Below are 71,042 nucleotides of genomic sequence, written 5' to 3' on the forward strand. Positions count from 1 at the left end.
TAGTACAGTGGTTTTGAGAATGGCTGATTCCAGTCAAGTTAAACCTATGGATATTTTACGAAGTATTGATATAGTAATTGTTGAGATTACCTACAAAATTAATTATATTATTTTTTGATTGTAAAGCTTTATATTGTCATACCCAATTTTATTGGAGCGACCATGGTTGTATTAAGCTAAAGCTCAAAATGACTAGGGTTGTGGTACATTGACAATTGAAAAAGGTAATGATAAAATTGTGCTTCAAATATACTCTGTCCAATATCACGAAGAAACTCAAGTTGTCAGTTCAGAATTCACGTCAGATTGTGAAGATGAGTCTATCGAAGAAGAAATTGGTGCACTTGACCTAATTTATGCTGATATAAGGCAAGTTGTCAAGCACACTAGAATGACCTACCAGTGTAGGGGACTAAGAGAGTACTTAGTTTCACCAGATATTATTAACAATTCTGATCATATGATTGCATATTGGATGAATAGATGGGATATTAATCATATTAGTGCTATGGAACTAGAGTTAGAAAGTTCTAATGTATTGGATTTTATGAAAGATTCTAAAATTGAGCAGAACGTCAGTCTAGAGACTCCTAAAATTCCACGATGTCAACCAATTAATTTAGGTATAGAGGAGGCTTCCTAAATCATTCAGATTTATGATGGTATAAAAGGTAAAGAGAAAGAAATTTAGATGGATTACTTTTTATGGCATAAAATTGCTTTCACATGATCGTATGGAGATTAAAAAAGAATTCAAACTGAAATTTGTGAGCATCAAATTATATTGCAGGAAAACGCTACCAGTATGCCAAAGACAATATCGACTTAATCCAAAATACTTACTTATGGTAAAAGAAGAACTGGATAAACTCTTGGAGGTTGGATTTATCTATCCGGTTCCTTTCACCAATTGTTATGGTATCAAAAAATAATGGAAAAGTTTGCATCTGTTAAGTTTTCCAAAAATTAAATACGGCTATCAAGAAGGATTATTTTTCTTTATCATTCACGGATAGTATATTGGATGTTGTTGCTAGACATAAATGTTATTCATTTCTTGATGGATTCTCTGATTATAATCAAGTTAAAATTACAAAAGAAGACCAGTTAAAAACTACTTTTACTACGGATTAGAGGACCTTTGCCTATAAGGTTATGCCATTTGAACTTTGTAATGTACGAGCTACATTTCAAAAGATAATGATGCAAGCATTCCAAGATTATCTAAGAATTTCAATGGAAATATTTTTAGATGATTTTTGTATATTTAATACAAGAACCAAGTATTTAGAATGTCTAGGTCAATATTTGAATCAATATGCCAAATATGGAATTTCTTTAAATTCGAAAAAATACCAATTTGGTGTGCCTTCTGGTAAACTATTGGATCATATAGTTTCGATGGCAGGCATTGCTAGAGATCCAGATAAAATAATGATTATAGTAGAATTAAAAAAACTAGACATTGTTATGGGTGTTCGAGCATTTATCTGCCATGTCAATTATTATCGATGATTTATCTATCTATTCATAGTTATATACCTTCTCTTGACAAATTTCTTAAAGAAACCACCAATCGATGGGACCAATCCATTTTAGACAAAGGAATGTATAATTGTATTCGAAACATTGAAACAAAAATTGGTTTCAGCACCAATATTGGGAGCACCTTGTTAGACAAAACCATTCTAAGTTTATGTAGATGCATCTAATGTTGCAATTGGTTATGTGCTAAGCCAAAAAGATGACTGGGGTTTTGATCACCCTATTTATTATGCAAGTCATCAGTTGGTAGCAGTTGAAAGAAATTATACAACAACCGAAAGTGAAGCATTGGGGATGATTTATTCCGTACAAAAGTTTTGATATTATCTTCTTGGTTATAAATTTGTTTTCCATGTCGACCATGATGCTTTAAAATATATGATTAATAAGCCTCAATTGAGTGGTCGTATTGCACAATGGATTCTATTCTTGCAAGAATTTGACTTTATTATTCAGATAAGACCAAGAAAATCACATTCCAATGTGGACCATTTATCTTGGTTATCCAATATATTAGATAATGAATCCATTAATGATGCACTATCTAATGCGGAACTATTTGCGATAGATGTAATTACTCCAGAGTATAGTAAAATAATTCAATACTTGACATTTCAAAACTTTCTACGTAATTTGAATGAAAAGCTTAAACAACGCTTAATATTAAAATGTACAACTTATACGATGATTGGTGAAGTTTTATATAAACAAGGTAATGATGGAGTTTTGTGACACTGTATTTATCAAACTGAAGTACGTACTATATTGGAAGGTTGTCACTTAGACAGTTGTCGTGGACATTTTGCGGAGGATAGCACGGCTCGTAAAGCTTTACAAGCTGGTTATTGGTGGCCAACACTGTTTGCAGATGCCTACCAATTCGTCTGTCATTGTGACCTATGTCAGAGAATGAGTCGACCTACTAAAACTTCAATAATGCCATTGATACCAATTCTAACTCAAGCGCCTTTTGAAAAATGGAAAATTGATTTTGTGAGATCAATTGTACTAGCCTCGAGAAATGGATAAAAACGGTATATATTAGTAGTAACGGATTACGTTGTCGTGTTGTAACACGAGTATACAGTGAAAATAAAAAGAAAGGGGAATTTTATTAATATTCAGTTACCTCGAATATTGGGAGCATCGACCAACTCCAGTGCAAATACTGAGTGGTCAAGTTCAGTCGCTCCGTTACAGTCAGTCGGGGCATACTGAAATGCTCCGTTCGATTCCAATAACGGGAGTCAGCAGGAAGAGAAGGGCCAATTCACACGACGGGTTCGAAGAGCCAATTTGATCCAATTTCAAGAATCCAATAAGGATCCTCTTATCCAATATGAGACCTGAATTGGCCGGTCAACCCAATGCAGTCTAATTACGGAAAATCTAGGTCTTACTACGAGTCTTAGCCAATCTCACGTGAGGACCAATTTGATCCAATTACGGGAACATCCAGGTTACTACGGACATCTTTCCCAATATGGGACCTGAATTGGTCGGGCGACTCAATGTGGTCTCGATTACGAGGTTCGATTCTGTTTCAGGCTGTCTTGTTCTCTGTGCCATTTCAGGGAACGTTGTTTTCGGTAAATGGATTTCTTAAAGGTAAAAACAGAGGAAAAAGCTCTGACGGCGAGAGCCAATTTCGGATCCAAGCTTGACGGTGGGAGCCAATTCCGGATCTAAGACGAAAGATTGAAGAAATTCAGAGGATAAGGTTAGGGGGGATTAGAGAGGGGGGGCTTCATGCTTCGGGTCGGAGAAGGAAAGACATAGAATTTGGATTTTTTTCTTCGTAGAGTTGTTGGGAAGACTGAGGCAATCGCTGTTGAAGTCAGTATTGTAATGGTGAATCGGGATTTTTAATGAAGTGGGTTCGAATACTCTTGACTGTTTTGTGAAATCGAGTTACGTCTGTGATTGAAGGATTAAAAGGGTGTCTATAGGATTGAGTATGCGGAGTGAATGAAATTTATTGGGTTAATCTAACAAGACAGTCAGTAGATACAAGATCATAAGTACAAAGCGGTATTGAAGATTAACAGTTTGGGTTGTTCGGGGTTCTCTGTAACGTCTAGAGACCTATCGACTAGGGCAAAAAGGACTTCGACAAGCAGTTAAAGAGCATCCATATAGATTTACGTAACATTGTTGCAGTAGTTTATATTCTAGCAGTCAAAACTGATAGACTGCTTGACTATCGGCGAATCTCCATACTACCTTCTACAGCCAGACGCCCAGCGCGTTCTTGAGCAGGAAAGCACGTAATACGACAAAAAGTGGTGAACCTGACGTGAATGCTTGAGGTGGAAGGTATTAGATTTTGGTTGATTTTATCTTTATTTTTATGGAAAACAAAAATAAAAATTTTGAAGGATTTTTGGGAGGAGTTTCTGGTGGGGAGTCTTCTAAAGGACAAGGTATGCACATGGATCCATCTATTGCTAGTTTGTTTCAAGCCTTCTCATTGTCAATGCAGCAACAGCAAAGCAATGATCGAAAGGAAGCTTTGGCAACCAAAGCATTGCAAGCAGTGGTCAATAAAATTGATCAATTTGATGGGAGGAATATTTCAAGGTATTTAAGATGTTATGTTCATGAAATGGAATTAAATCGGGTTTCTGAGAAGAAAATCGTTGCACTATTTGGACTTGCCATGATATCGGAGATAAAAGACCACATTACATCGATTACGGATCGTTATGGGAATTCATGGGAGGATTTTTCACATGCATTGAAAGACGAATATTTCTTGGAAGATGCTGATCGCGTTACTAAGAAGCTGTTTCTGGGATGGATTGAATGGCCCAATAAGAATTTGCAAGCAACAGAGCTACTAAGGGAATTTGAGAGGCAGTACTCTCAATTATCGAAGGTAGAAAAATTGACATTGGAGCAGAACAAAGTTGATCTATTTCTTCAAGCTGCTAATGGAGAATTGCAAGAGAAATTAGAACCCCTTCTTGAAGACAAAGAAGAAGATGAAGGATTGACAATGAAGTGGAAGAACGTTGAAGATGCGGTGGGGTTGCTTCCAAAAAAAGAAAGGAGGAAGGATAGGAGCAATATTCCGAAAACAGTACAAGCATCCAAAGCTCCAGTACATACAACACCACCAACAATGCCTACAGTTCAACCTTCGACATCCTTATCAAAGAAAGCAAATATGGGTATGGAAGAAATTATACGAGGAATACGAGATCTTCAAATCAAATTGGCAAGACTTGAAGAGAATACTTCTATAAATAATTCGAAGAATGTTTCAAAACAAGGATATGTACAAAGATGCATTTGGTGTGATGATGCTTCACACACTAGAAAAGATTGCAATGAATTTAATAATATGATACGGCAGGGAATTATTTGCTGAAAAGATGGGAAGATAGCATTGAAAGATAGGGAGGATCTTCTTCAAACCAATTTTGGCAAGGAAGGAATGAGAGCATTGGTTCAAGATTACTTAAAAGAGTATGAAACAGTAGCACGAGAAAGTGCAAGTTATGGTGCTAGAGTAGATGATGAAATTGGTGGAAGTACGGAAACTAGTGAGTTTTGGGCGTCTGCCGTTTCTACAATGCAAGAAGGGAAATTACCTCGAGAAGCACTATTGAGAACTGCTGCTACAATACGAGGTAGAACAGGTTGGGAGGATCCTGTTGAGTCTCTTTCAGTTCATGCATATATTGCTAAGAGCCAACATGAAGCTTTGATGGAAGAAAAAAGACGAGGAAATTTTGATGATGCTAGAGAAGGAAATTCTTTTAAGAGGCAAACTCGAGGAGACAAGGCTCGGGAGGCAGCTTCACAAGAATTGCCTGTAAAGGATACCTCAGTATCATTGAGAGAAAAAACAATGGAGACAAAAGATAAGGGCAAATCAATTACTTATAAGCTACTTTCTGACATTGAAGCGGCAACAAATTTGAAAGGAGTGTTGGAAGAACGTATATTAAATGCTAAGGTGGAATTCACATTGAAAGAAGTCTTGGAAATTGGAAAGAAGGAATTTCATGATGTTATCATTGACAGCATTAAGCGAAAGAGGCAATTAATGGGTGAAACTAGAATGAGTCATGCTATTGATGCAAGAATATATAAAGATAAAGAAGAGGTTGATATTGGTTACGAGCAACCAACAAATGAAAAGAATGGATATAATCAACGAGTACGTTTCAAAGATTATAGTGATAAAGAAATGGAAACTTTGAGTCATTATACTCGAAAGCATTGGGCAAGGGCAACTACTGAGGTATTGGTGAAGGTAGGAGATATAGAAGAACCAATAGTTACTTTGGTCGACCATGGTTCTGAAATAAATCTCATGTCTAAAGATCTTTATAAGAAGCAAAAATGGCCAATTGATATGGAACATGGATGGGCAATACAAGCAGCTAATAACACATGGGGCGAATTATATGGAGCTTGTCCAGATGTCAAAATTCGGATTGGGGATGTTGCGACGGAGCAACATTTCTTCGTTCAAGATACAACATCTTATCCGTTGATTTTAGGACAACCTTATATCATGGCAACACGGATGGAAACAAAAGTACTTGACGATGGTTCTGCTTATCCAAGGGTACGGAGCGAAGATGGGAGGAAAGCTATACAATTTCTAACAGTACCTCCTAACCATGAACGGAATCGAGATAGGTTGAGGGAGAAACCATTGCCAAAGATTGTTGAAGGATTTAAGGATTTTGGAGAGGTACCACTATAAAGCGAGATTATGGAGGTACAAAAGAGGAGGTACTCTCGCGAGATGAAGGTGCCTTTGATTCGAGTTTTATTGGTATATTGGAGAATGGAAATATTATGTATAAGAAAGTTGATGTTTTTAAAAGAAAAGAAAGAAAAAGATTATATAATATTGAAGGACAATTACGCAAGATAGGTACATTGCAAGATGATGAGAGGATTTTGGGTGTTTATGAAGAAAATGGACTGGAAGATTCATTGGAATTGATTATATCTATTGGGTTAGGGGATAATGATAAGATTGTTGAGATTCATTCGAGAGAGGTTTATACCATGCTTGAATCTTTTCAAGTACCAGAAGTCACAGTAGAGACGAGATATAAAATGGCAGATAAGAAGGTAAAGCCTGTTGCCGGACCATTACCAGAGGATTCTAAAGAACAAATGGGAGAAGCATCAAAAGAAGCAAGTTTAAGAGATCTAATGAGTATTGGACATCAGTTTACTGAAGAGACTTTTGAAGAATTGAAGATTGGTTTTGATGATTCTTTATTGCCGGAGGAAATTACTTGCTTCAAAAAGATGTTGGCTAAACAAAGTAGATCGTTTGCCTTTGAATCTCATGAAATTGGGTGTGTGGATCCAAATATTATAACACCTATGGTTATCTTCACTGTACCGCATGTACCTTGGAATCTAAGACCGATTCCAATACCGAGGGCACATTTACCTAAATTGGTGGAACTATTAAAAGAAAAGATAAAGATGAAAATATTGGAACCTTCATTTGCACCGTATTCTAGTCGATGGTTTACGATACCTAAGAAGAATGGGTCACTACGGTTTATTCAAGATATGCAACTGGTGAATGCAGTAACTGTCAGGAATGCAGGAATTGGACCTATTATGGATGAATTTGCTGAGGCGTTTGCTGGAAGGGCGATCTATTCAATGAGTGATTTGTATTCAGGTTATGATCAATTTCAACTTGCCGAAGGAAGTAGAGATATGACAACGATGAGGACACCGCTTGGATTGGTTAGAATGTGCACTCTTCCTCAAGGCGCGACCAACTCAGTTGCGCATATGATGAATGGGATGAATAAGGTATTGAGAGATTTTATTCCAGAAAAGACTATGCCTTTTCTGGATGATGTTCCTATAAAAGGGTGTAGAGAAGGAGACAAGGATGAAACTTTAGATACGAGGGGATGTCGCAGATATGTTGTTGATCATATACAAGATTGTGAAAAGATTTTAACTTAGCTTGGAGAAGTTCATCTTACATTATCGGGTATGAAGTCCGTATTTGGAGTACGAGAGGTTGTAATTGTTGGACATTTATGTGGATCTTACGGAAGAAAACCAGATCCGACTAAAGTTGATGCAATTGGAAGGATGAAAGAGGATTGTCATTCTTTAATAGAGGTTCGCAGGTTTTTGGGTGTATGTGTATTTTATCGAATCTGGATCCCTCATTTTGCTCACATAGCGGATCCATTATATGAACTGTTACGCAAGGGTTACCGATTTAAATGGGAAGAAAGGCATATTCAGGCAATGCAAAGATTGAAGAATTTATTGATGTCACCTCCAATATTGAGGAAGGTTGATTATAAGTGCAATAGATCAGTGATTCTTACTGTGGACGCTAGTCCAATTGCCGTTGGATGGGTTGTGGGTCAAGATGATTCAAATGGGAGTAGATTTGCAGTTCGATTTGGGGCTAAAGTTTCAAGTATTCATCAGCATGCATATTCGCAAGTCAAAAGAGAACTTTGGGGAGTCGTTTCGGCTATGAAAGCTGAAAAGGACTATTTGATTGGGGCAGTAGTAGTAATTGAAACAGATTGCTTGTCATTGCTTGGAATGATTATTAACTGTTCAACGCCAGATATTGCAATGTTGAGATGGATTGCTTATATTAAGTCACTAAATCTAGAATTTAAGCATATCACTGGGAAGGAAAATTTAGTAGTAGATATGCTATCTCGAGCAAGATACGAGAGGGAGGACGAAATGGTTGAAGACATTGATGATGTCGGATTGAAATTCTATTCAATATCAAATCTCAACAAAGAAGATAAGCTATTTCTTGAAGAATCTTATGAAGGAGAATTATTGGATATTGGTCATTATTTGAATACCTTGACTAAGTAGGGGAATTGGTCTACAGAAAAATTCAAACAAATAAGAAAAAAAGCATATGGATTTTTACTTCGAGATGGATTCTTATGGAAGAGACTGAAGAAAGGAATTGGGATGCCACAATGAGTGATAGGCAAAAGGGAAGAAAAACTAAAATTATTAAAGGAGTTTCATGATAGTTTATGGGCAGGGCATAGAGGAATCTGGGCTATTTTTGCTAAACTCAAGGAACGATATTGGTGGAAAAATATGTATCGAGATGTGCTCTCATTTGTAGAGTCATGTGAAATCTGTCAATCGTATTCTAATATCCGACATCGAGATGGTCTTCATCCTACGTATCCTCTAGCTATTCATTTTAAATGGGTTGTTGATTTGGTTATTATGCCGGTTGGGTTATGGCAGATGAGATATTTGGTTTTAGCTCGTGAAGATTTATCAAATCAAGTAGAAGGAAGAGCATTGAGGACAAAATTTACAGAGGGGATTTGTAGGTTTTTGCTTGAAGATGTCATTTGTCATTACAGGTGCGTAGGAAAAATCACTGCAGATCATGGAGAATTAAATGCACAAGAAGCTCGTAAGTTCTTTGAAAAATGTGGAGTTAAACTATCACTGACTACTGCTTATAATCCGGAAGGGAATGCAAAAAGCGAACGCGGTCACCCGCCGATTGTGAGAGCATTGGTTAAAGCTTGTAATGGAAAAGTTAAAGAGTGGCCACGGCTATTATCATTTGCATTATGGGCTGATCGAACAACACATAGCTCGGTGACAGGATATACGCCAGTAGAACTTATGACAGGTCAAAAACCAATTATGCCGATTGAAGAAAAGGTACTTACTTGGAGTATGCTACCATGGAAAGATGGATTGACAAGAGAAGAACTTCTGGCTATTAGGATTCGACAATTGGAGCAAAGAACGAAAGATGTCCAGATAGCATTGGGAAGGTTAAAAAGAGCAAGGTTACAAAATAAGGCACGATTCGATAAGCAACATCGATTGAGACCAAAAGCAATCTAGGAAGGTGACTAGGTACTTGTTTATGACAATTGTCTGGATAATCAACATAGTACTTTGCGGAAATTCTCAAAACGTTGGTTTGGACCATATGTGGTAACAACTGTTCATGGTAATGCGACTTACTCATTACGGGAGTTAGATGGTACAAAATTGAAAATACCAATTGCAGGGAAGCGAGTAAAAATATTTAAACGAAGATACGCAGAGATGAATATGGAAGATCTTAATGAAGGTATAGAGATTCCGCAGCAAGAAGATGAAAGTGATTTGGATAATGAAGGTGACGAAGACGAACTAGATAAATACGTAGAGGATATATTCTGAATCAAACAGCAATTGGGTAAATTGGTGCATACCGGAGGATGCACAGGTTCAGAGGGGGTGGATGTCGTGTTGTAACACGAGTATACAGTGAAAATAAAAAGAAAGGAGAATTTTATTAATATTTAGTTACCTCGAATATTGGGAGCATCGACCAACTCCAGTGCAAATACTGAGTGGTCAAGTTCAGTCGCTCCGTTACAGTCAGTCGGGGCATACTGAAATGCTCCATTCGATTCCAATAACGGGAGTCAGCAGGAAGAGAAGGGCCAATTCACACGACGGGTTCGAAGAGCCAATTTGATCCAATTTCAAGAATCCAATCCGGGTCCTCTTATCCAATATGAGACCTGAATTGGCCAGTCAACCCAATGCAGTCTAATTACGGGAAATCCAGGTCTTACTACGGGTCTTAGCCAATCTGACGCGAGGACCAATTTGACCCAATTACGAGAACATCCATGTTACTATGGGCATCTTTCCCAATATGGGACCTGAATTGGTCGGGCGACTCAATGTGGTCCCAATTACGAGGTTCGATTCTGTTTCAGGCTGTCTTGTTCTCTGTGCCATTTCAGGAAACGTTGTTTTCAGTAAATGGATTTCTTAAAGGTAAAAACGGAGGAGAAAGCTCTGTCGGCGAGAGCCAATTTTGGATCCAAGCTTGACGGCGAGAGCCGATTTCGGATCCAAGCTTGACGGTGGGAGCCAATTCCGGATCTAAGACGGAAGATTGAAGAAATTCAGAGGATAAGGTTAGGGGGGATTAGAGAGGGGGGGCTTCATGCTTCGGATCGGAAAAGGAAAGACATAGAATTTGGATTTTTTTCTTCGTAGAGTTTTTGGGAAGACTGAGGCAATCGCTACTGAAGTCAGTATTGTAATGGTGAATCGGGATTTTTAATCAAGTGGATTTGAATACTCTTGACTGTTTTATGAAATCGAGTTACGTCTGTGATTGAAGGATTAAAAGGGTGTCTATAGGATTGAGTATGCGGAGTGAATGAAATTTATTGGGTTAATCTAACAAGACAGTCAGTGGATACAAGATCGTAAGTACAAAGCGATATTGAAGATTAACAGTTTGGGTTGTTCGGGGTTCTCTATAACGTCTAGAGACCTACCGACTACGGCAAAAAGGACTTCAACAAGCAGTCGAACAGATCCGTATAGATTTACGGTACATTGTTGCAGTCGTTTATATTCCAGCAGTCAAAACTGATAGACTGCTTGACTATCTGCGAATCTCCATACTACCTTCTACAGCCAGACGCCCGGCGCGTTCTCGAGCAGGAAAGCACGTAATACGACAACGTAACAAAATGGGCTGAAGCAATAGCTATGAAAACCGATAGTGCAAGTACAGTAGCAATCTTTCTATATGAAAATATTATTACATGGTTTGGTTGTCCAGAAGAATTGGTTAGTGATTGAGAAACTCATTTTATAAATAGTATAATCGAAGTACTCACGATTAAATACAAGATAAAACATCGTAAGACTACACTGTATCACCTTAGAGTCAATAGACAAATAGAAAAAACTAATGGAGTTTTATGTAAAATCTTAAGAAAAACATTTTTAAGAGTGGGAACAAATTGGGATACTAAGTTGTTCGTAGCTTTATGGACATACCGTATTGCATATAAAGTTACTACCAATGCTACCTCTTTCCAATCGGTTTATAGCCATGAAGTAATCTTATCTATTGAATTGGAAGTCCAAAATTTACGAATTGCTATAGATACTAGATTGGGAGATCAGGATTCATTACGACACCGTTTAGAAGAATTGAAAAAATTGGATAAAACTAGAGCCAATGCATTAATGATAATGGAAACTACACAAAAATGAAGGAAGACTTATTATAATAGTAAGCTTAGACCAAAGGCTTTTATGCCAAATGATTTGGTACTTCTTTATGAAAGTCGATTTAAAAAAATTTCAAAAAAATTTCAAGTTCGATGGCATGGGCCATATCGAGTTATTGACGGATTTTCAAATGGTTCAATACAATTGGAAGATTTTATGGATACTAAATTTACAACACGGATCAATGGTAATCAGCTTAAATTTTACTATCCATAAACCCAAGACGGATTTTCTGTTACAAAAGAAGGAGTCAATCCAATTGATTGGACCATAATAAGAAGTAGGAGGGAGGCTCTTGACAAGCATCATATTTTCTTTTGTGGTTAAGGAGAAGATGGCGAACATGGTGTCTGAGAAAGCAAAGATGGAGATCGATTGGAAGGAACGGCAAGAGCGGCTGCAGATAGAGGTTGCGATGTTGCAGACTAAACTAGCTGTATTAGCAAAGGAGGCCAATAATTTAGTGTGGACCAATATGTCAGTTTCAATGACAACACCTTTGGAGATAGCTTTGAAACCGATAGAAGAATGGCAGAAGATGTTGGAGGAATGTCGCAACTAAATTGCCTAACTTGAGTCTCAGGGATAGAAATTGATTTTGTTGAATAAAGATCTGACGGCGCGTTTGGATAAAGAACCATCGAACACTGAGGCAGATGACGAAGATATAAAGAAGAGAAGGTCACTAATTCAAATGGTGGTAAGTCAACGCCATTGACTGAAGAAGCCAATGCTGTTATGTTTTTATAAGTTGAGGCTAAATAATGTTTGCGAGGGCACTGCACAATGAGGAGTGGAATTATGTAGAATATGTAAATAAACTTTGTGGTAAGTTACTGATTGGTTATTGACAACCTTGAGAATTAGACTGATGATTAGGCAGTTTAGTTGGTAACAGTAAGATGTTAGTAGAACAAATGGTTAAGAATTCAAAAGATCATAACTTTTAGAATCCACTAGCTAACGGATCATCTTTTTGGTAGGATAAATAGGTTGAAGAAAGAGAGATCGGAGCCAGACTGTGAGAGTCGTAAGCCGGAGTAAGCTTAGTATTACTTCTTTGTTTTCTTTGCTTTTATTATTTGCTTATGAAGAATTGTGATTGAAAGAAGTATTATTGAATTGATAGTCCTAGAATGGATTATGTATTGAATCAAGATAGAAGTAGTAAGCCTTGGTGTTTTGTAGTTTGATAATTGATTTCAGATAGCCAGAGTACAGTCAATTGTAACACTAATAGACCCAATTTATATAACCAGTCTTTCTCTATGTTCAAACCCACCTCTATTAGTTCAATTGCTTTGGTATATTGAAGCTTCAATGCAATGAGAACAACAATATATCATTTCAAATATTAGCCTTATGATGGGTCCTAAAAAAGTTCAAACTATCATCAATCAAAAGGTTCCAAAAATAATGAGAGATATATAATGTATTTTGAGATTTGTCAATTATTATCAAATCTTCATCAAAAAAAATTCAAGTTGTGGCTCTTTTTATATGTTTGACATGTAAAGACAAACTTGATTAGAGTAAAGAAGTTGAAGTATTTTTGAATTCTTAAAGATAATATTTATTTTGCTCCAATCTTGTATAGCATCAACTTTTTTAAGGTATTTTTTATAGGCATAAATGCATTAGACTTTATCATAGGTATAGTATTGTCATAAATAGAAGTTACGTGATAAGATTTATTTAGTAGCTTTTTATTCTAAGAAATTTTTAGTAATAAAGATTAATTATAAGATCTACAATAAAAAAATTCTTTATAACTAAGGATTCATTTTAAAAATGGCGTCACTATCTAAAAGGCACTTCTAGTTTAGTCATTGTATATATGAATTATAAGAACCTCAAGTACTTGATGTCAATATGTATTATTAATCATTACTAATTCCATTGAACCAATGTCTTTATTAAAATTTGATTTCAAGATCACTTATTAACTCAAAAAATAATAAGATTTATTAGGCATCTTTTTTAGACATTCTTATCTTGCATCCAAAGAAAAAAATACAGCTTTTGATTAACAAATATTTTTTTAAAAAATCAAAGCATTTTCATCTTTGAGTAATAAAATCAATATTGACTATTGAATTAATATTTTTCAAGCAAATTCAATTGAGTATATCTTTTGTTATTTTTTTATATCATTAAAAATATTTTTAAGTTTAAATTTAAGAATAATCTATTATATTTTAAGAGACAATTATCTGTTCCAAAAGACAAAGCACAATTACATATTCTTCAAGCTTATCATGACTTTTTAATAGTTTGATATTTTAAATACAACAAAATATTGAAGCTAATATTTAAATATATTTGATAGCTTCAAATATAGAAAGAAATTATAGACTTTATACAATCATGTGACATTTATTCAAGATCAAAAACTCCTTGCCATTGATCTTATGGACTTCTTCAACCATTATCTATTCTAAAACAATCATAGTCTTTTGTTTCTATGGACTTTATCATGGATCTTCTAGTCTCATATTTTCTTGATCTTATACTTGTAATAATAGATCAATTCACCATAATGATATATTTTGTAGCATATACAAAATCTATTACAAATAAAAAGACAATTAAGTTTTTCCTTGATAACATCTATTCCAATCATGGATTCCTAAATGATATTAAATTAGATAGGAGGATGCAACTTGTATCAAGAATTTGGAGAATCCTTTTCAAGATTTTAGAAGAGGATATAAAATTATCTTTGGCTTTTCTATCTCAAATTGATGGTCAAACAAAGTAATTAAATCAAATTTTGAAATAGTATTTAAAAAGTGCCATCAATTATCAATAAGATAATTAGACGACACTTTTATTATTTATAAAGTTTACTTATAATAATAAAATATATTCTTCTATTTAATAAATATCTTTCTTTGCAAAGTATGATTATCATCCATGACTTGATATTTTGACTTTTGAAATGTTGATAATTCCACAGCAAAAGATTTGGCAATTTGTTTGTTAAAATTATTGGCAATAATAAAGGTGCAACTAAAAGAAGCTCAAATATGAAAAAAGATTGATGTAGATGCTTATTGTAAGAAACAACCTCAATTTCATATTAGCAATAAGGTATAATTAATTTGATATAGTATTAAGACTTTGTCCTTATGACAAGTTGAATTACCAGACTTTGATCATTTTTTATATGTAAATTAATTAATCCAATTGCTTATCAATTATACCTACTAAATTCTATGAAGATCTATTCCATGTTCTATATATCTCTTTTTGAGCCATATAAGACAATAGATATATCAAAAAGATAACAAATGCCATTTTCTTTTCATAAAAGTAGATAATAAATAAGAATTTGAGGTAGAAGAAGTCTTAGATTCAAGGTAGAACCAAAATAGATTAAAATATCTTGTTCATTAATACATATATGATATTATATATGCACATAGAAGCCAGCCAAGAATCTTACAAATGTATCAAAAAATAAATTTCTACAGTTAAAATAAGAATTATATGGCTGGAATTATGTACGATACTTAATAAAGGGCTTATTTTTCCTTTAGATCTTTCACCTTGTTTTACAATAGATGTATGTTTAGGATGTAAAAATCACAAAGTCTTTGCATTATTAGATTTAAGAGCCTCGGCCTAATTTATAGATAAAAACTTTGTCAAAAAACAAGAAATAACTTTAATTAAGAAAACTAAATCCGTACATGTAGAAGTCATAAATGGTCATTTGTTGTCTTTTGGAGACGTTATTCATGAGATTGTTTTGTTAGATGTAGCAATCAAAAATTATAATAATATAGTAATATTTAATGTAAAAAAAAATTCTTTTAATTTAGTTATTTTGAGATTATTATGGTTAAAAAAATATAATCTTGAGATAGATTGGATTTCTCATAATCTTAATTTTTCTTATAATTTAATCCAAACTTTTCATAGTAAAGTAGAAATAGGTAAAACTAGTATATTCAAACCTTTAGTAATAGATGTAAGAGCTTTCATGCATGTGGCAAAATAATGGTCATCTATGGCCATATATACCACATCCATTTTTAATGTTAGAAAGACGTTAAGTATTATTCTTAGCTAATATGAAGATTTCTTGGATGTTTTTAAAAAAGAAAATATAAATATTCTTTCAAAGCATCAACCTTATGATTGTTTAATTGATCTACAAGAAGGAACTCAACCACCATTCAAATCAATCTATAGCTTATTGCAAAATGAGTTGGCTACACTAAAGGAATATATTGACAAAGATTTAGCTAAGAACTTCATATGCCATTGTGAGCTAAAAATCCTCTCTATCCACTTTTAGAGGAAAAATAAGTATATAACATGTTCAAAAGGTAGTAGGCATTAATTATGTGATTACTTTAATGGTTGGTTAATTAATCAAGTGATTATAAATTCAACTCTCTAGATAATGCCTTCCAAGCAATGGTTACTATTTACTTAAATTTATAACAAGTGATAAAAAATAAAATAATAAAAGAGAAGAATTAAATAAAACTAGCAAAATGGAAGTAGTCAGATGAAAAAAAGATGGATAGAACAAGCACTTAGATGAAAATAGCACCACTGGATGAAAATAGACCTAATTAGATGGAAACAACGATGTTGGATCAAAATAAACTACATGGAACCAGCACTGTCGAATGAAAATAGGTGCAATTAAATGAAAATAGGCCCAACTAGATAGAAACAACTTTATTAGATGAAAACAGGCACCATTGGATGAAAATAGCGTTCCAGGGCAGAGCAGCAGTAGCAGCAACCTCTAGGGCATAGCAATAGCAACCTTAACAAAAACCTCCCAACTTCAAACCCTCATAACTTTTTTATTTCAACTCCAAATTTGATGATTCTTTCACCTAACCTTACTAATTCTCTCTCTTCTACACAATGGATATGTTCAAACAAGAAAATAATCCTACTAACAGTGAGCTCCAAGAGGACCAGCAAGGGTATGAAACAAACAACTTATAACATAAGTTTATAACAAACAAGAATACTACAACTCTTTGGTGCCTCAATGGGCCACCCTTATCAAGAGCTCAAATCAAAGATGAGAGAGGAAGAACAATACTTTGAAAGGACCTTATATACCCAAGCCTTCAAGCTATTTATTGGCAATTACCATTGCCGGTAAATTGCAAGTAAAAACTAATTTAAGAGTCTTTCTACAAGCTAATCTATGCAAGTACTACAACTTGTCATTAAGAAGTCAACCTACACCCTCCATGATCTCCAACCAATGTCTTTTATGGAAAGGATCAATGGATGGCATTCATTTATCATAAGGTGATGAAAAATCACCATAGATATCAATCAATGCATAGATTTTTAATTCTTAATAACTTAATTGGCCAAAACTTATGCAAAAAAATTTACTAACTTAAAAATATTAACCTTTGAAAGAGATACTCTAGAAAACAACTTGATTTGTTGTCATGGAAGTAATGGTTGAAGAATAGAATAGCTCTCTGTCTTCTTCCTTTACCATCTTTTGTGGCTTCAAGAGCAAAGTAACTCTCAATCTTCTTCTACTATACTCCGACTACAACTAACTTCATTTTTCCTAATAACCTCTATTTTCTCATAATTAATAAATAAATAATATCATATCTTATCAAAACACCAAAAATTAACTAAATAAAATTTTGGTGCATAATTTATGGCTCATAGCCATTCAAAATCTCTAAAAAGTGCTCTTATCTTATTTATAAAGAAAAAAAGACAAATCTTTCCAGATATGGGTAGATCATCAAAGATTAAACAGATTATTATGAAGAATTAGTATCTCCTATTTTTGATTTCAATACTTCTTAACCAACTCAATCAAATAAAGATATACACTAAAATAGATCTATAAGGAGTATGTAACTTGGTCCACATTAAAAAAAAAAAGAGATAAGTGGAAGACTATTTTTTGAACTAGGTATAGATATCTTTAATATAATGTCATGTCTTTTGGACTCACAAATACACCAATTACTTTTCAACATCTCATGAATGATGTCTTTTATGAGTTTTATAATTATTTTATTATTTTATTATTTAGATGACATTCTAATCTATTCTAAGAATACAAAAAATTATGAACTTCATATTTGTTGTGTGTTACAAAAACTTAAAGATGTAAGATTATATGCAAAGATAGAAAAGTGTGTATTCCATACTACTCAAGTTAATTTCTTAGGATACTTCATTTTCAACAAAAGATTAATGATGGATCCTAAGAATGTTCAAACTATCATAAATTAGAAGATCCAAAAATAATCAAAGATATGCAATATTTTTTGAAATTTGTCAATTATTATTGAATCTTCATCAAGAATTTTTTTCAAGTTGTGGCTCCTTTTATATGTTTGGTATATAAAGAAAAATTTAAATAGAAGAAAGAAGTTGATACATCTTTTGAAGCCTTGAAGACAACATTTATTTTTGTACCAATTTTATATTACGTTGATTTTTTTAAGGCATTCTTTATCAAAACAGATGCATCAAACTTTGCCATGGGTGTTGTTTTATTACAAATAGGAGTAAATGATAAGCTCCATCTAGTGTCATATTATATCTGATCTTACTTGAAATCACATCAAGCGCTTAGCTTTGGAAGATAAGTAGAAATGCAAGAATAATCCTACCAATTCTAATAAAATCTTAAATAATCTTAAGTAGACCTTAATAATCCTAATCAAATTTTGATCAATCCAAAATAAATTTAAAAGAAGTTATAAAAAAACACGAAGAAGTTTCAAACAAATCTCAAGGAAAAATAATAAAAAATCTTTCAAAATAAAAAAATAAATATTTAAAGAAATAATAATAATCTTTTTTAAAATAATAAAAATAGAAACTTTTAAAGAAATAATAAAGAATCTAAAAGAAATACTAAAAATAAAAATTTTAATATAATCTTAATTAAAAATTTAATTGAATCTTAACCAAATCTTTGGTCAAATCCTAGGTCAACTCTAATTGAAACCTTAATTGAATTTAACAAAATCTTATGTCAAATCTTAATGAAATACTAATAAAATTTTAAACCCTAGACAAGTTCTAAATTAAATCCAAAAAAAAATTCAATCCTAACCAAATCCTAGACCAAATCCTAAACTCTAATCAAACCATAAATAAATCTTAAATCAAATCCTATAGCAAATTGAAACGTCAACGACTAATGATCAAATTGTTGATATTAACTCAAAATTTTTATACTTCTTAATAGTTTAGTTAGGAATAAGTACAAGAAAAATGAAATAAATTACACTTACTAATTAAGAGAAAAATAAGATAAACTAATCAGGCATTAGGCGGTCTCCTACTCCAATCTAAATCCTAAAATTTTAGTACTAATATTTTATTCTTAAACTATTAAATAGCTTTCAAATTTTACTTAAAATTTTATAAATTGAGTCTATTATCCATAATAATAAAAATAAATAAATAAATAAAAATCACTTCAATTCAATTTATAGATTATTGAAGATCTTAGAAATACTCACTAATCTTCAAAATCCAATTTCTAAGACTTTGACTTACAAAAACCTTCATATACTTTAATTTAATTATTTGATTGACTTCAAAATTTGCACATATATTAATAACTAGCATAGCAACACACTATCCAAAATTCACTTATATATATATATATATAACAAAACTCAAGCAACCTTCAAATTTGAAAATAAATTTTTATTTTTTAAATTCCAAATTGATCAAGAACATTATTAACTTTGAAAATCCCTCAAATAATTAATAAAATAATATTATTTAAAATAACATAAATTCTATGTCCATAAATCTCTCTTCAAGTTTACTCTAAAAATTTACTCTTTGAACTTCCAAAGAACCCCGAAATTACTATAAATGCATAGTTTTATGCCTCAAGGTCTAATTTTGAGTTAGATTGACAATCAATCTTCTTTGGATATCAATTTCTTGAAATAAATTTTACTAAAATCTACTCTTAACTTCCTTTTATACATGCCTTTATCATTTAATTTTCTAATCTACTTTGTTTTGGATTATTTATGGCTCTACAATGTAAATAGAAGCCTATTTTGTAAAAAGGCATTATTAGTACTCTTTTATCTACTATCTTTTTGACTATTATCTATACTTCTCAGATAATTTTCTATAATATTTTAAAATAAGATCTTCTATAATATAATATTTTTTTCTTTCTTTCATTCATTAGTCATGTTACATCATAACACCGATAGCTTTTCTAGATGTTTTTATCTTACATCAAAAGAAATAAATATAACTTTTAATCAAGAAAGAAAAATTTTCTTAAGTCAAAGTATTTTATTTTCTTTTTAGCAATAAAATCAACATTAACTATTGATTCAATTTTTGTCAAATGAATTCAATAAAGTATATCTTCTAATCTTCTTGTTCATCATATCAAGAATAACTCTTCTAAATCTCATGATGCTTCCAAGTTTAAGTTCAAGATTAATCTATTTTATTTTGAGGAAAAATTATAAATTCTAAAAGATAAAGCACAATTATATGTTCTTCAACCTTGTCATGACTTTTCAATAGGCAAATATTTTGGAACTAATATCTAGAGATTTTTAGTAGCTTCAAATGTGAAAGGTAATCAAAAAATTTGTATAATGATGTAATAATTGTTTAAGATCCAAAATTCCTTGTCATCAACTAGTATTTATTCCAAAACAACCATAGTCTTCTGTTTTTATAGATTTTATCATGGATCTTCTAATATCAAGTTTGTATAATTGTATATTTATAATAGTAGATCATTTTTTCAAAACGGCATATTTTGTACCATGTACAAAATCTATCACAAATAAAGAAATGGCTAAGGTTTTTTTTTTGACAACATCTATGGCTTTCATGGATTATCTAAGGATATTATATTATATATGGAGACTTAATTTATATTAAGATTTTAGAGATCCCTTTTCAAGATTTTATAGGTAGATATAAAGTTCTCTTTAATTTTTTATCTTTAAATTAATGGACAAACAAAATGGATGAATGAAGTTTTAGAGCAATATTTGAGGTGTATCATTAATTATCATTAAGATGATTGGATAACTCTTTTGCCATTGATAGAGTTTGCGTACAATAATTTAATACACTCTTCTATTCAACAAACACCTTTCTTTGCCAATTATGGTTATCTACATCTTGATATTTTTTACTTTTCAAAAATTGATAATCTTGCACCAAAAGATTTGGTAAATCATTTTTCACAGCTATATATAATAATTAAGGCATAATTAAAGAAAGCTCAAGAATGAAAAAAGCTCAATGTGGATGCCTATCACAAAAAACAACCACAATTCAACGTAGTTGATAAGATATGGTTACTTTGTTACAATATCAAGATTACTCATTTTTGTGATAAATTGGACTATTATAGGCTTGGATCTTTTTCTATTAATAAATAAGTCAATCATGTTGTTTATTTATTATATCTATCAAAGTCTATGAAGATTCATTCTATATTCTATGTGTCTTTTTTTAAGCCATATAAGACAATAAATATCCCAAGAAGAAGATAAATGCCACTTCTTCCTATAAAAGTGAATAATAATGAAGAATTCAAGGTAGAAGAAGTTTTAGATTCAAAATAGTGCCAAAATAGATTATAATATCTTTTTCATTGTTGTAGACATGATATTAGTGAATGCACATTGGAGCTAACAAAGAATCTTATAAATATGACAAAAAAAGATTGAAACTTTTTATTGAGGATATCCATCAAAGACAAGATAAAAAAATAGAAAAAATTTGTTATGAAAGTAACAAGATTGAAGAAAGATAGCATTCTACCTTATACTCTTATATGTAACTTTTGTATATTTGGACCAGTAAAGAGATGGAGAACCAACAACTTGCAAATTTAACTCAAAAACTATCACTTATTGACTTATTGAATAGGACATTACAATTGTTAAAATCTTCAAGATGACAATCAAGATGGAGATCTTTAAGAATGACATGTTCTTTCTTGAATGGATGACAAGATACAATGTGATTAATACCATGACCTTGAAAAAAACTCTTGATGTTTGGTGATTTAATTAGAAGTAGGAACTAATCCTAATGGTGTTTCAAATATTTTATTTGAAGGGTGTTACAAAGGCCTCAACAATGATCAAATAATAAGGTGGTCTTTCTATTCTAGTATAAAATACTATGAATAGCTAAGATGACCTATCAACCATCTTCAATAAAAACAAAGATTAGAATATGTGACAAACACAATTTGTCGCATCTTAGATTTCTTCAATATATGATGACCGCTCTTCATAGAACTTGTTTCTAGAAGAGGGAGTAATGTCATAGACATACATATTTATTCTAATATTTATCTATATAATTAAATAGAAATAGATAAAAATAGATTTATTTTATAATATTTTTTAGAGATGCTTCATAGAAGCTTTACAGATGTTGCATTGATTTTACATGTCTTTGTAGTTGATTGATATGTTAGAAACTTGGTCAACAAGTTAATCACATGTTGATAGCTTGCAGAACAAGTTAACTATGTAGCTCACATATAAAAAACTTGTCTTGCGAGTTAAGATATGTAGCTTGCAAAATCAACACATTTTAGAGGTCTTGTAGGACATTGCTACTTAGCTCCTAGTTAAGAGTATCTACGGAGGCAAGAATGAAGCTTTCTTTACTCTTGTCAACACCTTTTTAGTCTTTAGTCTTATTTCAAGACTTTCTAATCTTCTTATCTTTGGAAATAGCCATTATAATTTAATATTATATCATCTTTGAGTGATTTTCTAGTCTTTTTAAGTGACACAAGAATATATTGACATTTTAGTTCTTTGAGGTTTATGTCCTTGATACCTAGCTCGAAATTACTGCAAGATTTATTCCAAAAGCTTTTCATGCTACAAAACATTTAGTGAGTAATTACTAAAAAATGGTGAAAATTATTTGTTTTATACAAAAGATTATAAAAAAGACTTAGAATCCAATGAAAACCAAACAAAATACATAATTTGATTAAATAAGAATTGACAATTCATAAAGAGAGTAATCACCATATTGTTCTTAAAGAATTCTACATCACTTTATAAGCCATCAACTACAAAATATAACTTCAACTAATAATAGTTTATATTATCTTTAGTGTGAAATGTCAAAATACATAACTTCAAAACATAGATTTTATAACATACAATTTGTAGAATAATATAGCATTTGTTAATCACAATAATAATATTTTGCATCAATAAAAATTAAATAAGTATTTTTTAGTTTTGAAAATATAATTTTAAAAAAATAATTCATGGTGTATGCCATACTTTGGAATTCTTGGTTCAAAACTTATCTCATTATGCAAAGACAACTATTGCAAAATGTGTTCAGATCAAGACTTTATATCAATCTTAAAAGAACTCAGACAAGAAATTAGCACATGTCGAAACCTCTTCAATGCAATGCATACTAAAACATCTTCAAATCACTTTAGAGATCAATCAATTTACATTGTAGATAGTTGTCTTGAACCACACCTTGTTAGGTATAAAAGCTTGGTTTTTTAAATACTTTGGTCTAGAATTGAGATTGATTATTTGAGATTGATTCTGAACCAAACAATCATCTAATAATAAAGACTCCACATTACTAATTGCAGTAGCTAAAGTATTGCTATTATCTTGATCACAACTAGGTTTAGATGCATTTATTAGTAGTTTAGATTTCATTAAAACTAGGTTTAGACACATACATTAGTAGTTTAGATTTCATTTAGTCATATCTTGTGGAAGATGATGACAGAGTGTAGGAGTACAATGAGACAGGACTAAATGAATCATAAACTAATTTGGAGGTGTAGTATTATCCAGTTTTTATATATATTTGAAATATTTATATATTTAAATTTTATATTAAAATCATTTTATGAAATATTTTTAAAATGGATGGTCTTATTTTGTGATCATGAGATGTTTTAGGTATCTAAATGCTACAATGTAATTTTTGCAGGACTTATTGAATGTCAAAAAATTATTGAAATATGATTAATACATACATCAGTGTGAAAATTATTTGTTATTGGCCTGTAAACAAAAGAAAAAGAATGACTTTCCACAACTACATGAATCTTCACCAAGTGTTGCCGTTCTTTTGCATTCCACTATGTACAAAATCCATAACTGAAGTCTAGGTCCTCGGTGCCTGTTTTTGGAGAGAATTGGAGCTGCACTACAATCTGAAGAAAAAGCTCACATTCAACACCCACTTCCAAGTTTTGTTATATTGTGTACCGATACAAGTCTCATAATCAAAGGACACTGTCCAGTTTGAATTTGTGCAAAGGCATAAATAATTTCATGTTAGATTCTTCCATATCCTCCCGAAAGAAAGCCGATGAGGACATCCAGTTTTATCGATATTCACCCAAATGTTGGTTCAATTCTCATCACATCTATCAAACCTTGTGAGGATTCGTCACATGGCAACAATGCTCACAAGCTTTGGTTTTCTAACGAGTCCTGATCACTTGACTAATAGAAAAAATTTGAACACTTTACTCATCTAATCTAAATTATCCACGTCTCTGCTGCGAGCCTTGAGATGCAATGTTAGTCACATCTACACACTGCAAAAGTGGAACCCTAATTTGGGATCCAATCTGCAGCTTCACTGAAAAAGAATGCTTCAAGGCAACGTACTGCTTCTGTTGAAGACTGGAGCTTTACGGGCTATTTTGTTAAACACCTACTGATGGTTGAGAGATCATGTTACTTTGTTGTACATTAGAGTGTTTTAATGTTAAGATTTTTTTTTTAATTTAACTTAATATAAGACGCATGGTTCTTTAATCAATAATCTAAAAATAACAATACCAAACAATTGTTATAGATTATAAATAATGTATTAAGAACAAACCTATCAATCTCTTTTAAAAGTAGGGATCCACAATTCATTGACTTTGAAAGCCACATAATTTTTTTATTTTTTCTTCATAAATCTAATGAATTACGGAATCACAAAATTATATGGACAATAAATAATATTAGAGAATGTAAAGGTGACATCTTATAGATTGCTGCTGACCAAATTAGAAGGTGTTTTGTCCAACAATTTTTTTATTTCATGTTATGACCTTCAGTATTTTCTAAGACATACATTTTTTAATTCAATAATAATATATTAATTTTAATAATTTATTAGATATTTATTTTTTGATTTGCATTAGATTAAAATTTTTCATTTATTTATTTAATTGAGAGTGTTTAAAATTTTATTAAATATTTTATATATAAAAAATAATTATATATTATTTGTATTATGTACATGTAACAATTAAGTATATTTTAAGAAAATATGTACCATATGTTGATTTCTAATCTAAAATTAATATTTTAAGCCATCTAATTATTAGAAAAGTTTAATTCTATTACTTCATTGCATTTAAAATTATTTAAATTTTACATATGATATTATGAAACATATGATATCATGAAAATATGTTTAAAAAGTAAGTTTTTTCATTTAATTTTTATTATTTTAATATCATTTTAAAACTTAGATAAACCATAAATAGAATATATATATATATATATATATATATATACTTTTTTAAAAAAAAACATATAATCAAAATAACTAAAAATACATAATTCATTATATAAAAATGTAAAAACTTATATAGATGTAAAAATACATAATCTAATTTTTAGATAATTCATAAATATATATACATACATAAATTTAAAATAATTATTTTATTTGTGTTATATTATTTTTGTTTTATTTTTATTGCAATAAATAGATGATTTATATCTTCTAATTATTCCTAAATTTTATCATTTTTCATATGGATACTTTAAAAGAGAATAAATACAACACATACAAATATATATATATATATATATATATATATATATATATATATATATTATGATTTTTATAAATTTTGGTACTAGTGTTTTATTTTTTTTATTTTTTTTTATGTTTTATTCTCTTTTACAATGCTAAGTTTACAATGTAAGGTTATATTGTTGAAAAAATTAATTAAAATAGTAAATTTTAATCTATAGCTAAATTATAACTTTATTTTTTAATATTAATCTTATCTACTTCTTTATCTACTTCTTTATGTAAACTTATTTTAACATACATATAAATCATATTATATAGCCATATATTAAACCTATCACATTTCTATACACAATATTTACACAAAAAATATTATTAATGTTGTAAGCGCCAATATCTCTTAAGAAAAATATCATATGTATTCTTGATAATAGAAAATATACCCTTCAGTGATAGTTGCAAATCCACCTCGATAAGCCATAAACTTATTTCTATTTTAGGTGAATCCGGGGCCCAAACCGCATGCCACATGATCACTTTTTGGCTATGTGAGTGTGAATTGTTGTTTCTATGTATACTTTGTACATGTATACTTTGTACATGTATACTTTGTACATGTATACTTTGTACAGTTGTGCCTGACATAGCTTTGGTGTGCATGTTGTAAGAAGCGTAGTTCGCATCTGCACTCCAGTTTTTGGTGCCGGATAGCGTGCTCGCTGTGCACAATGTGTCCATGGCCTTGTCTGGAAACTTGTACAATTCCATTGCAATTAAACTCAAATGTTTTTGGTACTCATCTCTCTCTCACTCTTTATGCGACTCTGGATCGTAAGCATTCTGTGCAGTTTGATGATTCAGTTTGTGTGTCTGTGTGTGTTTGGTTTGATCATTGTCTGTGTGTTTAGAAATTGTGTGTGTTCTTCTTACGCCATGCTTTCTTTTGTGGGGGGTGATGTTGTGTTGTTTTCATGCACGTATTGTAGAGTAGTGCAGTTGATTACTTCATGTGTTTGTCTGTGATCCTTTTTTTTTTCCGGTTCTAGATGTTGGCCTGTGTGTTATTAGGCGAATTATTTTCATTCGGTGTTTGGTGTAAAGATTAATGAAATTCTTGATTCTTATGTGTTTGTGAATACTGAATGTTTCATTTTTTATTGAGCCGAGTTGCCCAGGATTTGTACTCACTCACATACCGACAGAATAATTTTGATTTTTTGATAAGTTTTCACTTGGTCGTCTGTTCATTAATTTTTATTTTCTTTATTTGTTTTTTAAACTAATAAGCTGTTTGTTCTAGCGAGTCGTTAAGAACTTCTTAAATATTTTCGGGCAAAAAAGGAAATAATTCTGTTATTTTGAATAGCTTTCAAATGTGCTGCAATTGTGATGGAAAAAAACTCTTTAAAAAGTCTATGGAACAAATTTTTATGGTTTTTTCTAAAACATCATATTTTGAAAGTGAGGTTTAAACAAGGACCTTGAAAAATTTACAAACATGCCAAATTTAAAAGTAAAAAATATTTGGTCTGTGATACATTCATAATTTGTGTAAGAAGTAAGTTTTTCAGAACATTATTACTTGCATATTCATCAGTGTTGATTTATTGTTAATTTATGTATATAAACCAATTGGTGTTCTGTATTTTACTAAATTTAACCATTTTCTTAACAATATCAAAATCAGATTTTGATTTTGATTTAAATGTTTAATTAAAAATAATATACTTAAATACATTTAATAAAAAACTATAATTATAGATGATAAAAGCCATCTTTCTATTCAAATAGATGATACATTTATAATTTGTGTTAGAAATAGTTAGTTTCACCATTCCAGCAATATAGCAAAAAGGCACTAAAAATGTAATTTCAAAACCAGGATCAAAACATCAATAATATTTTGTTTAAAATAAAAAGCAATCAATAACAACGAAGGCAACATCAAGGTGCAGTCTCTGAATAAAAAGCAATCTTGTGGAATAAAAATCCACTGAATAGCTGCTTTCTCTCAATTCTTTATGATGAGTCTGATCAAAAAAGATAAGCGAGCTGCGGGCTTCACTGTTTTGTGATTGCTCGAAACTCTTCAAGACAAAAATACGCAATTGAGTGGTGTGGGTAGTAAGGGGCGCTGTTGTTGATCATTTTTCTTTACTTTCTTTGTCGATGCTTCAAAGCAAGAGCACTTCAAATCTTTACTCGGCCGGTAAAACATTTTGATTGTTGAATTGGGCCAATTTGACAATCTTCTTTCCAGAATAGCGATGCATCGTGTTTCAGTAGTTCTGAAGAGTAACGGGCACAGAGAAACTCCAAGCCATAGCTCGTTTACTTACTTCTTGAAGAGTTTTCAGCAATCACTTCTTCATCTGTCCAGTTTCCATGGAGTTTACGGTGGGAAATTTGGATCCATCGGGACTTTGGATCCCTACGAAGCCGATTATTTCTTCATACTTGTGTATGTCTCGTGCAAATTTAGCCCAAAGACTGGCACTCCATGGCTCGGACGTGCGCGTAAGTTAATGGAAGCAGCCGTGAATCATGTGTCGACAAAGATGGAGTTTTGGAATCGCAGTGGTGGAAGGGATCAGATTTTTGCCGCTTCACAAGACAACAGTGTCTGTTTTCATACCCTGGTGAGCATTGGAATCTGATTCCTTTAGTTTCAAATCTTAAGATAGGATATTGTAAACGTTTGTAGTTTATCCCCGTTCATTTCTTGTTTAGGCATGGACAAGGCCCGGTTTTGACCAAGTTCGATGACTGATAATTTCTCATACTGACTAGGATACTTTATATGACATTGTGGATGCAGGAGACAGAGGCATGGAATACCAGAATTTACACGAAACTCTTTAATCCTTCAAACTTAGGAGTGCAGGACTTTCATCCCTGTCAAGCAGCAGAACACATACAGATCCCTCCATACGTCTCGCCCTCTGTCGCCGCATCTTACATCAAAGATCCGAGAAATATATTTGCCTTCTTCAGTGGAAAAATGGAGATAAATCCTAAGAACGTCAGTGGCTTGAAAGCAATGCGCGCATGCTTTCACGGATCTGCCGCCCCGGGATTCACCTGAAATAGAAATAAGTTTACAGCTTATCAACTTCAAGGGTAGATTTGCAATAGATATATTTGCTATTAGAGGTATATTTGCTATTTCAACATATTGCAGGGGTACCCATGATATTCTCTCAATTTTTTATATTAAAAAAATATATTTTCTCTACTTTTTATATTAGGAAGTTGTTAAAGCTACACCTAAAATTAAGTAATGATTAATTTTGGAGGACATAGAATGAGGGATGGGGATAGGGAACATAGGCTAGGAAAGGGGGATGGGGATAGGGAACATAGGCTAGGAAAGGGGGATGGGGGATGGGAGACTTAGAATAAGGAACAAAGATGTGGATGGATGCAATCAATCATGGGATGGTAATGTGGGGTATGGCTTTAACAACTCCCTGAATTTATTCTCATCCATATGTATCATTCATAACATATAAAAGGATTCATAAAATTTTAGAAAGGCATGTTTTTATAATATTGATTCAAATTATTCATATGTTTAAGAATTCGCCAAATCATTAATCCAATAATAAGAATGAACTTTTTTTTGTACTACCATTAATGTTATATACCTTAGTGAAGTAATCTTTTGATTTTTGATTGTTGCCACTACAATTCACTAACTTCATTTCTTTAATTATTTCTAATAATGTAAGATTATAATTGAACCTATGTATGGGAATCATAAATGTATATATTTTTTAATACAAGGTCTCACCATCAAGTAATTTTTTATATGTAATAATGTAGTTGTAGTTCCATTTGTAAACAATGTTTTAGCTCCTATATTATTATTTTTGAAAAGAACCAATTACTTAACTATTATTGTTTTTGTATTAAGCCATTCATTATCTCAAATCTATAACCAATTAGAAAGTGTTGTCAATATTAATTTATTTTATTATATAAGATAAAATAGAATATTTTTTTAGTCCTTATAAATAAATAAATCTACAGTTATTTTTTAACATATTTTTTTAATTACAAATCAAATATTTAAAAATTTTAAAAATAAAAAGAACTAATAGTTAAAAACTAACTTTATAATGCTAAATATCTTATACCTAAAAGATTTTTTTTTTTTTTTTTCACAATTTAAGTCTTAAATAAATTCTTATTATCCATAAGCATTGAGGAATTTGATATTTCTTACTTATTACTTTATATATTACTAGAATTTGTACTATTGATATTTATTAATGTTGATCTCTGAAGAAGAATTTACAATACTAATATCATTGTATAGAAAATAAATAAATAAATAACCTTATAAAATTCTTTTACAACATTAAAGTCCAACATTTCTTTCAAATATGTAGAGCACAACTCTAAATGATTTACTTGATTTTGTTTTGCAGATAAAGGATATCCATTCAAATAAACATTAATTTTGCATAAGTTGAATCAAAATAATTGGTAAAAAATAAACATGAGGACATTGAGTAATAATAAAGTTAAAAACTAATTAAAGTTAAGAATAAGATCACAATTAAAAAATAGCATTTCTAAAAACTATAATAAATTAAAAGAATGTTAATTTCAATACAATCAAAATTTCAATGGCAATATTTTCTACCAAATTAAAAAAAAATAAAATCAAAATAAAATTATGATCCAAATGTTTTAAAATAATATTATTTTAGAAATAATAATAATAAATTTTAATCATCAAAACATTAAAGTAATTATGACATTTTTTTCATCTTCCTTTGTAAAAACAGAATGCTCAGTTATTATCTAAAACAAAATGAAGTTCAAAAAATAAAAATAATGAAGAGTACATAAAATAGAAATGAACATGTACCATATAATACACATAAATATCTAAAATATATATTTCTAAACGTAATATCTGAAAATTATATATATATATACATATATATATATATACAATTATAATTTTAATACATTGTTACAATGTATTAAAATTTTGTTAATAATAATGATAGTAATAATCATATATAATCAAAATTATAAGAATACAAATCACATACAAATAAAACAATCTACTCAAACATCTAAATTACAGACAGATCCTTCAAATAAGATACTTCTTCTATTCCTCCTTCTTTGCTCTCACGCCTGCAAGTGCACTAAGCTCCTGTTTCTATTTGTCACCAGTTTCTATTTCCTGCAATAGAAACTTTGCTTACCCTTCAACAGCAGCATCAACATCTTCTCATTCCTTTTGCATGACCCCACTGTTTTGCTTCGTTTTGTTTTGTTTTTTGTTCTGTGATTGTATTTGTGCGGCATCTCTTTCTTCTTCTTCTTTTTTCTTCTTTTGTTTTAGCAATCTAGCATAGCATATCCGAAGTAAACGAAACCAGTCTCCGCGAAGAGACTTGGCACCTCCCTACTTACCTACTTACCACTACTACAACATCAGTAAATAGTAATGGGTACCGCAGAGGAGGAGGAACCCACCCTTTTCACGTGGTGCAGCAGCTAATCTCGGCATGAGCGGACCACCACCATCGTCCACTTTGATGAATGAGAAAGACAAGTCTCTCCTGCAGCAGAACGAGGAGAGGGGGTTCAGAGCTGGCTGTGGAAAGTTCGAGGCTGGTAGTGTGGGATCCAAAGGTGGGATCCAGCTTGTTCGTTCTTCGGCTTGGACAGTAGGTGGGTCCCATTTTGGTGCAGTGGAGTGAGTGAGTGAGTGAGTGATGGTTGATGTTGTTGCCGGGTCTGGTCCGGGAAACAGGAGAAGAATGCGCCTCTAAAAGCGGAAGGGAGCCGTACCCCATTTGTTGCCAATATTATCCCAATGCAATGCAATTCAACTGTACCCCATGTGGTCTACTACTACATGAAGAAAAAACACAATAACGCCGTTGAAGTTGGTGGCGAAAATACGTCGATACCCACCCCCACCCTGAATTCTGTGGAACTTTTATCACCTACCCTTCAAAAAACCACACACATGTTTTCGATGAATTGCTCAAAAGTCTTCAGATTCACCCCCAAAAATTCCCCACTTTCAAGATGCTTGCTGGGGACACTCTGGTCCTTCATGGTTGTGGACGTTATTGTTGTGTATTGGACTTGATTGCTGTGATTCTTGCCCATTTCTTAAGGTTGTTTTTTGTTTTTGTTTTTTTTATTTTTTTTTATTTTTTTTTTAAAATAAAATACAGAAGACTTCTACTGAAGAAGTACATGTCCCACAACAGATAGCATTGGTGCTTATATTTTATTTCTTATTTTTATTTTTGCAAGGATTAGGTGAGTTGGGTGGATATTTTAATAAAAGAAAAATTTTCTATATCCTGCCAGTATATAATATCTTGTTATCTTAAGCTTTAGAATAGGGCTAATATAAAAAAACTTATTTGTTCTTTATGTTGTTCAAAAGAGTTGATTGAATTTATTTAAGTGTCAGAATTTTGTTTTGTTTTGGTTTTAACAATTAATCATCCCATTTTAGCACAATCTATTATGCCATTCCAAATAAAGGTGTATAGTTAATTTGGTAATATAAATGATGTTATAAATCATGTGATTGAATTCTTTCCAAACGGTCCCAAAATATATATATATATATATATATATATATATATATAATTCATAGTTTTTTAAAATTATAAAGCATTTTTTATATGTCCTTGATATTTCTTACTCAATTAGATCCATTACTCAATTACATTGTAATCAAGTAGGCTTGCAAATAATAAAGAATTTCTAATAATATTATATATAATTACATTTTAAAAAAATAGATGTTAAAAAAGATAAAATGTTGATTTTTTTTACTAATATATAAGTTTGTCTCATAATTATTATTTTTCTAATCTATTTGTGTGATAAAGAAATATAAAATGAATCTAAATTAGTTATAACAAATATATATATATATATATATATATATATAGGAATGTTAAAATGACCCACCTATTTATTAAATTGATCCACCTTATCATGGAGAATGAGGAGGAATAAGAGGAAATGAGGGAGATTGAGATGAGAGCTTGGAGCAAAGAAAAGAGAATGGGAGGGAGGGGAGGGGATCATAATGAAGAAGGCTGGAAATGGAAGGAGTGGGAGTTAAAAACAAGGAGGGTGGAAATGAGGGCTATAATTGTAATGATGGTTTTTGGAGATGATTTATTTTTCTAATGATAGTTATGATAGAATGGATCAATTTAGTAAGTAGAGAAGTCATTTGAATATTTGATATATATATGTATATATATATATATTAGAAATATTAAGTATTTTATAGTATATATAGTTCTTTTTGTTAGAAGTTATTTTTCTCTTTTTATAATAATAACATAGTTAAAGCTTGGAGATTAAAGACTAACATATGTTTGCATTTCAAATTTCTTGCATATAATTAAAAGATAAATATGTAAAACTCTAATAAAATTATTCCAAAATTATATTTATTCTTTTTTCTTTTTTTGAGTCAAAAGATTTTATAATGATTGATAAGCATACATCTATGTTGATCTTAAGTATAATAATCTTCTTTATCTTTGATACATTATTAATCAATTAAAGATGATTTTAAAATAACTTCAAGTTGAAGGGAATTGCTAGAAAGTCCAAAAAGTATATTAATAGCTTCAAATACATATTTTTGTATTTTCATGTCCAACTATAGCTTAAATACTATTTTAATTTATTATTATTGTTATTTAATGTAAGAATGTCCTATCTTTTTGTGAATTAATTCATGAATTTATTGCATAAAAAAAATCTACCAATTAAAGCTAAAATTGCCAAATATTCATAGATTAGTCCAAACAATATAAACAATATAGTATTCATATTGCACATTATGATGCTAGTTCTGTAACAAAATAAATCCTTCTATAAATTTTCATTCTAATTTTTTGTTTAAATTAAAAAATATATATATATATTGAGAATAAATATAAAAAACAAAAAAAAAATCAATTCTTTAATTAAACTTCAATGTTTTAGTAGATATATTTATTTTATTTTTTACATATATTATATTTTATTTAATGAAGAAAAAAGTATAAAAAAATCTTACCTTGATTAAATTATAAAAAATCAAAAAAACTTATTTAAAATATTTTGTATAATATTAGTTATAAAATATCACATTTTGTCTAGGTTTTTAAAATTAAGCTTATATTTTTTAATATAATCAGAAGATTATCTAACATATATCCATATTTACTAATATTAGCAATATAATATATGTAACTTAAGTTATGGTTCAAAGTTTGGATTTAAATAAGTTTTTATTTTAAATCTTTGTACTATTTGTTAGAATTTATGAGGTACTTAGTTACATCAAATGAAACTTTGTTAATCTTAATTAATTATAGTTTTAAAACTTAGAAATGACAATACAATATCTTGATGTTTTATTTTGTTAATCATTTATTCATATAGTATTATTTAGATTGTATATAGATTACTTAATTTTATGATGTTCACTTTTTATGAAGTAAACAAATTATTTTATAAAGTCTTTATTATTAATATCATTATATGTTTATATACATGTTTTGATTTAAAATCTATCACACTATTTTATTTTATTTTACTTAAAAATTAACAAGACTTATGCATCAAATTTTCTATCAAACTAAATTTAATTGTCAAAAATACATTAAAAAAAAAAACTTATATTTATATTGAAATTGCTTTTAGTGTAAACATAATTCGATTATAAGTAGATTTACTCCTTAAAATATGTATTTATTTATATTTTACTTATAATCAAAATATAATAAAAAATACTATATTTATAAAATATAACTATTGATAGTAATTTAAATTATTAGTGTAAATTTTGTTATAGTATGTATAAATATATATATATATATATATATGTATGTATGTGTGTGTGTATGTGTGTATAGATTTATTAATTTTTGTTTCTTTGTCTATTGTATAATTGCATGCACAAAGTCAAGTTGGTTTTTTTGGGATTTTAAGCATCAAGCAATTGTACACATGTACAGATACACAGACACACTCATTCACATTTGAGAGTTATAACAAAATAAACACATGTTCCTTTCATGATTGTATCATTTTTTAAAACAACAACAACAACGGGAAAAAAAAAACAAAACAAAACAAAACAAACAAGGTAACCCGTCAACTGTACGTTAAAAATATAAATGTTGACTTTACGTTTTTATGTCTATCCGTTCGAAATGAAAGATACAAATATATCTAAAAATAAACAAATATATAAAATATGATAAGGAAAACATCATCCTCGCATGTGGATGAATGACGGATGATAAACGCACGAGCCATCGATCGTATTATTACCGAAATGAACGGAAGGATATTTGTTTAGGGTTAGCTTCGGCCATGTCGGAGTTGGAGGGTCTCATGCAAGCAGCCGAAGGACGACACGAATTCCCTGAATTCAACTTCGTTGGAGGAATCGTAAGTCCACCATTTGATGGGTCCCTTTCGTTGCATCAAAAGCGATCCCAATCCGACGACCCACAACCGATTCTTTCTTGCGAGTTGATGTTTCTACGCCCGAAACTGCCTTTGGGATTTTGTATCAGATACTTTAATGTGCGGCGCTGAAGCCGCGGCACCCCACTTGCAATTTCCTTTTGTGTTTTTGTTTGCGCCACTTGAGAATTGAGCTTGGTAGGACCTAGTCCGTCTCCTGTGTTGACTGGTAACGACTCGTCTTTTTTTCTTCGATCATGTGGAATGTGTGGCTAACAAAACGCCTGTCGTCTATCTCTTGGCCGACATAATAGGTTTGCAGCATCCGGGGGCCAACACTGTTGAGAGGGTTTCGCTGTAGGGAATGTGATGACGCTTTTTCCTTCTACGCGTTCAAGGCTTTGGCACTGTTCAATTCTGCCACGCAGGCCGACGCGGGCAGCTCAAACTCCGTCTTCCTTGAAACCCGAAGACGATAAGATTTTTTAAAGGGGATCTCAGTCCATATAGGGTTTTTCGCAGTGTCTGGGATGAGTTGCCCACTGTGCCACAAGATGTTGATGATTCTCGTCGCTATAAATAAATCCTGTCTGGAAATACAAAACTCTGTTGCCGAAGGGTTCAATTTATTTGATGAATGATTTGCCGATTCTGTTTTGTTCGAGTGTCTTTCACGCCACTTGATACTGCTTGGCATCTATTTATGGGAAACTGTGGTGCATGATGCCGGCTCTTTTGTCTGGCACACCCGAAGGAGTAGTCCTGCGACTGTAAGTTGGTTTGTGATGGGAATAATAGAGGGTGCACACAATCTGGAGATGGTATACAGTACCTGCCACTGAACGATTAGTGGGGTCAGAATTCAACTTGCAAGTTTGTAGGACACAACTGGTTTGTAAGTGCTCACGGGAGCTTGGGCTTTAGATAATAACCGGGGTTTCGGAGAGCCTAGCGGAGGTTTAAGCGCGGAGACTCGCGGGATATGCAGTTCTTCGTTAAGAGCAGTGTGCAAGGGTGAACGCCAACTTGGGATGTCACTCGCAATTGAACTACCAGGAGCTCCGGAAGTAGATTCCAGGCTTTCAAGCGTTTTCGGACGCTGATGTCGCCCGAAGCACAAATTAAAACCTCGGAGGTTTTCAGGAATCAGGCATGATCTTCTCTGGTCCATAATTGAATTGACTACGCATCTTTATCTTTCAAAATCAACGAATGCAGATGCTGATGTAGAGCTGCATTGACTATTCTTTGCAGAATTAGGTGGTGAACATGATGAAGACAATCCTTCTCCTGCTGGCAGTTTGCTTCTTGCTTACGGCGTCATATTTGACGGCTGAGAGCTTTAGGGACGAGGACTGGGACGATGAGTCGGAAGAGTCCACAGATTTTACCAAGGTACGTCTGGATCAAACAGTATGACACACTTAAGAGAGGGAGATCGAGTTGCATCTACAACATTAGCATGCTTGTTCTTGGACCTCCGTAGTGAATTGGTTGCAAATTTCTCCTACAAGTTATTCGACGCACCCAGTCAACTGCTTGTGGTTGTTGAAGCAGGTTCGCCAAGAAGAATCTGAGAGATTCAAGAGACTCGTCTCAATACCCAATGAATTCGACCCATCGCTCTTTGAAGGCTTGATCCATGACGATTTTGAAGAAGACGCCCTGCACGAGCACCCTGGGGGGCGACAGTTACTTCAAGCTGCCAACATTCTCGCTAGCGAACAGGATGCGCTCTTGCAGTTTAAGAGAGGAGTACTCGATCCTAATGGTATTCTGGCAGGATGGAATGGAACTTCGAATCAAGACCACTGCGAATGGGTAGGCATTCTTTGCAGCAACATCACGAGTAATAACACCATTCGTCGAGTAGTGCAATTAAATATCACAGGTCATCTCTACTACATGTCCATTCAATCTCCTGTTCAACCAATGCTTGCAAAACTGTTAACGCTATACAATCGTCCAGCATTCATGGATACATTGCATCATTCCAATGGCCAGATTGTTGTTCTTGCGAGTGCGTTTTCTGAGGATGGAGATTCCAACCTTGATGTGAAGCAGGTGTCGAAGGTGCTAAGCTGGGAGGTTTGATTTCCCCGAACATCTCACTGCTGTCTTCGCTGACAGTCCTAATCCTGCAAAGTAACCTATTAACGGGACCTATTCCCCCAGAGTTGGGGAATTTGAAAAATTTGAAGACCCTGAATTTACATGGCAACAATCTGACGTCATACATCCCGGTTCAGCTTTCGAACCTTACGCTCCTCCAGACTCTGGATATTGGCTCCAATAATATGACGGGTGGATTGCCAAAAGAGTTAGCACAATGTAAGAATATGCTCCAATTGGATGTGTCTTCAAATCATTTCGACGGAGAAATTCACAGCGACTTCGGTACTTTTCCAAAGTTGAAAATGTTTTTGGCCATGAACAACGAGTTAACCGGAAGTATCCCTGAGAGTTTTGGAAATTGTACCACTCTGGAGAGCTTTGCGGTGAATGACAATCATTTGGTAGGAGAGATTCCGAGAGGCTTTGCAAATGCTCCCAATTTGCAAGGATTTCTGGTGGGGTTTAACAACATCACCGGAACGCTTCCTGAGGGGTTTGGGAAGTTGCAGAAGTTGAGTATTGTCTACTTCCAGTATAACAAGATGAACGGAACCATGGATTTTCTGCAGAATTGCAGCGGAATGTGGCAAATTCATGGCGAGAATAACAACCTCACTGGGCGACTTCCTACTTTCTTTGGGGATACATGCGAGAACCTGACGCATGTCTTTGTATCGAGAAACAACTTCTCCGGACCACTTCCGGGTACCCTATCGAAGTGCCCCAAGTTGGAGAATATCGGCGTTAGCAACAACAATCTCTCCGGCACCATCCCGCCAGAATTTAGCATTTGTCCTAGAATGCAAAACTTTCAGGTGGACAACAACCATTTCACGGGTGAAATACCTGGAGTGTTCAGCAATTGGTCCAACATAGAGTATGCGTACTTCCATGGCAATGATCTTAATGGGACGATTCCTGCTTCGCTGTCGAACTGCTCAAAGCTGGTACAATTGCATTTAAATTCTAATCCCAAGCTCACCGGGATTATACCTCCAGAGTTCGGAAGGTTGAAGAAATTGGAGAATTTGGTGGTATTCGACACGAAGGTTTACGGGGAGATACCTACAACGCTTGGGAACTGCTCCAATCTCAAAAATCTTGTCCTCAATAACAACACTCTTAACGGGACAATCCCGGCACAGCTTGGAAACTTGAGGAACTTGACACTATTGGTTTTGTCGCAGAATAAGCTTCAAGGGTCAATTCCGAGCAGTCTCGGCAACTGTAAGAATCTTCAGAGACTTGATCTCTCTAACAATCGGTTAACTGGAGGATTGCCAAGTAATCTCTCGGATTGCTTTTCTTTGCAAACAGCTAAACTTGATAATAATCAGCTCGAAGGAGACTTTGCATGGGATATGAGCAACATGACCAATCTGAAGTCGGTGTCCGTGCGCAACAACTCGATTACAGGAGATGTGTTCGCATCACTTGCCACCCTTAACTCAACGAAAGGCAGCAACCAACTCACGACATTGGATTTCACTCGGAACAACCTAATTGGGAAATTTCCGGCCACATTTGATGTGTCCAAATTGTCGTCTCTGCAGGTGATGCTGTTAGGAAACAACCAGCTACAGGGTTCAATCCCGTCATGGCTTTGGGATCTCCCTAAGCTGCAAGTGCTGGAACTCAATTATAATAATCTCACGGATGACTTACGAGGCAACTTCAGCAACCCTCGTGGATTTATTGACGCACCGACTACAACCGATACTCCTACAGACAACTCTCAGACTTACATTCAGAGTGTTACGATTACTGTCCAGGATAGACAGGTAACGTACAGTACTTCTCTCAAATATGTCACTTCCATACAATTATCGCACAACAGACTGGGGGGCGTCATACCTGTGGATATTACCAAGCTTGTGAAGTTGACGTATCTCGATCTCTCCTCAAACTTCTTCACAGGTAGCATTCCTGACAATATTGGTGCAATTCCTTTGACGTCCCTGAATCTCTCTAGCAATCTTCTGACTGGTAGTATCCCGGAATCCTTGGGCAAAAATGCCAAGCTACAATCTCTGTATCTTGCCAACAACGACCTATCTGGTCCTATTCCCCAAGCATCCCCGTTACAGTCCCAAAATACCTCTGCCTATCGTCCTGGCAATCCCGGGCTCTGTGGCCTTCCTCTTGATCCCTGCAGCTCGACATCACCATCATCAGGAAATTCCTTCAATGATCTTTTCACCACCCCTGGGTTTATAGTGGGTTTCTTTGTTGGGTTCTTCTCGATCGGGTTAATACTCTTCTTTTCTAAGCCTGCTCGAAGCTTTATGAAACTGGAGAACGGAAGCTCAAATAAGGGACACACCGGTCGGTGGCATCCCCCAAAGTCCGGCTTGTTGCGAAAAGGGTCCCTGTAATATACCTTTTGATCACCTCTGATAAACGATCACATGCTCAGTGTTGATATTTCTTACACGAAAAACACAACCTCCCTTGTAATTTTATAGAGTTCCATAAACGGTCATAACATGTACATTTTAAGCAGCATCCATTTCGGACTATAATAAAGAGTGTGGATGTGTGTTCGTTTTTACTTGCGGCATTGCGTACCATAATAACTTGGTGCTATTTCCGTGCATAAAAAAGACTGAGCTATGTAGTTCCAATATTCTATATCAACCTGGTCATTATGTGACTAAATGACTTCAGGTTTCCTGAATGCTTGACGTATCATTGTAGGCAGTATTTTACAACTCTGCATCAGAATCGTTTCCAGGCATAAGATAAAACAGTTGTCTGAAAGTCTGCGTGAGGCGTCAAACACCACAAAAGTTAAAACCAAATGAAGACTCAGAGGTAGGCTCTTTCCACTGAATGAACTGTACGTAGATCAAGAGAACCTGGGGAAGACATGTCACAGGCAATGACAATGCTAGGCTCTCATATCAGAATCAAGCCTGAAGTTATATATTGCCAAGAATAATAACCCTAGATAAGGGTCAACAGCATTCAATTGGACGTTCCCATTTCTATAGAATGCAAAGTGATATTTTTAGTACGTGATAAAAGAACAGTAGTTGAAACTAATAGCATCTATGATGGTTTGTAGAAGGACAGGAATTCTTCTTCCATCACATGTGTTGTACCTGCAATAACTACACTATGCAATGGGGGCCCAAAGTCCACATCAAGAAGCTCCTTCATTGAGCCGGCGACTATCTTTTGTGTGCTAGTACCCAACCGAGCCAATCCAACGCACAGAGTTTCTTCACTATACACTGCAAAACCACCAAGATTAATAATTCCAAGTTATTAAATTACTAAGAATAATGCTGTTTAAAGTCGAAAACCTATGAAGCAGATGGATGCTTAATTGCTTGCTGCTGTTTATCGGCTTAAGGACAAGAACATGGGGAATGCTGTGGGACAATGTATGTTTGCATGTGCAACTATTCCAAGGCTTCTAGGACGTTAAGTAGGAAGATGCTATTAAGATGAAAGAGTACTTCCAATGCAATGGGTTGGTTATGTGTAGAATTGCAAAGAAAGAAACTGAAACGGACCTTTGCCCGCACGCGTCTCCTCTACTTCAAGCAATTGCTCAATGGCGGTGTTGATGCTCATGTATCTAGGAGGCTCATACTCTTTCCTACCCCTGTTCAACATACGTCATATTCAGCTTGCGAAGTTGAATATTTAGTTTTACTCAGAAAATGATGTCCATGGCAATTTTCATTGATCATGCACTGTGCCAAAGACTTACACTCTAGCCTAGATAAGCAGCGAAATTACTTTCAACAATGTACAAGGTCCATAAAACTGTTGTCGAATGTCTGACAGACACACTGCCATTCAAAAGAAAAAGAGAAATAACTACGTTACGGAAATCAAAATCAACCGAGGGACGATAATTATGTTACAAAGAAAGAGAAAAAATTGAACGAACATGAAAGTCATCTCAACTGCTCAAGTCCTCACCTACACAAAGCTTCAACTGATTGCTCCTTCACTCGGATGTCTGTAATGTAGAAGATGACAAAGTAGTTGTAAATTTGAATATTAAATATGTATATATATATATATATATATATATATATATATAGAGAGAGAGAGAGAGAGAGAGAGAGAGAGTCTCCATTTTGAATACGGAAATAAAGACAACTTTGAATGACATAAACTTAAGCAAACAAAACAGCTCATGTTTACAGCTCTTACGGTGAAGTGTGTGGAAACATACCTAAGAGACATAATGTGTGCAACCCGATTTTCCGATTTGCTTCGATTTTATCATAGAAGCTATCGGGTCGCCATGTATCAGTGAAGAAAGGAATCGAGATGGCCTCCCCAAACCGGTAGAGTTGCAATCCGCAAGCTCCAACTGCGTTCATAATCGACGCATTGTGCACTACCTCGACATCAATGCCCAAGGTCTTAGCTCTGACAAGCAAGTCCGAGTGAGTTGTGGCTCTGAAGAAACAACACATTAATGCGAAGTTAGTCATTAGACCACAAACCATCCGCGTAAGCTACGAAAGTAAGCTCACTGCAAAGGCATTTCTCTCGTAGATACTATAACTTACTGCAACTATTCAACGCCAAATAGCAAAGCAGAGCAGTTACCCAAACGGGTCACCAACGACTAGAAATGCCACATTCAGGGTGCGAGCTTCCTCTAAAATTCCTTCAGCGCCCTGTTCGACCAACTCACGATCAGCAACTACAACTGGTCGCCCATAAATCTTCTCCTGCACCACAAAAACTTTACCACAGTCAACCCATCGAAGGCCAATTCAACCATGACAAGACCTTTACATACGCTTCGTATAATCAATTTGAACAATCGATTATGAGAAGGAGCTTCCTCTCAGAATTACGTTAGCGACCAGCACCACTCGCATCACCACCCAAAAACGCTCATCAACTGAGACCCTACCAGCGTCGTGGTGGCATCAGGGCCAAGCCCGAGCGCCAGCAAGGAGGTGTACGCCTCCAAATACACTTTGTCACATTTCCGAACAGCCTCCAACCCCCTCAACGTGATGTCCTTCTCATCACCAAGCCCCAAGCCCACAACATACAACATTGCCCCCTCTCTGAACGCACTCGCACAACGCCCTCGATCACCTCTAAAAATCGCGAAAACCTTCTGTTCTCGCGATCTTTCTACGAATTCTGAGGTACAGCCCAAAACCCACAAGTCAGATCGACTTGAATCACTTGTTCGCTGCTGATCCAGCTACAGTTCGGCTTGAATTCCTAAACCCTGTCTGTCGCTCCGGTAGCCCTTGCGTGGGACGACGATCTAGGTATTAGAGCTAGGGGTTCGTTGACGAAAACATTTCTCGCTCTCGTATTGACGGACGATTGTCCAGTAAACGATTTTTCGACGAACGAACGAAGTCGCGGTCGGCTGTCACTTCCAAAGGTGGGGCTTCTCAGTTTGACGGGGGGAAGTAGTAAACTCGTCAATAAGGATGAAAGAAAGTGATTTCATCCAAATTCGTTTATTCAATTTCCGTTCATGCCCAAAATTTCCCTGCCCGATTTGTGCTGCCCTATTGCGGTGCCTTAACTGCTTTGTGGTCTCGCTTGCTTTTATTTCAAATCTGGTTTAATTAGGGATTTTAATTTGGTACTTTTGTTGTGATTTGGGTTTCTTTCTTCTTCTATTTCTTTTAAATTTTAGGGAGGAAGAAACGGACTTGTGATTATTCTCTGTTTTTAAGAATGTAAGGAGGAACAAGAGAGGTTTTGATACTACTTTCTGTTTTACATGTGCAAGAAAAACTAAACTATAAAGATGGGGTTTGTATTTTTTTTAGACTCTCTCTCCCTCTGTGTGTGTGTATGGATATATATATATATATATATATATACAGACATATACATACATATTCATACATGATATTTTCTTGGAAAGTTTTATTTTAAAAGAAGAGTAAAGTTTCAAATCCAATTTTTAACATCTTTGTTAAAACAATCAAATCAATGTTAAAAATTTACTTTTTACTACTTATATGCTTCAAAACATCATGTAATAAAAAATTAATAAATAAATATAAAAATTAGCCAGTGTAATGTTCAATTACCATAAACTGTAAATATTGTTAATTCCATTTTGCAACCCACACTTTACTATTATTTACTTGCACGTCAACTACATATACACACTAAAAGACAATATTTTGTGGATTTTGTTTTATATTAACATTTTATATTAGTGGGTTTATTTTAGTGTTTCAATACAATATGGAAACTCATAATCAAAGATAACATTCACGTATTTTGTTAAACCAAAAACAGATCGTATTGACAATTCATGTAATGTACTAAAGTAATATCTTTATTTTTAAAAATAAAACCGTCCTCTATTAATTTTTTTGATTTGACATCTACTAACCAAACACATGTTATAATTTCCAACAACACAATTGGGTCCAACATTAATAAGATCTTATAATATATTTAGTTCTAAATAAAGTACACGAAATAACTATCCTTTTTATAGTGAGTCATCCAAACATGGAAAAGTGCGAGGTCTACATTCATCCGAACAGGAGAACCCACGTTCATCCAAGAACGAAAGTGTGCGATCATCCGAAAACAAGGCTCTACGTTCATCCGAGCGTTCTGTCCACGGTGTCACAGCGGGCACAGATCAACTAACCCTCGGGGACCGAATCCCGCTCCGCAGCCCAGAGGGAACCTAAGAGCGCATGAGAGTAGCCAAGGCATTGCAAGGCTAGTGGTCCCTTCCCTTCTCTCACTGGAACTGTGTTTGTTTCTTGCTCACAGCGTTGCACTGTGACGAGTGAAGCAGGAAGCGAGCGAGTGAGTCCATTTTCCTGAGTGATGGGTAAGTAAGTTCGCCGGATTTACTTACTTTTAGACCCACTATTTCCGATTTTGCTCCTCCTACACCTGCTGCAAGTTGTTGGGATTTGTGTCACGCTTTTAGTGGCAGTACCCATGTATCTTTATATCAGCGTTTTCCTGTTGTTCTGGTTCCCCTTGAGGGTCAGACACCGCGCTGCGAGTCAGAGAGAGAGAGACTGCGTCGACCTGTGATATGAGGATATGAGAGCCACAGCGAAAAGCAAGCACGCACCCGGGACGGTAATATTTTTGGTGATCGGAACTGTCTGTGAGAGGGGCCTTCGACTTGGCGGCATCCCACTGTTTGTCGAATTTCTGTCTGCCGATTCAGGGCTTAGTGCTTGTGTCGGATAACTCGCATCAGTGCTTTTAGGATGTTTCGTTGATTCGTGCAGATGATGTGCAACGAGAGTGAGAATTTCTAGGCCTCATTCTGGGTTGGGTTCCATTCGCACAGACAGGTTTGTTACCGACAAGGACGTCTTGGCTATTTTATGTCAGTACAGACATGCTGTACATTCTGCGAGTTCGGTTTAAGGCTTCTCTTGGAGTTAAGTGTACACTTAGAAAAGTATTGCTATCGTAGCCTTACTTCCATTTCTGCAGACTCCGCATTCCTCAGGATAGCTGGATTGAGCCGAGTTATGTCTGTGGTTTGTGTCTTTTAGCCTAAATTGGTCGCCAAATCTCTTACGTAGGCGTGTTCTTCAGTTTGATACGAAGGTGGGTACCCCTTGTTTTCCAACTATTTTCCATGTTGCAAATTCATTTCTATACGCAACCTAATTTGAGTGGTGACATGTAACGGGGTTAGTAGATTTATGGTAACTAGTCCCGGTGGTAGTACAGCAGAGGAGAGGAGGTATGGTCTTGTGAAGTGGGCTGAGGATCGATCTTGATCAACTGTGGGTTCTTCTATCCCAATTTAATATTTTTCATGTATGATTTTTTTTTTTTATGCCGGAGGATATGATTCGAAAGTAGTTCTCGCAGAGGAAAGATGCGATGTTCGTTGCTCCAGCAGAAAACGAGACTTTATCATCAAGGTCTTCAGAAAGCTCTATCTGTGGATGAGCTTAACCCTAGAAGCTGCTTGGGCTCGTTGAAAGCTGTGTTTCAATTTGAGAAGCTATTTTAACATGTAATTCCAGTTTGAGTGCTATCTTTCTGGAGAAAATTGGGTGTTGCCCTGAGCTTTTGCACCAGCGGGCTTTTTTTGCACAAGGTTTAGGCGACTTCTTCATGTTTGATTTTAAGCTCAACGATTATAATGGACGGTTGGAATTGACATGTGTGACTAATAATGAGATCTTTCTAATGTTTTGTCCTTCTTTCCTTCGTTTATTTTAGCCAGTTGCTTATATCACTTCTCCATTTCAAAGTTCTTCATGTGCTTGACAGTAAGTGAAGCTGAGTTCGCTCATACGCATGAATAACCGTAGTTTCAACTAGACCGACTCTTCACCTTTTTTGAACTAGCGTAACTCAGGGCTGGAAAAATGTGTTGCGGTATATTTCGCCTTCTTAGTCAGTTTCTGGGGTTTTTTTTTGTGATTTACCATTGTGTTTTGTGCAGCTTTGATTTATAGAAAGTCCAACTGAGATGCTCTAACGAATCTTTCTTAGCATTATTTTGGGAATTGTCGCTGAATTTGTGATAGCATTGGGTGTTTTGTACAGGTGGCTTGATCGTGTAAGTCTTCGAATTTCAATTGAAGACTTTTTTGAGGGGGAAGCTGTGCTGGTGTCTGTCATAATTGTACCACGAGGGTGATTATGCTCCTAAGCCGGGGCATGCAGAGACGTGATGAAGGAGGAAAGAGCTGATTTTAAGGATTGACCAGGCAGATGTTAGGCCATCGAGGCTGGTGGTGATTGCAATCATGACTGAGTTGAATTTCGGTTTGTAACATCGGCTTCTACAAGATTACTGCCCAGCATTGCGAAAAAAACAGAAACAAGAGCAGAAAATCCAAACGGAAGAAACTTCTGTGAGTAACAAGATGGAATCTCTTCCGGTGGAAGTTATAGGCAACATCTTGTCGAAACTTGGTGCTGCGCGTGATGTGGTGGTGGCCTCTACAACATGTCGCAAATGGAGAGTAGCAGCCCGTCACCATCTCAACACGCTTTGTTTCAATACAGCTGACTGGCCTGTCTATCGGGACCTTGCGACTGAAGATCTCGAAGTTCTCATCACACAGACAATCATGCAGACGTCTTGTCTACAACACCTTTCAATCATGTTAGGCAACAACAACGAGTTCTCAGCAGCTCCAGTAATTGCATGGCTCATGTTCACCCGCGAGTCCCTTCGATTCTTGACGTATATGATGAAGACAAAGCCCTGTGTAAATGTCCTTGAACGGTGTGGGAAAACTAAGCTGGAGCGTCTGGTTTTGGGGCATACATTGATACCTACAGTTGATCCAGCTGTTCAGAGATTCCCATCTCTTTTACATCTTACACTTTCGCGTGTCATTGTCTCGTCGGCGGATCTTAATGCGTTACTCTCGGCGTGTCCAAAGCTGGAGGTTTTCTCTCTCATTGAAACAGATATCAACGTATCAAACTCTGCAAACACCCTGCGACTCACGAGCTCCAGTTTACATACATTCTACACAGAAGATCTGACATTGGACAATGTCATTTTGGAGGCTGACCATTTAGAGACTCTACACCTGAAAAGCACACAAATGGATACTTTCGTTCTAAAGAGCAAGAACAGTTTGCGAGTGCTGAAAATTGAGGGTACAAACATGATGGATATGGATATTGGGGAAGCCTCGGAGTTGCTCGAGGATCTAGATGTGAGCGACTTCGAGATGTCTTGGTCCCGGTTCTTCCCTATCATCTCACGCGCGTCGAAGCTCAGCAAGCTCCGGCTCTGGCGACTAAGGTTTGTTGAGGAGGACATTGGGCGTGAGGATGTGGACATTGAGACAATAGCTGTGTCCTTTCCTCGCCTGAATCGTCTTGCTCTGAATTATGAATTAGATGATGGGATGCTCTCTCAGGTCTTACGGGGCTCATCTCTTCTTGAGAAGGTCTTCTTCTTGGAACTAGGGTCCTCAGTCATCAATGACCTCTTTGTTCAGTGGATTGGGGGAGTTTTGCAGAGATCTCCTAGTCTGAGAAAACTGGTGATCCACGGCATTCTCTCTGATTCTAAGGCAGATGATTTTCACATGATTGGGAAATTCACCACCTCCATAGTGAATCTCATGCGGAGATTCTCTAATGTGAATGTCGAATTCAATTACACCTGAGGCTGGCTATCTTCCGTGGCAACTAATCTGCTGAGTGGAGAAGCAAGTTTGCTACTGGAGTGTCCTCTAGCTGTGTTTAGGTACTCTTTCTTGGCACCTCCGATTTTATCATTCTGTAGCTTTTGCAATGCGATATGCCTCGTTGTGGAGTACCAGCTGTTTCCAGTAGTAATGTTCATTTTGATGCCAGTGCGTTATGCATTGCTGTAGCGAATGAGTATAGAATACAATGGTGAGTTCTGAGGATTTAGATCATCCGTGCAGGTGTGGGTTTCTCATAACTCATGCTAGTACTCGACTGTTGGACCGTACTTGACGTTCCGATTTATTATGCTTTGAGAGGATTAACCAAGTGACTTAGGTCGCTTGGATAAGTGGACGCACTTCGGAGTTAAAATGGCTGCCACAAACACTGCGTCCTGATTTACATGTTAGGACCTGCACAACAGATTGTTTTCATCAGAGGAACTATATGGATTTAGCCTTTAAGGTGTTGCAAAGTTTGCCACGCTTCTGGCTGTGTGCCATATTTGTGGAAAATTCACCATATTTTCAATTTGGTGACCTTCTTTGTATTATGTCTTGTTTAGCAACGCATCTGCTTTTGATATTTAAGGTAGACCATTTGTGTTGCGGTTAGCTTAGGGTTCATGCAGAAAGTGTAAATAGCATCACCATTTCCCAACTGGGTCTCAAATCAGTATTGAGGTTCTGTATGAGATTTTTGGTATAGGAGATTTTACAAAAGAGTAAATGGAGAGAATAGAATCTTTCAATACATACAGCCTTTTGTGAAGAGTTCTTGTGATAACGAGGCATAGATGTTAAGAACCTCCACCAACCTATTGAAGTGAAGCCACAGTTCTTACCCATGTTTCAAAGCCTTCCAGGGGCGAGACATCAATTCCTCACCTCCTATCGAGATCCATCGGCATGATAGAAAACTGTGTCAATTGTTCAAAGGGTGGCTTTAAATCACGATTCAAGAGGAGTTCATTAGGAAAATAAGGTGCAGAGTTTGTTCTTTTCCATTGGTAAAAAAAAAAAAAATAAATTAAACTCTCAACGTTTCAAATCGAGAGTTGAGATCACAGTCCAAAAAACCACATTTTAATTCACCATGTGAAATTCAATTATCCATTGAAAATAAGGTTCGACATAATTCCCCACATTGAGAAAGTATTCCACACGGGATGATATCTTCGCCTTGCTCCAGGCATGGTTTCGAAATAGAAGACGAGAGGACACACCAATTCATTGCCTTGGTCAGCGTGACAGAGTAGATAGAAGCAAACGCTCCAGGAAGGGGATTTACGGGTCTCAAGGATAGTATATACAATTCAAGCGTTTCGCCGTGAGGATGTGCACGGAGAAACGCTTGCTAGTGTGTGCTATAACTTAAAGTTGGGTAGATCTGGATCGACGAATAGTTCAACCCTCAGTGCATTGGCATCAAATATCAGGTTTCATGTCGAACCTATGCGCTTTCTTTGGCATCGGTTTCGTCCCGTGATTGATTTTCCTTCGTCTGGTTTCGACTCTTGGATCCGGTCTCTAGACGCACGAGTGTGGCAATATGAACAAACCTATGAGATCGGCTTTTGTAGGGGACAGCTAGAGAGAAAGAAAAAGAAAAAAGAAAAAAGAAAAGAACAAGAAAATGAAGCTAAAAAAAACTAAAGAGGGAACAGACTGACCATGGAGGTTTCTAGGGCTTCTGGCAACTAGGATATGGAGTTTCTCCACCTCCGGGGATTGCTAGACCGCGACTCGTCAGTTCGAATGGAATCACCTCCGTCTTTATGGTCTTTGAGGTTAAATAATTGTAGTTTGCTGATTTTCTTCCACGCTCCAGAAGTCCATGGGGAGGAGCGTCCTCTGGACATTCTTGATATTTGCTCAACCTGCAGTGGTCATGGCCGCGAGTGAGCACGCAATCACATTCAAGTTCGAAGGTTTTTATATGGATGATAACGTCGCAATTTGAGGACAATAGAAAACATAAAAGGGTTGAAAATAGTACTCGATCTTGAATGGTGCTGTGGTCCCTCTCCAGGTCAATGCACTTCACTCTCATGGTTGCGAGTTCACGTTGTAAAGCTCTGATTTCCATTTGATTGACGTTTTCTTGGAGTTCGGCGCTGGTGCTGGCAGTTGGCTGCGAGTCGGCGCCTGTGGGTTCTCGTGATGCGACACTGACATTATCAGCATTTGCACGATCCTCCTTCACTGAGTTGCTGACTTCCGTGACAGTGCTTCGGATCTTGAGTTGCTCGCAGAAGAGTACCTGGACAACGAAACGGAGTGGCAGGCGCTCGTTCTGGGAGGCATGCGTGCATGCGTCAAGTGAAAGGCGATGGCAATTGAGGATGCGACATAGCCTCTTCCTCTCGTGTTCTGTCATGGTAGGATGTATCTGCAAGTCTCACAACGGAACATCAGAATGACCCACAAATATGTCATGGTTAGAAATCATCGTATGATGAATGAGTACCAGACGAAGGGCACGAGAATTTCACTGAGAAAGTTGAGGGGAAACATAGATTGATTTCTCTTCGGAGAGTGATTAGATATCACGAATGAGTACCTTGAGGTATGTGTCTACTGCTCTGTACAGTCCGTCGTCACTCAATCTTGAACCCTCGGGAAGGGCTTCAGCGAGTAATTGGAATTTCGCTAAGGGGAGTTTACTGTCCCTTGCTACTTCTGCAAGATAAGAGTCAATCAGCTTCGCTACTTTTATCCTCGAATTCAGAGCTGGTTGTGGCTTTTTCGCAGGAAGCCCATCACGAATATTCCGTGTTGATTTGTTTTCACCCGAACAGGACTTCGGGCTCCCAGAGATAGATTTATCATTCAGCTCCTGCAGATTTATCAAAAGCACAAGTTAGTTCACAACGAAGGACTTTATGCTCTAAAATGAAAATTGCTACACACTTTCATTTAAAACAGAAAAAACTAGCACGAGACTTACATTTGCGAGAAAATGGTCCAAGATGCGTCGCACAATGTCGATATCGTACAAATACTCACTAGTATGCGAGAAGCAAGGAACAAGCAGATCGCTCAAACTCCCTTGATCCAGTTGAAGACCAGCTCTTCGTTCCAAATCTGCCTTGCATTCAATGTCGCAGTTCAGTATGTAAGCCGCACGTGTCATGCGAAGCAAGAAACTGCAAGAAACTGCATCTTTCTTCATCGGCAGCATGCTCACTATCTCCTCAAGAATGAAGCGGTTCCCGTTCTGCTCAGCTATGGATTCATGCAATTTCGTCTGACCGTCATCTCCAATGCTTTTGGTTGAGCAGTTGTAGTAGCTTCCACCTCTCCTGGGCGAAGAGGCCGGTGAGTTTCTTCTTGTAGATGCAACACTATCACTATAAGTGCTCGTGCCTTTGAACAAGAGAGTTTGTTGCTCTGCTTTTACTAACCCTGGAAGCCAGCGCTGGGCATAGTACTCCAAAGCACCTCCCAAAAGGTCCGGATCCATGCCCTTCTGCTTGATAGCCTCTACTACTTCACTGAAACAATAAATCGTCAGATGTGAGAGGTCCTCGTACCACCAATCTTGGGGTGCAACCTTAGCTACCGACCTCTCCAGTGTAACTGTGGACACTGTGCTAATTGTGGAACTCATCTCCATGCCAGAGTAATGCCAACGAACCCCTCTTGGATCGGTACATGCCTTCTCCGCAACTGACTCGGCGCACCTCCTCACAAGATTCATGTCCGCAGCCCAGGGAAGGAGAAGCTCGCAAGACTGAAGAACAATGATGGACTCCTGCCAAGAATTCAGAATCACGATGTTGAGATAATCTTCTGCTTTGCTCACAACATTTCCTTCCTCAAAGGCTTCCGCCATCTCAAGATACTCCCCAACGCAAAGTATAGTGGCAACATTGGTGGGCGTGAGTTCCTCCACAATGCCGTAACAGAACTTGACCACCTGCATGAAAGCTTCAGCTCCTCCAGGCACATCAACCAAGTTGATATAAGCTTTTTGTGAGTCGCAGGACTGTGAGGCAAGCCTGAACAGAAGACCGCTCCTTGACAGGAACAGGAGCTGCAAATACACGGGACGAATATGAACACATGGCGCTTGGACGAGGAGCTTACAACAACAGATGGCAGAGAAAGTAGTAACGCAACAATCACTAATATGTAAAACTGCGAAAGCACCTTGTGAAGATGAAAGGAAACCTCTTCGACCTCCACAAGCAAGTCACTCAGCTGATCAATAGACACAAACCTGAAACTAACAAAAACGTGATCGGCGTTAGTTCGAACTTCGAAGTTCCACACTGCGAAGTGCTTGCATACTCTGCGACGACTGAATTTGATGAATTTAAGTGGTAATCTGGTACACTTCGTAAGCACGCTCAACTCTGCTGGGTTAAGTAGTATGCTGCTGGAAGGGAAAAGACAAATAGAGAACAGAAAAAATAAAGGCCATTCTGGAAGATGGCTCACCAAGTGTAATCATCGACTTGCTCAAGCCTTGCTTCGGATGTAGCCTTGCTTTTATCCTTCTTCTTGGGGCTTCTAAAGCCAGTGCATTCCACGAGTTGCTCCCCTTGGATCGAACTAGTAAGCGAGCTTGACTCTGTAGAACTGTCCGGTGACTCCGGCAACAATACCGATTTCGGACTTCTCACCGGAGGTGCCTTCTGCATGCGCCGAGATTTGGAGAAACTCGGAGACCTCTCCTGCCCCAGTCGAGACATCACAGCGGCCATTTCTGACAAAAAGCTATGCAAGACCTTGATTGGAAGAGGTACTTAGTCAGAAAACAACCTTTCTCTCCTGTGCATCTACACGGTTTTCCACCTCAAGCATCTCTGTTGCTCAAACATAGCTCACATTCTTACTCTAGTTTTGTTCTACAATCCAATGCTGCAGTGTCACCGTATGCTCTGACACCGCGCTGAATTGTGTGTCAAAACCAGTTTATCCTTCCTGTGTTGAAGCCTCTGACTTTATACGTTTCTTCTACGCTGCCAATCACACAATACAATTCATATTTTTCACGGCTCTATAGTCGGTACCCCATTTCGTTCCTAATATCTGCTCACCGTCAATCCCCAGCAGGTATTGTCCCTGCGCTTCAATGATCCTGCTGCCCAATAATCTCATCTGCTCGAATTCGTGCTTGAAGATGTCTGAGAGGATTGCTGGACAGATCAGGGCCCCGAAGACAAATAACGAGGATTGAGCAATACTAAATTGATAGTTGATGGGAAGAAGCCTAAAATTAGATCATGTTATCCTGTATCCGCAAGGCTGGAAAGAAAGGGTGGGTGGTTGGACTAGTACTGGGGAGGTGGCGAGAGAGGAGGCGTGGGGATCGCAAGCCCAGGGGAGAGGTAGCCGGTTGTCTCATTTATGGCTGCGCCGCGATACTTGGCTCCTGACTCTATTTGGTTATAATTGCTGATCATTTGCTTTCGTTGCTCACTTTCTCGCTGATGTAATCCCCACCCCAGCCCCCTACTGTCCTCAATTTGGGTGCCTCCGTTAGGAACCAATCAACCGGACCCCAAAAAAAATCGTTACTAAAATTGCAACAAAAACATCAAGTACTTAGGGAATCCCTCACCCTTTCCTCCGACGGTGCAGCCAAGAGGGTTTGTCTCGAGATTGCGAATATATCATCGCGGATTGACTTCACAAAACCATGACTCTGTTTTAAGAGTGTCATCGATAATATTTCTCCCCGATATTTCATTGGACACAGGTATTTTCTCACCAACTATCTATAACATGCCAATTCCCAGTGTGATTATATTCGTTCGAATAGTGCTTTGCATGACATTATCCTTCGCCACCTTCTAACTCCGTCACCAATTGAACTGTTTTCCGAGCCTCTGATGATATACAGAGGTACGGAATGAAATTTAAAAGCATTTAGAGTTGCATTCACCGCGAAAGAAGGCTTCGTCGGAAGTCCAACTGAAAAAATCCAAATTCCAAGTGTGCATTTTTCATGCAAGTCTGAATTGAATGAAGTGCATTCCACGTTGGAGCCCAACTGTCACAGAATGACTCCCTCACTATCATCTGCCGTTCGTCTTCCTCCCCCTCACCTGATTTCCAGTGCTCTTCCAACACTGGCAGCCGGTCGACAGTTAAGTGAACAAGCCATCGTTGTTGACCGACTTTGATCCGGTGTCACACACTCAGTGGATTACACCCCAAAAGTTGCCGAAGCCGAACGTCACATCGCTTAGCGGAACTCCAACATTTGCCAGAGCCTCAGCACATTTTGCGACCCCTCCACGCACGACAATCGCGGTGGAATTGTTGTCTAGTGGTCAATTTCACGTCGATTAGTTGTGGTAATCCGTCTAATAAGCTCTCGTATGGTCCCATGCGCGGGCAGGCTCCGTAATCCCCCTGGCTTAGTGCTCCTAATTCAGGGCATGCGTAACTCAGTCCGCTGCATCATCACTAGCTGTCCACGACTTTTGTGTTAAATTCTTGTTTCACGCGGTCTGCGCGGAGCGTCTCCTGTGGGGGCCGAGGTTTTTTAACGCCCATGTGAGATGGGCATGGAAATCTCGCACGGCCTTATCTCGCCGCTGAATAGACCCGGAACTTGCTTTTGGTCGGCACGGCCACTGGAAAATAAGTGGACCACATGCGCGACGAACAGTATCCTGGTCTAGTCGAATTCGAAACGACCCAGTTGGCGACCCAGTTCAGGCTTTGATGCACGAGACTAGAAGCGTAACCTTACATGGGTAAAACAAAAAAATAATTAAACAAAACGAATGAAATTGGGGATTAGGTTTCTTTTCCAAGGGCAGCGACCCACCAGTTCGCATGGAGACCCATGATGCAGAGAGCAGCAAACGAGATCATAGTCTCCGCTTCAACAAAACGGGCTCTCGGCTTTAGTGACCGGAAGCAAGGCTGCCTTCAAAGCTTCACTAAGCTAGAATTGCATGGCCAACGCTACGGTCTCTTGTCTACGTGTCGGTTCCAAGTAGGCAGCCAGCAATTAAACCCCAGTTGCTAAGAATGCACACGGCGGCGATCTCCTCACACCTAACCAGTGCGAGTGGAAACCCTAATGGAACCTCGCCATGTTCAGGTCGTCGCCGCACATGGAATTTTGAGGGGATCTGCTTGGGTGGAATCAGTTCACGCCCAATTTTAACCCACCTCCCCATCATCGAGCGTTTCGATTCGGAGCCCCCAATCTCATGAGGAGATGGAAGTTAATGAGGCGCCTATCTCTTCCGGCGTTGTAGCAGCCTGCGAAGAGCGTCGATGCTCCCTGCTCCGGGAAAATGCCGCGGATGCGCTCCATTCTCCCTCATGCGAGACACGGCATCGTCGAATTTAGCCTCCCGCTTCGATTACTTAGAGCCTGCGGGCGAAGCAGCTTGAGAGAGAAAAAAAGAGATCGAATTCTAGACACACGTTGTGGGGTTTCGCTAAAATTGGCGGGAAAGCTGCAAAACCCGCCAAATTAGGGCTCAGGGTTTAAGGTTGAATTAGAGGCAAATAAACAAACTCATTTCCAAAGGAAAACTAATACGAAGGGTGCGTTTTCGCTCGATTATCCAATATAGGAATGAAAAACCAATAAAAAGAAATGGTTAACTGCAAGCAATAACCTCTTTTACTTATTTATTTATTCACTAATAAAATCCCCATTGATGGATTCTCATTTTTCATTACTATGAAAGGGTGATGATAACATAATACTCAATCCACCTTTTAGATGGCAAGTGCACCATTTTTATTTTAAGAAAGTGGCTCCAATATTTTGATTTTTTTAATATGTTAATATTTGGCATGTACCATATGGGTATACCCACCTTCCATTCCATTCATGATTATTAAAGTGCTTGCAACCAACAGTACACTCCATACAAAAGCATGAGATTCACTCCACCATAGCAATGCCTCCATATTTAAAAATTAGGGTACACACAACCCATTGGAACCATTGGGTTGCCACTTGGACCAAAAACAATTCCCTTGGCAACAGATGTTGCTTTTGCTTTTCTTTATGTGCTTTTTGTTATGGACCTTTTTCCCTTGTTTTTGTCTTCCAACAATGGGTCATGGAATCATATAAGCAAATCTGCCCATTTGATGCTCATTGCCAAAAAGCAAAAACATCATCCTCTGTTTCTCACAAGCGACCAAGATATGCTCTAATCCCCATAACAAAAGAATAAGCACCTGGAATCATCACCAAGCCTCTGCAGCTTTTGAGGACGAGTTAGAAAGAAGGTAATAAGAAAGAGTATAAATGTTCGGTGGGGATTCCAGTCGTTACACTGCAGCGACCACTTACGACTGGCGTCTAGGATTTGGAGAATTTCGTCTGCTGTTGGTTTTTTTTCATGTGTATGAAGACCGTGCACTCGGCGTTCGTTGGCGTTCGGCTGATCTGTCCTGATCGGTGTGTGTAATGATCAGTTTCCGAGCTGATCAGTTGAGAAGCTGAGAAGTTTCGGTTCACCGGAAGTGTACCTTGGTGCATCGATCATGTTGTGGTGGTTGAAGTGATTCGGTGATGTTGAAGAGTTGGAGATCTAGAATAAAAATGGTCCTAGTGGAAACATCGCATTTCATGCGCTCGACCCACCTTGATGCTGGAAGGCTTCATGCAATCTCATCACCTTAAACCCATGGAATAGTTTCACTCTTCGAACATTCGATTGTCTCGTCTGCAAATGGAATTGTAACATCGACGATTTCATATCTCATTCACCAGATCCCAAGTCTTGTAACTGTCATTGCTGTTCTACAATACATGATGCAACGACAATGGTGTCTGTTTGTTTCCTTTCATCTGATACATCCATTTCTTCGTCAACTCATTTCTTTATCTATTCATTTCTGAATTCATCCATGATGTTCTATGTTGGTTCATTTCTGTCTCGTAAGTGACTCATTATTTTCATAATTCAAAGGTTGAAGATGGCCGAAGGCACTCGGAAATTAAATTCCGAATGAAATTATACTTATCAGTAAGTGTAAGTTCGAAAAGAACTACGAACGAATCTATTATCATTTTAGGAAATACATATAATTTCAACCACAAACATCACAACTACCACATTACTACATATGTCTAAATACAACCACACTATCATTGGCTTTGAAGACCAATACATATTCCTACACCTGTTGAAAGACGAAAGAAATATCTTACAGTATGTTTATAACAATGATCATTGCATCTTCCTTTATTCTGATATAATTAACTTGGGTTCTAACTTTATTATCATTATGGTTGTTACTATTTTCCAATGAAATCATTGAAACATCAAATTATATTGTCCATGGTCCATCGAGATATTCCATTCATCTATTTTTATAATCATTTCAGATTACCGTCAAAATTTGTCGTTCAAAGTCACTTCATCTTCTTAGAATCGGATATACTATTAAACCCATCTTCAAATGCTAAGAGATTCAAGTTCATTCCTGGAAAAAACACCAAAAGTGAGCCCAATAGTCATTAGTAGTGGTATTAATAGTAACTACCCATCATCCATGGATTTCAAAACCTGGGATTTTGAACTTAGGCTAAATTGTTAGTTTTCATTGTTAAAACATAAAAGAAGTAATTTTTTTTTCACAAAGCTTGTTTTGTGTAGGTAGCAGTGATGCTTCTAATTCCATTTTCTCGTCTGCCTGGTTTGCAAATTCTACTTCTGAAGTAATGCTCAATTCTTCACATCCACAGTAACACGTTCAAATTTACTATGTAATGAAACAGCAGTACTGTTGTGAAAATTTTAGTCATTCCTCTCTAAAACAAGACTAATCAGAATTGTCATTTTATTGGTGTTTCGAAATAGTTGGAGAAGCACATCTCTCATGAAAGAATTATTTACTTGATTTCACCTATAGTGAAGGACCGAATTAATACCGACTGTGATCAAATTTTTCATCATCTGTTTAAGATATTTTATCATGTGAACCAAAACTGTTCATGACTGTTAGATTACAGTCAAACGCTTTACAGATGCTTGATACGTAAGAAGCTTCGCAAAGAACCTGGCAACCCCATGTTCACAGATACGAAGGTCCACTCACGAGGTTGAGAGCCATTCTATAAACTTTACCAGAAGGTACTTTACACAAATTGAAAGTACGGTTTTAATGCTCAACTGCAGGCTGTACACAAAACTAAGTGAGGACAAAGGGAACGATCCAGAGAGAAATCAAGATGAGTGACACCGAATTTATGAATTACGTTCTCATTTTCCAAATTTTCTATAAAAATCCGATTTCACTGCAATATTTCATGCCCTATCCACTAATCACGAACAAATAGATTTAACGAACCATCCTCGAGGATGAACGAGAAAACCTCAGCACTCGAACTAGGTAATAATTGCAGGTGCCTCGCCAACTAAAGATTCAGTTGGGATCTTGTCCCTCAAAATGCTGCCACAATTTTTAATGTACTATCTCAACCTCAAAATAAATTATCCGTCCTTCCCATAAGGTTACTGCTGTTTGCACTCCGGAGGCTGCTCGCCACTTTGTTGCTGTCCATCAGACGCCTTGGATGCACCACCCTGATTGAATACTTCGTGAGTTCCAAGGTATTTTTCATAATAAATTCAGGCGCGAAGGGAATTTATATGAAGCAGAAGATGGAGTCAAATGAAAACATAAAATAGCTAATTCAACGATTCAAATGTCATTGAATAGAAGACTAGAAAATACCTTCCGTGTGGGAACTACACGCTGCAAGAGAAAATAATACAAAAATCAATAAATAAACTTAATACATAATTGCAGGTTAAATTACTATTATTAAAAGTCGCATTCGTAACAAATGAAAAATCTGAAACTGTAGCAACAGAATTCATACGAAACATCAAGCATAGCAGAAACTATAGACAGACATTGTGTTGAAAATCCTATACCAGTCATTTTTTAAAGATAAAAATTTTCACCAATACACATTTATGGTGAATTTGGTAGCAAAACATGTGAAATTTTATGAGCAGAACTTAATACGAAGGAAGAATGGTAAATGATGCAACCTTGCGGCCTCGCACTTCTTCTTCATCATCATCTTCCTCGTCTTCATCTTCCTCTTCATCGTCTTCATCTTCATCATAGTCATCTTCGTCGTCGTCGTCGTCGTCGTCGCCTTCTTCGTCATCATCTTCAAAATCCTCACCTTGCAAAGCCTCTCCCGTAAACCAGGAAACAGCATGAGGAATAATCTTGTCCCTAATCGTGGACCTGCAACAGGGTAAAAATCCCGTGTGAGACAAAACCAAGTCTATGGAACACTAGACGATTCTGTAAACAGAGAAATACCTAAGAATCACTTGTTTACAGAATCAATTTTACTGTGGGTAATATGTGGTTAGAAAGTTTGATCGAGATTGAGACAGGATGATGAGTCTGCACTCGCATAATCTTGATCCCCCACACAAATAAAATAAAGAGTTACATACCCTACGTCGTAGTCTTGCTCCAACAAGTCTTGAAGTTGCTCGACCTGAGATAAGAATTTGTGCATCAAACAATCGTCAGTAACTGACGCGAGAAGTGTTCATTGTGGATACTCATAGGTTCGATACTACAAGGTACGCACTTGTTGGTACACTGAGGGTACTTAAGGTAAGTTCTTCCAAGCGAAGAACATCCGCTAACTAATGTTACACGTATTACACAAGGCAGATGTACAGATTAGTTCAAGATAGGTAGTACCATCTCTTGATCAATGTCTTGATCATCCTCAGGTACTTGAGGAGGATTAAAGAAGTTGAAAAAACTATCACAATTCTCAGTCTTCGTCACAGGTTTTGTGTTCTTTGATCCTTTTTTCGCTTTCTTCTTCATCACCTTCTGCGTTAAGTTCTTGCCAGAATTCCACTCGATCTCCGTTCTAATAGTACGTGTACAGAGTAGTAACAACAACACAAAAAACATTCAACTTTTCTGATGAAAAAATTGTGTTGTGATGTTGAAATAGTCTCATCTCTAGCTCAGCGCAGAATAGAAAACAAGGCACACTATTGCGTCACATGTCTGAAAAAATCAACATATCTAACGCATCTGTACTACAGACATGTATGTACGTAACAAAGAGGATGCTCACCCGACAGCCTTCTCTAAGATTGGCTCGTTATCATCAATCATGTGGTACGTCTTACTGAGCTGTCAAACACATTCCAAAGTTCGAAAATGTCAATTAAAGAAGAGTTGAGCGTGAACTATCACCTGTAAAAATCTGCCTATTCAGTACAGCTTTCAATCTTGTTACAAAACAACAGATTTGGATTTAAAGAAGTGGGTATAACCTAGCTATTCTTCTACAAAAAAAGGGATTTAACTAACATAACAAGGTGCAGGGCATACCACGGAATTTTTGAAATAAGGGTTTTCTTCGAAGTAAAAATCAAGCTTAAATCCCTTGTTCACAGTTGGCTCATCGAGACTGGAACATTTAATGTCTTTAATAAACTTCAAGGCACCTTCATCGCGATCAGTAATCTGTAAACAAGAGCTTGGTCAGTGTGAAATCAAGCCTTCCAGTGCTGTAACCAAAAATCTTTCTTAACGTGAATTCCATACAACTGACATTGAACACTTCAAATCTCAGATAAGTTCAGCATACCTGCATGCCCAGAATCTCATGTGTCTTCATCGCTGTTAGCCAAAACTCGGGCACTCCCTTGACTACAGCACAAAAACATGCCAGATTAATGCACGAGACAGAGAGTTTAATAAGAACGCACACTACATCACGTTAAACGGATGTAAATAGAAGTCAATCTCTATCCCAAGTCTCCACATGATATTTAAAGAGGACTTCAGTAAAACTAGGTCTTTACCTTCCTCCTTGCCCTCTTCTGCTGGCTCTGCCGCTTCAGGAGCTTCATCCTTGGCAGGCTCAACTTCCACAACACCATTTACAATGTCCGCTCGCTGAGTCAAGAGCAGATATCTGTCAGCTATCCTTTCGTGCTTGAAAGGGTCAAATTGAAGAAGCTTCACTGTCCGGTAAGGATAACCACAAGCTGATTAAAATCTTTTTCAATACATTCAGAGCTGCATACCTTCACGTAAAGAGGTTCGTACAACTTCTGATACTTAGCTTCAAGAGCTGCTTTCTCCTCAAAAAATTTAGCTTCAAGCTCATCGTGCTCAGCCTGTAATCCATGCGTGGTGAATCGTCAGGGTGGTTATACTATCCCCCAAAAAGCCATTTAGTCCCCCGACTACAAGAGGGATAGAGTTAAGGAGGCAAATACGAAACTTGCAAGAAAAACATTTAAATTGCAAACTTTATACTGAAAATAGTGAAATAGGTCAAGCATAGATTAAAAGGAAATATTCCTTCGATGCGAACTACGGAGAAGACCAACCTGCAGCTCCTGGAGGACTGACACACGTCTCTTCACCTTAGCAGGAAGCGACTCCAAGTAACCAGATGGCATTCCAGCTAGTAATTGAAGCTTATCCTGGAATTCCACCACTCAGTTCAGGTCCAAGCGTGAAACATGGAGCGTAACCATGAAGCTTTTGAACGATAATATCAAGACCGTCTTCATATTACAAAAAAAAAAAAAAAAAAAAAAAAAAAAAAATCAATGCTCGAGCAAGAGGAGGGGACTCGAAGGATAAATAGATACTATGTAATAAATTGGATCACTCTTGCGGTTTTACAGTTTCTTGAACTCAACGGATATCCTCTAATCTGCGAGCTTTAAGGCAAAAGACGGGTATGAACATAATGTTGTGGTCAAGAAAAGAGTTAGGACACACCTTCAAGACATTCACCAGCCCGGCGCGATCAGCAGCACTCAAAGCTGCATATCATAGAATCCTTCAGCATGTCAGGGATTCATGCATGACCAAGATGCAAATTTAAAGGGGTGCAGAATTGAGTATAGTATGTTGCATTACAACACCACATTACTGATAAGAGAGAAGTAGAAGGTAAACTCAAACCGACACTCGGTTCAACGACTCTATTTATTCCACGATGATCCTTTGCAATACAGGGCGGCCAAGGAGTATGTAGTCAAGTTATCGAAAAACCTCATCCATATTATGGCAAAACGTCGGCATTGACCAAATTATGAACAGCAAAAGGTGTTGTGTCTGGTAGAATAAGGTAGTTGCAATTGCACAACCCCGATAAAGCTATTATCATCATCAGCCAAGATGAAAGGCACAGGGAACTGAGAACTTCTTTAGCGATTACATAGCGCTAAATCAGAAAGTCAATACATAAATATGACAAGTAAACCTACAACCATATGAATCTTCTACACTCAATCTTGGGTGGGAGGACGCAAAGAAAATGAGGAGTCTTGACAAAGCCCGAGCCAGAGCCGTAGCCTAGTTACATCAACTGATTGATACAGACAGACACCGCGCGTTTTCGGAAAACAATAATATATTTTTAAGAAATGAAATCGATGGAGTTAACAGCGACCCCTAGGATTAACCTAAATCTTTGGACAGTGATTTTATGGATTATAATTCGATACATAGCTGATTCGGACATGTCAGTTAAACATTCAGACGCGCCAGACCAAACAGTTTTAAGTCTGTTCAACGTTGAGATTATATTTCAAACCCCACTGAGCTATGTAAGCTCCGAGCTTCAAGCATTCCACACTTTCTAAAAATACCACACCGAAATCACAAACGTCTTACACTTAGAATTTACTCCGGGATGTTACAAATAAGCACCTCACACACCAGTTCATTCTCATTTCAAAAAAAACAAACAAACAAACAAACAAATAAATAAATAAAACACTCGCGTCCAGACTGAAATCCAGAGCACTGTTCACAAACCGAACTGAATGAAATGAATCAGAAACTCAGAGCAAGATCACACTATTATCCACAAAACCACCAAAAGAAGAAGAAGAAGGAGAAGAAGTAGAAGACACCCTACCTCCAGAGGTCGGTGGCAGGGCCACCCCGAGATCAGCCATAGACAACGGCTGCTTATCCATATTTTCCGAGTTGCTCATTAACTCTCACTCGCTCGCTCTCACGCCCCCTATTTCCCCTCCTCTGGTCCGCTTCTCGCACCCTCCAACCCAGAAAAACCCAAAACGCCTCGGGATACCCACCAGCGGCAAACCTCAAATCTGAGGAAGAGCGGTAGATCCACAGTAGGGTTCTGAGGGGGGTGAAGCGATGAGGGCAACAACGTCGGTGCAATTGGGCGAGGTTGCAAGAGGAGGGATGGGAGTATAGACAGCCCCAGTCTGCCGCATGGCCGCCCCTTATAATTCTTATTAGGGCCTCGGCCTGCCCGATTCCTCCTCCGCCGTGTGAATAGGGTTCCCCTTCCGTGGCAATAGATGTCCCTTTTCCGCGGGAATGGGCCCCTCTGCTGTGTGAATAGGCTCCTCTGTCTTTGGCGTAAATGTTCCTTGCCTTTTGCTTACTCAGTGAAATGTTTTCATTTGGATTAAAAATTGAGATTATTCTGACGTTGTGAATATAATTTGGTGATTTTATTCTGTTTGTAATTGCATATTCTTTCACTACCCTACAATAGCCGTTCTAATTCCTTAAATTTTGTTTTTGTTTCTTTTAAAATGTGTGTTTATTATTTTTTGAAACTCAAATTGATTTGTTTAGACATGTGGATCATCAAAAATATAATCAAATAAAATGATTTCAAAAAAAAAGGTTGAATCTTTAGAATAGTTTATATTTATAAAGAATCAATTATTTGTACATATATATATCTATATATATAAAACAACTAAAAAGTTTATATTATTATATTTTTGCTAATTTAGAATTTATTATAATAATATTTTACTTAATAATTTTTACTTGCTTAATAGTTGCAAAAGATTAAGAAACAAATCCCACATAAGTAAAAATTTGGTAATAGCTAATGCTGCCTTTTTATAAAATAGGCTTCTACTAACTTTGTAGGACCATAAATAAGGCAAAATAAATTATATTAAAAAATTAAATAATATAGGCATGTATAGGAAGGAGTTAAGAGTAGATTTTAGCAAAATTTACCGCAAGAAGCCAAGAATTGATACCCAGAGAGGACTAATTGTCAACTTGAGTTGAAATCAGATCCTAAGGCACAAAACTGTGCACCTATGATAACTTTAGGATTCTTTGGTAGATTGGAGAGTAAAATTTGAGAAAAAAATTGAGGAAAGATTTTTGGATGTTGGTTTTATGTTAATTGAATCAATATTGAGTTTTTGAAGGATTTTCAAAGTTAGTAATATTCTTGGTTGGTTTAGATTTTGAAAAATAAAAATATGTTTACAAATTTGAAGATTTCTTGAATTTTGTTGTATGTATATAAGGTGAATTTTGAGCAATGTATTATTGAGCTATTTGTAAATGTGCATGAAAAATTTGAGGTCAATGAAATGGTTAAATCGACGTGTGTGAAGGTTTTTGTGGATTGACGTCTTAGAAATTAGAGTTTGAAGGCCAATGAGTATTTCTAAGTTTTTCAACAATCTATCAATTGTATTGAATTTAATTTAATTTTTTTTATGGATATTAGACATGATTTCCAACATTTAGATGAAATTTGAAAGCGATTCAATAATTCAAAAAGAAGATATTGGCGCTAGAAGTGCAGCAATTAGGTTGGAATAGGAGATCATTCAGTACTCAATTGGATTATCTTGCATTTCTCTCAACTAGTAAGTGTGATTAATTTCATCTTTTTTGTACTTATTTCTAACTAAGATATTAAGAAGTATGAAAATTTTGAGTTAATATCAACAGTTTGATTATTACTTGCTAAAGTTCCATTTTGCTATAGGATTTGTTAAGAATTTATTTAAGATCTAGGATTTGATTAGAGTTTGGTTTAAGATTTGATCTAAGCTTTGATTAGAATTAGGATTTGCATTAAGATTTGCATTAAGATTCTAATTAGGTTTGATTTAAAAGTTTTCTAGGATTTTTTTAGGATTTAGGATTTCATTAGGATTTCATTAGAATTTGACCTTGAATTGGTTAAGATTCAATTAGAATTTCATTAAGATTTTTTATTTTTAGTATTTCTTTAGGATTCTTTATATTTTTTTTGTGGCTTCTTTTAAATTTATTTCAATAAGTTAAAGTTTAATTGGATTATTAGAAATTACTTGAAGTTTATTTAAGGCTCTATTAGACTTGGTAGAATTGGTTTGTATTGTTATTTACTTTCTTTAACTAGATGCCTTATGCATTCTCAAGCAAGAATACAAGTAATATGAAATATTTGGTTAATCCAACATAAAAAGCTTGAGGTAGAAGGTGTTTGGAATTTTTTTTGGTTTATTTGAATTTTTTAGAGGAAAGATGAGAGAATGGAAAGAAAGGTTTTTGATGGTGCTTCAAGTAGAGTTGGAAGTAGAGCTATAAGTGGAGGACAAGGTATGTATTTTGATCCCAATTCCGTAAGAATATTTGAAGCTTTTGTCCTATTTATGCAACAACAACATGTTAAAGATCACAAAGAGGGTATGACAAACAAAATATTATAAGCAGTTGTGGACAAGATTGATCAATTTGAAGGAAAAGATAGTATAAAATATTTATAGTATCATATATAAGAGATGGAATTGAAGTGTGCTTTAAAAAAGAAGATGGTTTAATTATTTGAATTGTCTATTGTACTAGAGATAAGAAATCAAGTGAAGTCCATTATTGGACATTTAAGAGGTTCATGGAAGAAATTTTCATAAGCATTGAAGAATGAATTTTTCTTGAAAGATAGTAATCAAGTTACAAAGAAGTCATTTTTTGAATTTATTGAAAGGCCTAAGAAGGATCTTCTAACAAAAAAATTATTAAAAATATTTAATAAGTAATATTTTCATTAATCAAAGAAAGAGAGGTAATTATTGGATTCAAGTAAAGTGGAGATTTTTTTTCAAACAATTAATAGATAGTTATAAGAGAAGTTAGAAATCTTGCTTGAAGATAAAGAAGAAGTTGAAAGATTAATAACTAATTGGAAGGAAGTAGAAGAAACAATAGGATTACTTGTGAAAAGAGAAAGAAAAAAGAATACAATGGATATTCAAAGACCATTATAAATATCAAAGGTAAAAATACCTATTATCCATTATATATATATAATTCAATCTTCAATAGTTATATTACAGAAAGAAGAAATGGTTATTGATGAAATCATAGAAGAGATGAGAGATTTATAAATAAAAGTTTCAAAACTTAGGAAGAAGAGTCAATGTCACGGCTATAATCATGTAAGCTAATAATTACATATAGAAATAGGTAGAAGTAAGTAAAAGTAGATAAAAATAAGTTAATTCTATAATATTTAATATGAAAGCTTCTTAGAAGCTCTGTAGACGTTGCTTTGACTTCATAGGTGTCTTTAATTGACTTTTTGGATTAGAAACGTGGTCAACAAGTTGGCTATGTGCCACACATGTTGTTAGCTTGAAGATCAAGCTAACTATGTGGCCCACACGTAGAAAAACTTGCCTTGTAAGTCAAGGCATGTGTCCTACAAAGTCAACACATATTGGAGGTCCTATAGAACGCCGCCACGTAGCCCCTAGTTAGATAGTATATATAGAGACAAGAGTGAAGGCTTCTTCACTCTTGTCAACTCCTTTCTTGCTTCTAGTCTAGTTTCAAGGGTCTCTAGTTTTCTTGTCTTTTGGCAATAGCCATTCCAGTTCCTCTTTCAATATATATACTTATTTATATATATTTTGTTACCTCTCTTTGAGTGAAGGCTCACTTGTCTGAATTGTTTTTTCATCGAGTTCTTGTCCTTGACAGTCAACCATCAAAAATATCAATAAGATAAAAATCAGGACCAATAGAAGGTGTAGTGCATAGGTGCATGTGGTATGATAGTGTGGATTATTCAAAAAAGGAATGTGAAGATTTTACAAAGGCATTATGCAAAGGAGTTGTTTTTTTTAAAGATGGCATGATGCATTTAAAAAAGAGTGAAAAAAAATTAGAGAGAAACTTTGGTAAAAAATCATGAAGGTGCTTACAAAGAAAGCATTTTAAATCTTAAGCAATGAAGTATCAATATATTAGATGGAAGCAAATCCAAGCAAATGTTTCAGCATAAATCTTGAATTTTCAAGAAAATCTAATTCTTTGTAGTCAATGAGTTATGCTGAAAAAAGAATTTTTTTACAAATGACTAAAAATGTGTTGGTAATAATATTTGACAAATTACTAAGTAAAATGATCTAATAAATAGATTGTTGGTGCATGATCATATTGCAAAGTTTCAACTTAAAGCATTAATAATAATAAAAAAAAACAAATGAAAGATAAAAATAATGAAGGACCATAAAAAAGAACTACAAGAGTAGAAAAAATCCAACAAAAAAAGAATCTTATGCATGAAGAGAGAACAAAGAATATTTCTATAAAGGAAAGAAAAATTGTGAAAGAAAAAATAAAGACTCTTGCTTATAAATTACAATCAGATATTGAAGTTGCTAAAGATTTGAAGAAAGTATTGAAAGAATGGATTTTAAGTAGAAAAGTTGAATTTACAATTAATAAGATTTTAAGAATTAAAAAGCATAAATTTCATAAAGTTAGTATTGATACAATAAAGAAAAAATAAAAATTTACAGGATATACTATATTATCAAATGCATAAAAAAGAAGAGCAATAGAAAGCAACAAAGATGAAGAAGATGAAATGTAATTTTTTGGAAATGTCTTGTGAGTAAGATTTATTAAAAAAGAAGATGTAATTCAAGCTTCTAGTTATTATTCTTGAAGTCATTGGCTTAGGGCTAGTGTAAAAACTTTGGTGAAATTGAGAGATTTAGAAGAACCAATTGTAGTATTGATTGATCATGGTTTTAAAATTAATCTGATATCAAAAGAGTTGTATGAAAGAAAAAAATGGCCAGATTTAGGGCAATATTGTTAGTCCTAACTTTAAGTAATATTAATTTCTAAATTATTTTAATATTACGATGAAGTAACCATACCTTATCCCCTACTTAGAATTGAGGTTGTTTCTTGTGATAGAAATTTGCGTTGGCTTTTTTCGTTCTTGAGCTTCTTTTAATTGTGCCTTTATTATTGCATGTAGCTCTAAAAATTGATTTGCTACATCTTCTGCTATAGGATTATCAACTTTTGAAAAGTCAAAAGTGTCAAATCATGGATGATAATCATAATTGGCAAAGAAAGGTATTTTTTGAGTAGAAGAATGTATCAAATTATTGTAAGAAAACTCTGCCAATGGCAAAAGAGTTGTCCAATCATCTTATTGGTAATTGATGGTACATCTCAAGTATTATTTTAAAACTTGATTTATCCATTCTGTTTATCCATCAGTTTGGAGGTAGAAAGCCAAAGTTAATTTTATATCCAACTTCAATATCTTAAAAAGAATTCTTCAAAATCTTGATAGAAATTGTGTTCCTCTGTCTAATATAATATCCTTTGATAATCCATGATAGCAATAGATGTTGTCAAAGAAGAATTTAGCTATTCTTTCACCTATGATAAATTTTGTACATGATACAAAATGTGTTATTTTGATGAAATGATCTACAATCACAAATATAGAATCATATGAACTTAAAATTGGAAGATTCATAATAAAATCCATAGAAATAAAAGACCATAATTGTTCTGATATATGTAATGGTTGGAATAGTCTATAAGGTTGATGACGAGGAGTTTTTGAACTTGAACAAAAATCACATATCTGCACAAATTTTTTAATAGCCATCGATATTTGAAGCTACCAAAAATCTTTGGATATAAGCTCTAAAGTCTTATTATATCCAAAATATTCTATTGTAAAAAAATTGTGATAAGCTTCAAGAGTACGTGATTGTGCTTCTTCTTCTGGAACATATAAGCATCCTTTGAAATACAATAGGTTCCCGTTAAACTCAAACTTAGAAGTATTTTGAGATTTAGAAGAATTATTTTTAATATCATGAACAAGAAGGTTTGAGAACATATTTGCTTAGATCTGCTTGAAAAAAGTCAAATCAATAGTCAATATTGATTTTATTGCTGAGAGATGAAATTATTCTAGCTTAAGTAAAATTATCTTTTGTTAGTCAAAAGTTACTTTTTTTCTTTAGATATAAGATAAAAACGTCTAAAAAGGATATCAGATAAGCCTTGTTGTTTTCTTAGTCAATAAGTGATATTAAACTCAAATCTTGACAAAGACATATTCCAACAACCTTGGCAATGATTCAAAACATGTGCTAACATAAAATACTTGAAGTTTTTGTAATCCATATATACGATGACTGGAGTTGAAGCGCCTTCTAAATAATCATGCTATTCTTAAAAAGAATCTATAATTACACAAAATTCCTTGTCGTAGATCTCATAATTAATCTCAATTGCTGAAAATTTTCTTGAATGAAAAGCTACTAGATGACATTTGTCATCTACTCCTATTTATGAAAAGACTACACCCAAGGCAAAATTAGATACATCTATCTCTATAAAAAATGCTTTGAAAAAGTCGATGTGATGCAAGATTAGTGCAGAAGTAAAAACTTTCTTCAAAGCTTCAAATAATATTTTTGCTTTTTTATTCCATTCAAACTTATATTTATAAGTTAATTATGTAAGTAGCACTGCAACTTGAGAAAAGTTTTTGATGAAGATCTGATAAAAATTGGCAAATCTCAAAAAACATTGTATATCTCTAACTATTTTTTGGAATCTTTCAATCTATGATTCTATGAATTTTTCTAGAATCCATCATTGGACCATTATTTGAAATGATGTATCCTAAGAAGTCAACTTGAGTAGTGTGGAATACACACTTTTTTTTCTTAGTGTACAATTCCACATCTCTAAGTTTTTATAATACATAACAAACATAAACTGCATATTCTTTTACGTTCTTAGAATAGATTAAAATGACATTTAAATAATAGATAATAAAATTATTTAAAAACTCACAAAAAATATCATTCATAAAATGTTGAAAAGCAGTTGGTGTATTTATGAATTCAAAAGACATGACATTATATTCAAAGTATCCATACCTTGTTCAAAATATAGTCTTCTATTTATCTCCTTTTTTAATGTGGACTAGATTATATGTTCCTCATAGATCTATTTTTGTATAGATTTTAGCTTCATTTAATTGATGAAGAAGTCCAAATATCAAAGATAGAGGATATTTATTCTTGATAGTAATCTTATTGAATTCTCAATATCCATACACATCCACAATGATCCATCTTTTTTCTTCATAAATAAGATATGAGCTCTTGCAAAATATTTTGAATGGCATATGAAATTTTTGGCCAAGTTCTAATCAATGTATTTCTTGAGTTCAGCGAACTTATTTTGTGATAAACTATAAATTGGACCAAATGGCAGCTAAGTTCCTTTTTTAAGATCGATTGAAGAATGATATGGGCAATACTCCAAGAAAATATCTGCATTCTTCTTTTCAAAAATATCTTGAAAATCTTGATATTGACTTAGAATTTTACTAGAAATCTTTCCATCATTTAAAATAGGTGTGGTATAAATAATAAAAGATGATCCTTCTTTTGTAGCATGCAAAAAAGTTTTTGTACCAATAAGTACAAATTTGGCTATACTAGATTCATGACTTTCTATTGAATTAGAAAAATTCTTAATGATATTTGAAAAAAAATCAAGTTTATAAGAAATCCAATGTATCACAAGAATATACTTTTTTAGCTACAATAAACCTAAAATGAATAGATTAGAGGGAGATCTAATTATATTAAAAATTATGCAACTATTATGACCATTTATTACTACATCTATAGGAAGTGTTTCAAGAATAATATCTCTAAAAGATAACAAACGACTGTCTATGACTTCTATGTGTACGAGTTTAGTTTTTTGTACTAACTATATATTATGACTTTTAACAAATTCTTCATCTAAAAACAAGCTAAGGCTCGTGAATCAATTAAGGCATAGGCTTTGTGATTATTTGATCATAATCCTTACGACCTTAGCTTATGATTCTCAAATTCTCCTTTTAAAGTCACTGAAATCCTTATTATGGTTGTAGTCAATCTGCTGAATGCCTATTGGACATGGCCTTCGACCAATAGAGATGAAGATCTTTATCTTTAGCCTTCATCCATCCATATCTTACTTTCATCTCTCTAAATAAATTTCTTAGAGGTTTAGATCTTCATATTTGAGTTCCAATCTTTTTCTTAAATTTTATATTAAATATCTAAATTTTATATAATTTAAATATAATAATCAACATAGCTAAATCTCATAACAAATTTTCTTATATCAATTTTTTTAAAAATTAACCTACTAATCACTCTAAAATACATCAATACTTATAAATATATTATCTATTTTAGTTAATTTTTATATATTATAAATAATCATAATACAATATCCATCCCATTCAAACCTGCATATCCTTTGATATGTATCAATCTAACCATACTTGTCTTCTTCATCATCGCTATCTATTTGTGCATCTTCCATTTGGTCCAAATCTAATGTTTCAAAATCTGAAAGATTACTTAGAATAAATCTCTCATATCTTCTATTGAATGCTTTGATTTACTTTTCAACCATAGATATCTTCAACATTGTACTATCTAATTCATGAAGTAAAAAGGTAGCATTGTTATGCATTGCTACTACCATATATGGTCCAAATCATTTTTGAGCAAACTTTCTTAAAGTGCTATGTTGATGTTCTAAATTACTATTAAATACTAACACCAAATCTTCAACTTCAATTGATTTAGACTTCAAATAATAGATTTTGTCAAACTTCTCTTGGTTATTCAATTTGACAGCCTTTGATTTCTTTGATATCATCTCTTGATCTTCAAGTAATCTTTCAAGCTTCTAAATCTGGAGCTCCAATAATCTCTCTTATGATACCATTTTTCAATCCAATAATATCTAAGTAAGCACAAAATCTTCTACAAATAT

General features: G+C 35.1%; 7 protein-coding genes across 17 annotated transcripts; 4 read left to right on the plus strand and 3 right to left on the minus strand.

The window, feature by feature from the left end:
• Positions 1-27,527: 27,527 nt before the first annotated feature.
• LOC112277519 (putative glucuronoxylan glucuronosyltransferase F8H) lies at positions 27,528-28,679 on the plus strand. Its single transcript, XM_024509964.3, has 2 exons — positions 27,528-28,076; positions 28,256-28,679. The coding sequence occupies exons 1-2, from the start codon at positions 27,705-27,707 to the stop codon at positions 28,520-28,522; spliced, it is 639 nt and encodes a 212-aa protein (XP_024365732.1). The 5' UTR covers positions 27,528-27,704; the 3' UTR covers positions 28,523-28,679.
• A 5,986-nt stretch (positions 28,680-34,665) lies between these two features.
• On the plus strand, positions 34,666-35,521 carry LOC141044929 (uncharacterized). Its single transcript, XM_073531259.2, has 2 exons — positions 34,666-34,899; positions 35,232-35,521. The coding sequence occupies exons 1-2, from the start codon at positions 34,738-34,740 to the stop codon at positions 35,394-35,396; spliced, it is 327 nt and encodes a 108-aa protein (XP_073387360.1). The 5' UTR covers positions 34,666-34,737; the 3' UTR covers positions 35,397-35,521.
• Positions 35,522-35,657: 136 nt separating this feature from the next.
• On the plus strand, positions 35,658-39,583 carry LOC112277155 (uncharacterized). 2 transcript variants are annotated; one of them, XM_024509187.3, is made up of 4 exons: positions 35,658-36,067; positions 36,172-36,312; positions 36,475-36,808; positions 36,982-39,583. In XM_024509187.3, exons 2-4 carry the CDS (start codon positions 36,187-36,189, stop codon positions 39,405-39,407), a joined length of 2,886 nt encoding a protein of 961 aa, XP_024364955.1. In that variant the 5' UTR covers positions 35,658-36,067; positions 36,172-36,186; the 3' UTR covers positions 39,408-39,583. The 2 variants fall into 2 exon arrangements, with proteins under 2 accessions (XP_024364955.1, XP_024364956.1); XM_024509188.3 differs by having other exon boundaries at positions 36,475-36,738.
• Positions 39,584-39,933: 350 nt separating this feature from the next.
• LOC112277156 (putative diphthine methyl ester synthase) lies at positions 39,934-42,300 on the minus strand. The gene is made up of 6 exons (XM_024509189.3): positions 41,924-42,300; positions 41,611-41,735; positions 41,228-41,457; positions 40,969-41,008; positions 40,554-40,645; positions 39,934-40,268 (listed from the first exon to the last, which is right to left on the minus strand). Exons 1-6 carry the CDS (start codon positions 42,071-42,073, stop codon positions 40,084-40,086), a joined length of 822 nt encoding a protein of 273 aa, XP_024364957.1. The 5' UTR covers positions 42,074-42,300; the 3' UTR covers positions 39,934-40,083.
• A 1,424-nt stretch (positions 42,301-43,724) lies between these two features.
• On the plus strand, positions 43,725-47,713 carry LOC112277316 (F-box/LRR-repeat protein At1g67190). 8 transcript variants are annotated; one of them, XM_090247288.1, is made up of 6 exons: positions 43,787-44,106; positions 44,262-44,327; positions 44,535-44,589; positions 44,860-45,091; positions 45,268-45,375; positions 45,547-47,713. In XM_090247288.1, the coding sequence occupies exon 6, from the start codon at positions 45,870-45,872 to the stop codon at positions 47,133-47,135; it is 1,266 nt and encodes a 421-aa protein (XP_090103414.1). In that variant the 5' UTR covers positions 43,787-44,106; positions 44,262-44,327; positions 44,535-44,589; positions 44,860-45,091; positions 45,268-45,375; positions 45,547-45,869; the 3' UTR covers positions 47,136-47,713. The 8 variants fall into 8 exon arrangements, 3 of the variants coding, with proteins under 3 accessions (XP_090103414.1, XP_090103416.1, XP_090103415.1); XR_016500807.1 differs by lacking the exons at positions 43,787-44,106; positions 44,860-45,091; positions 45,268-45,375 and having other exon boundaries at positions 44,198-44,327; positions 45,547-47,215; positions 47,400-47,713; XM_090247289.1 differs by lacking the exons at positions 43,787-44,106; positions 45,268-45,375 and having other exon boundaries at positions 44,198-44,327.
• A 530-nt stretch (positions 47,714-48,243) lies between these two features.
• On the minus strand, positions 48,244-52,288 carry LOC112277315 (root phototropism protein 3). 2 transcript variants are annotated; one of them, XM_024509456.3, is made up of 6 exons: positions 51,606-52,288; positions 51,315-51,390; positions 50,110-51,198; positions 49,723-49,998; positions 49,159-49,551; positions 48,244-49,039 (listed from the first exon to the last, which is right to left on the minus strand). In XM_024509456.3, the coding sequence occupies exons 1-6, from the start codon at positions 51,869-51,871 to the stop codon at positions 48,860-48,862; spliced, it is 2,280 nt and encodes a 759-aa protein (XP_024365224.1). In that variant the 5' UTR covers positions 51,872-52,288; the 3' UTR covers positions 48,244-48,859. The 2 variants fall into 2 exon arrangements, with proteins under 2 accessions (XP_024365224.1, XP_024365225.1); XM_024509457.3 differs by having other exon boundaries at positions 51,315-51,384; positions 51,606-52,230.
• A 5,060-nt stretch (positions 52,289-57,348) lies between these two features.
• On the minus strand, positions 57,349-62,347 carry LOC112277494 (nucleosome assembly protein 1;2). Of its 2 annotated transcripts, XM_024509913.3 has the most exons (13): positions 62,050-62,347; positions 60,903-60,946; positions 60,503-60,598; positions 60,194-60,286; positions 59,969-60,062; positions 59,752-59,813; positions 59,493-59,627; positions 59,233-59,291; positions 58,842-59,019; positions 58,586-58,629; positions 58,163-58,367; positions 57,840-57,860; positions 57,349-57,688 (listed from the first exon to the last, which is right to left on the minus strand). In XM_024509913.3, the coding sequence occupies exons 1-13, from the start codon at positions 62,126-62,128 to the stop codon at positions 57,617-57,619; spliced, it is 1,182 nt and encodes a 393-aa protein (XP_024365681.1). In that variant the 5' UTR covers positions 62,129-62,347; the 3' UTR covers positions 57,349-57,616. The 2 variants fall into 2 exon arrangements, with proteins under 2 accessions (XP_024365681.1, XP_073387389.1); XM_073531288.2 differs by lacking the exon at positions 57,840-57,860.
• Between the last annotated feature and the right edge of the window lie 8,695 nt (positions 62,348-71,042).

Source organism: Physcomitrium patens, chromosome 25 (genome assembly GCF_059467195.1).
Source record: "Physcomitrium patens ecotype Gransden chromosome 25, ASM5946719v1, whole genome shotgun sequence".
NCBI lineage: Eukaryota > Viridiplantae > Streptophyta > Bryopsida > Funariales > Funariaceae > Physcomitrium > Physcomitrium patens.

Coding starts and splice junctions, on each gene's coding strand:
- LOC112277519 (XM_024509964.3), top strand. CDS start 27,705: ATGCATCGTGTTTCAGTAGTTCTGAAGAGTAACGGGCACAGAGAAACT. Junction 28,077..28,255: donor GTGTCTGTTTTCATACCCTG/GTGAGCATTGGA, acceptor TTGTGGATGCAG/GAGACAGAGGCATGGAATAC.
- LOC141044929 (XM_073531259.2), top strand. CDS start 34,738: ATGACGGATGATAAACGCACGAGCCATCGATCGTATTATTACCGAAAT. Junction 34,900..35,231: donor TCAACTTCGTTGGAGGAATC/GTAAGTCCACCA, acceptor CCGACATAATAG/GTTTGCAGCATCCGGGGGCC.
- LOC112277155 (XM_024509187.3), top strand. CDS start 36,187: ATGATGAAGACAATCCTTCTCCTGCTGGCAGTTTGCTTCTTGCTTACG. Junction 36,313..36,474: donor AGTCCACAGATTTTACCAAG/GTACGTCTGGAT, acceptor TTGTTGAAGCAG/GTTCGCCAAGAAGAATCTGA. Junction 36,809..36,981: donor AGTGCAATTAAATATCACAG/GTCATCTCTACT, acceptor GATGTGAAGCAG/GTGTCGAAGGTGCTAAGCTG.
- LOC112277156 (XM_024509189.3), bottom strand. CDS start 42,073: ATGTTGTATGTTGTGGGCTTGGGGCTTGGTGATGAGAAGGACATCACG. Junction 41,458..41,610: donor GTCGTTGGTGACCCGTTTGG/GTAACTGCTCTG, acceptor TTGTTTCTTCAG/AGCCACAACTCACTCGGACT. Junction 40,269..40,553: donor GGAGACGCGTGCGGGCAAAG/GTCCGTTTCAGT, acceptor GTGGTTTTGCAG/TGTATAGTGAAGAAACTCTG.
- LOC112277316 (XM_090247288.1), top strand. CDS start 45,870: ATGGAATCTCTTCCGGTGGAAGTTATAGGCAACATCTTGTCGAAACTT.
- LOC112277315 (XM_024509456.3), bottom strand. CDS start 51,871: ATGGCCGCTGTGATGTCTCGACTGGGGCAGGAGAGGTCTCCGAGTTTC. Junction 51,199..51,314: donor TTTCCTTTCATCTTCACAAG/GTGCTTTCGCAG, acceptor GTGTATTTGCAG/CTCCTGTTCCTGTCAAGGAG. Junction 49,999..50,109: donor TGGACCATTTTCTCGCAAAT/GTAAGTCTCGTG, acceptor ATAAATCTGCAG/GAGCTGAATGATAAATCTAT.
- LOC112277494 (XM_024509913.3), bottom strand. CDS start 62,128: ATGAGCAACTCGGAAAATATGGATAAGCAGCCGTTGTCTATGGCTGAT. Junction 60,599..60,902: donor GGCTGGTGAATGTCTTGAAG/GTGTGTCCTAAC, acceptor GTGGAATTCCAG/GATAAGCTTCAATTACTAGC. Junction 59,628..59,751: donor ATGAGATTCTGGGCATGCAG/GTATGCTGAACT, acceptor TCTTGTTTACAG/ATTACTGATCGCGATGAAGG.